The sequence below is a fragment of the Lithobates pipiens genome, unplaced genomic scaffold (assembly GCF_037356315.1).
Source record: "Lithobates pipiens isolate NorthernLeopardFrog02 unplaced genomic scaffold, aLitPip1_a1.2 Scaffold_16, whole genome shotgun sequence".
NCBI classification, from domain to species: Eukaryota; Metazoa; Chordata; class Amphibia; order Anura; family Ranidae; genus Lithobates; species Lithobates pipiens.
The window spans coordinates 162,215,947-162,288,035 of record NW_027507748.1 but is presented as its reverse complement, the minus strand read 5'-3'; positions in this window follow the sequence as shown (position 1 = coordinate 162,288,035).

Here is a 72,089-nt window from a genome sequence, read left to right as displayed (position 1 = left end):
ATTTTGTATTTTGCATAATTTCAAATTTGGAAGATGCACAGAGTGTGTAAATATGCGCTATCTCCCATCATGGGGGATCAATGTACATGTTTTGTGGAAAGTGTCTGAGATGAAGGGGTTGCAGCCCCAAAGCATGTACATTGATCCCCCATGATGGGCGTTAGCACATGTTGACACAGTGTGCATCTTCCAAATTTGGATTTTTCAGGGGTGACACCCCATGTGATGAAGGCAATATCAGCCCAGTTTGTACATACTCATGTCTGATATTGTCTTCACTTTTCCAAGTTGAACTTTGTAAGTTCCTGTGTTCTGTATTTTACGGTTTGATGCATGCCTGTTTACACAAAAAAACAAGTAAAAAATAAATATGATTAAACTGGGTTTTGGATACCCAAAATATCTTGGTTTGTTGTAAAAACCTTTACTAAACGCACATATGAATGTGCTTGTATTAAAAAGTTGAATTCTCAACAATGTGTGGCTTCCTTTTTCATTGGGATTAAAATGTATTTGTAGGGAAATTTGAGTTTGTGCTGAGAAGGAGTGCGATTTACTAAAGGCAACTCCACTTTGCACTCCAAGTGCAGTTTCAGGTGTACTTTTGCAGTGCACTTGTAGTGCATAGTGGATGTGCCTTTAGTAAAAAGCACCCACAGTGATGTGTAAAATTGGACAATCATGCCATTTTCCTGCCAGGGTGCTGAAAATGAGCATGATTTAGATCAGTAATGCACTACACATTAGTTAACAAAAAGAAGGTGTGTGTGTGTAGCAGACCCATAATAAGATTAGCTGAAGAAGAGACTGTCCCCTCATCTCGCTCTGAACTTGGGTTTGCACTGTTGATGAAAAAGGCACAACTTGACAAAAAATGGCAAAGTGGGAGGCCACAGTCTGCCATTCCTGTTGCGTTGAAGGACACTGTGTAGTGACACAAGAAAAAAAACTAGTAATTTTACAAATCAACATTGCATGCAGATTAGACACCCACATTTTTGGACAAAATTAGGCCGCGTACACACGGGCGGACTGTTCGCCCAACTTTGTCCGCTGAACAGTGTTTCAGCGGACAGTGCGCTCGTGTGTGGGCTTCAGCGGACTGTTTCAGCGGACAGTCTGACGAACAAAGTTTTTCGGAATTTCCGTAAGACAGTCCGCTGAAACTTGGTTTCAGCGGACAGTCCGCTCGTGTGTAGGCTCGTTCGACAGACTAAGTTTCGCGCATGCCCAGAAAGGATTTACAGGGCGGACAGGGCGGAAGCGCTCGGTCTTGTAAAACTAGTGTTCGTATTGAAGCTAGCATATTCGTCATGCTGCTAATTTTGTGGTTTTTTAATATATCCCGTTCTTTTCTTCTTCGTAATGCAAGAAAAGTGAAGTAGCTTTGCTGCTTATATTCACACAGAGTTATACCACATGTTTTTATTCATCCTCATCCTATGATTAATCTTCCAATTATAGAAAAAATATATTCTAAATTATTAAAAAAAAACAAAAAACAAAAAAAAAAATATATATATATAGATATATAGATAGATATAGATATATATATCTATCTATATATATATATATAAAAAAAACAATTTAAAAAAAAATATATATATATATATATATATGTATATATATATATATATATATATATATATATATATATATATATATATATATATATATATATATATATTATATATATATATATTTTTTTTTTTTAAATATAGAATTTATCTATTACTATATATTTTTGGAACTACTATTGTCATTTTTTTTTTTTTTTTTTTGTGGGGGGGGGGGGGGGTTGAAACAAGATGGACTTGCATTTTTTTTGGCCAAGCAGGACTATGCAAGTAGAGATAGATAGATAGATAGATAGATAGATAGATAGATAGATAGATAGATAGATAGATAGATAGATAGATAGATAGATAGATAGATACCCAAACCAGCATTTTAGCTTACACATGATTGCATGTTCAAAATCAGCAGAGCTTCCCCTCATTTCAAATGTTAAGCCTCAAATTTACAGCGACTGCACTTCCAAGTGCACTTGCAGTGCTTTAAAAATTGCACTTGAAGTTAGCATATTTACATGAACGTGTGTTTTGTAAATAACCCCCAGAGTCTTTTGACATGTATCTGCCTACTCACAAATAAACTTTGTTTTTTAAGCCAAAATTAAAAAAAAAAAAAAACATACAATATTTTTTTGAAATAATAAATTTTTATTTTTCCTCAGAACAAAACTAAATCAAGAGGGAGGCAACACTGGAGACAATTTTGACGTTTGTGAAGCCTTTTGTCCCCCAGGCACACATCAAGTGAGTGGCCACCAAAATTCCGAACCTGTGTAGCATGTAAATAGGGAGCACAACCAGGTCCTAGAATCCCAAAGACCAGGAACAGCAGCAGATGAGATCTATGTCCCCAGACTGTGGTACTACAACAGCCTGCGTCTTCTTTCAGAGCAGACTGAAGCCAGGCAGTCACTTGCGACTCTTCCGTCTAGCCTTCCCTCCACGCTTCGCTGGAGGCTGTGCCTCTGGTGGTGGACTTGTGGTAGGAGGAGGAGGAGGAGGAGGAGGAGGAGGAGGAGCAGTAGGGTCTGCGTTATAAAGCTTGGTGGTCGGTGTGAGCTCACCCTTCAGACCCCGTTGGATGGCATCAAAAAATATTGCTTCACACAAGTTGCGCTGTGGTTTTTCCATTTCGAGTAGCTTACTAGCCAGATAAGTGCCATAGGCCTCCTCCGGATTGGGGGGTTTGGACAGAACTTGGGTGGCTTGGCGTATAAGTGCCAAGGACTCCTCCTCTGTACGGGTCATCCTCCTGGGCCTTTTGCTGGCTAGGCGGAGAGGAGGGACCTGACTTTCCGTCCGACACCTGCTGGGCCCAGCTAGCTCCTGTGTGTGGCTGGTCCCGGCCTCCTCCTCCATACCACTGGTCCCGGCCTCCTCCTGGGTGAGCTCATCCTGTGTAAAAAACAAAGAAATCAATAAATAAAATATGTCTATATTTTGAAATCATCAATCACTAACAATTTTACAGTTCTCACTTGCAAATACATTTGTCTTGAAATACAAAAGGCTATCATTTTGACACCATCATTTTTCCATCAGTTCACCAAGATTTGAGCCACATTTGTGTAAACTACTGTATCCTTCTATCTAATTTAATTTGTGATGAAATCCTAGATTTGGAAGCAATTCAAACATTGAACTTTACATCATTAATATTTGAGCAATCCAAACTTTAGAAACTAAAATATACCTGGCTCCAGCTGGGCGCATCAACTTCGTCCAGCAAGGAAGGGTCTGGATCTTCCAGGGATGGCTCACCTGAGGTGGAGGGAAGGGTGGAGGGACGGGTAGACGGAAGAGTCGAAAGTGACTGCCTGGCTTCTGACGTGTCATCCAGAAAACGCAGCCTGTCATAATACCACAGCCTAGGTACATAGACCTGACCTGCTGCTGATCCTGATGTTTGGGACTCTAGGATCTTTCTGCGCTCCCGCCTATACACGCTACGCAGGTTCTTAATTTTGGCGTTCACAAAGTCAGTGTCTGCCTGGGGGAGTCGGGTTTTCACAAACGTCAAAACTGTCTCCAGTGTCTTCTTCCGGGCAGCACGGCTAGAATATTGGGGGTGTTTTGAATCCCAAAGACTACTGTGCGACTCAATTAAATCCAGAAATGTGGAGAGGAAGGCCTCCTCCTTAAAGGGGTCTGGGGTATACCTTTGCATTTTCTGTTTATGTTGTTTTCTGAAAAACAAAAAATAAATAAATAAATAAATAAATACAAAAAAAAAAGTCAGACCAAATGCACACTATTTATATTGTGACAATGTAGGCGAGACACACACTACCACACACGCTACCCCCACACACACACGCTACCCCCCCACACACACACTACCCCCCACACACACACTACCCCTCCCACACACACAAACACTACCCCCCCCCCCACACACACACACACACACACACACACACACACACACACACACACTACCCCTCCCACACACACACACTACACACACTACTGCCCCATACACATACACACACACACACACACACACACTACCCCTCCCACACACACACAAACACTACCCCCCCACACACACACACACACACACACACACACTACCCCCCCCACACACACACACACACACACACTACCCCTCCCACACACACACACTACACACACTACTGCCCCATACACATACACACACACACACACACTACCCCTCCCCCACACACACAAACACTACCCCCCCTCACACACACACACACACACACACACTACCCCCCCCCCACACACACACACACACACACACACACTACCCCCCCCTATACACCCACCCCCACCCCCACACTACCACACAAAACACCAACCCCACTCAACCACCAACCCACATAAAAATCAATTAAACATCAATAAGATTACATTTCAATATACACATTCCTAACGCAGGCTTGAAATTAAACTAAAATAAAACGAAAACTATCTTACCGTCGCGTGTAGCACTCGCTGCTTCCGTTCGGACAAGCGTACGGCCTCGCGGTAACGCTTTATATACAGCGCATGCGTTCAGGCTCCGCCTGCATCGCCCGCCCCTGACGTTCCTTGTGACCGTATTTCCCCGCCCCTTTTACCCTCGTTCCGCTGTGGGTGAATGATAGGAGAAAATGGCGGACGCAAATTCAATTAGCAGCGTGAGCAGCGCGGAGGAAAGCCATGGACCCCATGCTTCCGGAGCAAGGAGGAGATATAAGGCCACCAATATGGCCTTTGAAGAGATGGTGGAGATGGTGGCTATATTAAGAAGGGAGGACTATGATGGGGAACATGGCCCGTACCCCAAACCTAATGTCCGGAAAAGCGCCATCTTGGATAAGGTCGTGACAACGTTGCAGAACAAATTTGGGGTACAAAGAGGCAAGGACCAGCTCCGGAAACGATGGTCCGACATCAAGTCCAGGGAGCCGGACCAATATCACTGCATCAAAAAGGCCCTGAAAAAAAGTGAGTAAACTCCGCGTTTATCGTGACTGTCGGACATAATCGTTCGTATAGGTATTATATGTAAATCTGGCGGATTTGTTCGTAATCGTTCGTGTAGGTATTGTATGTAAATCTGGCGGATTTGTTCGTAATCGTTCGTGTAGGTATTGTATGTAAATCTGGCGGATTTGATCGTTCGTGTAGTTAATAGTTCATGTAATGAGCGCATATGGTTGTTCGTATATGTGGGCGTAAATAGCATGAATTTGTATATGGTGTAAATTTATCTGGTGTTGGATTAGATTTTAATTAGTTATTAATTTTTTTGTATTGTTCATGATAAACTGAATTGTCACACTCAGTTTCTAGGATATAAATTTTTAATAAAGTTTCATAAATTTATTCAGTGCAATGTAGACTCAATAAAAAAAAATGAGATAGATAGATAGATAGATAGATAGATAGATAGATAAAATGCTGGTTCAACATCTGGACTGGGAAACATTTAGTGTAGTTTGGGACATCATAGAACATTTTTTGACATAATCACACACAGGTACTCCAGGGGATGATTCGAGTGTGTCCGTCTGTGAAACTTGGACAAAAGATATAAAGTATCACAGTTTGGTTAAAGGCTAGGTTCACATTGCTGCAATGTACGAGATCAAATGTGATTTGCACCGCACTGCAGTGCAAATCACATGTGATCTCTGTGTGATGCGATTTCAGCCATACATATAGTATGGCTGAATTCGCATCGCATCCGGCCCAAACTTGTACATGGCCCTTTTTTTAGTCCACAGCCGAATCGGATCACATGGGTGTTCACACCATGTGGTCCGATTCCTGTCCGAGTTTAAAGATTGCACTGTGAAATGAGAACTAATTTGGAGGTGTCAATAAAACTTTACACTGATACTCCCAGCAGGTCACATAGGGCAGTGCGAACTGCGCATGCGATGCGTGAAACCACAGTAGATTTGCAGCGTTCACACATCGCAGCAGTCTGAACACAGCCTAACTAAAAAAAAGTCATTTTAATGATGTATTAAACTATGAGCTTGTAATAACCAGCTAATAATTGTACACCACTTCAAACCAATGTTTCATATTCAAATTTCTGAACTCAAATATCACTATGCTTAAAAGTATCCTTTTTTTTTTTTTCATTCTCATAGGGGAACAAAGACTGAGACAAGAGGCGGAGCAGCCCTGGACCCCCCGACCTCGCCAGCCTGATTGGGCACTTAGCCCCAGCCCCGCGTCGGTATTGGAGCTGCCCAGCCCAGTGTCCGAGAGGGAACAGCCAAGCTCCGTATCCTCTGCTGGACCAAGCTCCGAGAGGGAACAGCCAAGCTCCGTATCCTCCGCTGGACCAAGCTCCGTAGCTCCACTGGATCAGCCAAGCCCAGGGCTAGATGTGGAGGAGGAAGAGGTGGTGGAGATACACACCCCACAAAGTGAGTGTCTGACAACCCAGCTTAAGGTAAACAATTAATGGCTGTATATGTTAACCAATTTTTTATCTACACATGTTTTTAGGTGATGATCTGGTTGTGGAAGGACAACAAGCTGCAGAGCCATTTACAAGCGACAGTGCCCAGAGGCTGATTGGGCAGATCATGGCCTGGAATGGCAGGATGGATTTAATCGAGAACAACATCCATGCCATGCAACACCAAATCCATGCCATGCAACAGCAACTGGTCACTATGAGGCAGGAAATGAAGAACATGATCGATGTTTTAGGGAGAATCTAAGCCCCTTTTCCCTAAAACGAAACATCATGTTCTTCATTTCCTTGCCAAAATTTTTTTAAGGTTTTTACAATATTGTTTTTAGAGGCCAAATTTTGAAGATGCACACGGTGTGTCAACATGTGCTATGTGCCATCAGAGGATCGCAATGGACGCATTTGGTGTTTGCAAACCCTTCCTCATTCTAGTATGTGAGAGGAAGGGATTGCACACACCAAACACGTCCATTGATCACTCATGATGGTACATAGCACATGTTGACATTACCAATTTTTGGTGTGCATCTTCAAAATTTGGCTTTACCCCTTGTTTTATGTAAATAGTTAAAAATATGCTTTTATTTTTAATTTTTGTGATAATTGTATTTTAGATATATATATATATATATATTTCTATGTTTACAAAAAAAGAAAAGAAAAAATTTTTAAAAAAAAACACACAAAAAGAAAAATATCTAAAAACGAGGCACTGGTTGGAATGTGCACTATTAAAAAATCGATGTGTGTGTGTGTCTACTTCTTTCAATACTCAATACCAGTTTGGGAAGTCATTTTGTGTTTTCTGTCACAAAGGGCCTTATTTCCTATTGTCAAAAACCACTTTGCTATACAAATGCACTAGGACAGGAATATGCAATTAGTGGAAATCCAGCTGTTGCAGAACTACAAGTCCCATGAAGCATAGCAAGACTGACAGCCACAAGCATGAGACCCAGAGGCATGATTGACTTGTAGTTTTGCACCAGCTGGAGGTTGGCCAATTGCATATCCCTGAATTAGGACAATGTAGGAGACAAGCAACGTGAAAAGCAAACAAGAACCAAACTTAAAAATTTTAACAGACAATACATATTTCAAGAAAAATACATTTTTATTGCTCAGCTGGCATTGGAATAGCCCCCCTACCATTAAAATAGCTGACATAGCGGTCACGCACCTCACGTGCTGTTTGGGGGGCTAAGCCAGGAAGGGCATGATCCAGCCCTGTCAGTTCTGGAAATATTAGTCCGGCCTCAGGCCCAATAGGCTGCAGGTACTGGTTACCTGAAAATTTACGTAGAAAATTGTGCAGAATGCAGCAGCACAGAATCACATAGTTCAGTTTATATTCTGCAAGGTTGATCGCTGTCAGTAACAGACGGAACCGGCTGGCCATAATGCCAAAGGCACTCTCCACAACCCTTCTTGCTCTGGCCAGCCGGTAATTAAAAACCCTCCTCTCCGGGGTGAGGGTCCTTTGGGGGAAGGGTTTCATAAGATGTTCACTCAGACCGAACGCTTCATCAGCCAGAAACACAAACGGTAGACCCTCCACATTCTCTGCATCTGGTGGCAAGTCCAGGCCACCAGTGATAAGACGGTGGCAGAACTCGGTCTGCCTAAAGACTCCTCCGTCAGACATCCGGCCGTTCTTCCCCACATCCACATAAAGAAAGTCACATTGTGCCGACACCACCGCCATTAGCACCACACTATGGAACCCCTTATAATTCCAATAGTAGGACCCCGAATGGGGTGGGGGCCCAATCCTCACATGTTTCCCGTCGATCGTCCCTCCGCAGTTGGGAAAGTCCCAACGGGCAGCGAATTGGGAAGCCACAGTCTGCCATTCCTGTGGCGTGGAAGGACACTGGGGAGTCAAACACAGGAAAAAAAAATTTGTCATTAAATAAAAACAATTCATAACAAATAAAACTCAAAAACATTTTGGAACAACAGTTAAACAGAAATATTGCAAATTTGTTTTCTGCAAAAAAAAAAAATAGGCGGACCAATTCACAGATTAATCAGCCCTCTGATGGACCAGGGGACATAAATTAGGTGGGTAAGTGGGGTGGGGGGACTAATTAATGAGTATCCAACACCTGCAAGCAATTTGATTGGGGTGGGGGGACTAATTAATGAGTATCCAACACCTGCAAGCAATTTGATTGGGGTGGGGGGACTAATTAATGAGTATCCAACACCTGCAAGCAATTTGAGTGAGGTGGGGGGACTAATTAATGAGTATCCAACACCTGCAACCAATTTGAGTGGGGGGACTAATTAATGAGTTGACAATCCATATCTATCTATCTATCTATCTATCTATCTATCTATATCTATATCTCTATCTATCTATCTATCTATCTATCTATCTATCTATCTATCTATCTATCTATCTATCTATCTATCTATATATCTATCTATCTATCTATCTATATCTATATCTATCTATCTATCTATCTATCTATCTATCTATCTATCTATCTATCTATCTATCTATCTATCTATCTCTATATCTATCTATCTATCTATCTATCTATCTATCTATCTATCTATCTATCTATCTATATCTATCTATCTATCTATCTATCTATCTATCTATATCTATATCTATCTATCTATATCTATATCTATATCTATATCTATATCTATCTATCTATCTATCTATCTATCTATCTATCTATCTATCTATCTATCTATCTATCTATCTATCTATATCTCTATCTATCTATCTATCTATCTATCTATCTATCTATCTATCTATCTATCTATCTATCTATCTATCTATCTATCTATCTATCTATCTATCTATATCTCTATCTATCTATCTATCTATCTATCTATCTATCTATCTATCTATCTATCTATCTATCTATCTATCTATCTATCTATATCTCTATCTATCTATCTATCTATCTATCTATCTATCTATCTATATCTATCTATCTATCTATCTATCTATCTATCTATCTATCTATCTATCTATCTATCTATCTATCTATCTATCTATCTATCTATATCTCTATCTATCTATCTATCTATCTATCTATCTATCTATCTATCTACACACACACACACACACACACACACACACACACACACACACACACACACACACACACACACACACACACACACACACACACACACGGTGTATACAAAGAGTATACAAAGGGTGGGGGGCAAGTAAAATAGTACAATGGAGCTGACAATAGGAATTATAGAGAAAAACAGTCTCGGCTGTGGGTGTATATGGGGCCCAGGATTGAATGCTGAGGACGTTAATGAAAGCAAATATGCACGTGGGACACAAAAAGGTAAAAACCTCAAAAAAAATGACACAAAAAAAAAAAATGCATGCATTCATATAAAGGGGACATTCACATCATATTCCTGTCATGGATATTAAAAGTCATGATGAAATGAATACAAACATACAATGCATATAATGCATATAATGCAATATTAAAAGAACAAACTTACCTTCATATATTCCTTCTGCAGGACCCGAATAATTGCAGAACAGGTCTCTGGAATAATGATCCCCAGAGCCTGGGGGGAGATGCCTGTCGAGAACTTGAGGTCCTGAAGGCTTCTCCCTGTCGCCAAGTAGCGCAACGTGGCGACGAGCCTCTGCTCCGGAGTGATGGCTTGCCGCATGCAGGTATCCTGCCTGCTGATATAAGGGGTCAGCAAAGCCAGCAGACGGTGAAAAACGGGGTCCGTCATCCTGAGATAATTCCTGAAATCATCAGGATTATTCTCACGGATCTCACGGAGTAAAGGCATATGCGAGAATTGGTCACGCTGGCGCAACCAATTCTTTGTCCATGAACTCCTCCTCACCCTGTTCACAGACTGGGCTCGGGTCAAAGTATTAACCCCAACACCAAGCCCCAATATAGCACAAACTCGTTCCCGAGTACGTCCACTCTCCATGGCTTTGAAACGGTTGGCTGGACAGACAAGCTCAACTGAACGCACTGAAGAACAGCCAGACCTATGAAGAACGACCTGAAACCCAGAAACGAGCGGACCAGAAGCGCCTAATAACAGGTACAACTGATCCACGCGTACCGAAAGACAGATACAAACCTCACAGGTAGACTGCGCCGCAGTGAACGGACAAATTAAGCTGAAGTCTGAAAAGCGCGAATCGTCTCTAACCAAACTTCTACTAACGCAAAGTCAGCAGAAGGAGCCCAAAGGGTGCTTTGCTGTGTCTTGGACTTCCTATTTCTAGTCCTGTCGTACGTGACGTACGTCATCGCGCACGCTTTCAGCGGACTGTTCGTTCATCGTGTGTGGTCAAGTCCGTTCATGCAAATTTTGAGCGGACTGTTTGTCGGATTGTCTGACGAACTAAGTTGGGCGAACAGTCCGCCCGTGTGTACGCGGCCTTAGTATAACATTTTTTTAAATGAGTATTTAAAGCCTAAAGTATAAGGTCCCCTTATGAGAGTCCTAACCCCCCCCATCCCCCCCATCTGATGGGCCCTTGATAAAAAATGAGGGGGGATGTTTAGGAGAGGCAACCCTCTACACTTGATTGAGAGATGAATGCCTAAATAATGTGTGATACTTTGTGAAGCCCCTCCTTAGTTACACTATTGGCAGCCCACCGGACAGGTAAGAAGTGTCATAATAACAAAATGGAAGCACATTTTGACATTCTGCTATTACATAGCAAGAAAATTAATGTGTTAAAAAAATCAAAATAGCATTTGAAAGTATTGAGGACCTTACACTACATGCTTTGGTGAATTGTTCCATAAATATTATCATGAAAAAGGTATTTAGAGTGTGTATTGGGTTGGGTCAAGTCATCAGATAGAAGTTTGCTATCAGCTGAGGTAACAGTTGGGGAGAGGGGGGTTACTAATGAGTTTGGCACAACTCCAAAAAACAATAAAAGGGTCACTTTGCATGAATTGAAGCACACACATCACATTTGTAGAGATTTTAGGGGGTGTTTAGGGGAAAGCAATACTATGGAACTGACAAAAGACATTGTCAAGTGACTAGACTATAGTTGTAGGGGCCAAGAAGAGCATGGTGGGGAAGTTAGTGAGGCAAATCCGCATGAGGACAAAGGGGCAGAGCATATGAATTAGAGCATATTGCAATGATGGTAATTAGGGAATGAGGAAAGAAATGCAAGACATTAGCAATCATGAAATACATAGAATGTGATGTTTAAGGTTAAAAATTAGCATAATATAGTCCTTCAGCAGGAGCTGAATGATGGCAGAATAGGTCTCTGGAATAATGATCCCCAGAGCCTGGGGGGAGATGCCTGTAGAGAACTTGAGGTCCTGAAGGCTTCTCCCTGTTGCCAAGTAGCGCAACGTGGTGATGAGCCTCTACTCCAAAGTGTTGGCTTGCTGCATGCAGGTATCCTGCCTGGTGATATAAGGTGACAGCAAAGCCAGCAGACAGTAAAAAACGGGGTCCGTCATCCTGAAAATAATCCAGAAGTGATCAGGATTATTCTCGCGGATCTCACGGAGCAAAGGCATGTGGGAGAACTGGTGACGCTGGCGCAAACCAATTCTTGGTCGTCCAAACATGTTTCATCTACGTACTCATCGTATAGTTTGTGCTGTGCAGGGGTTCTTACTTTGACTTTGACACAAGCCCTTTGGCTTGTGTCAAAGTCAAAGTAAGAACCCCTGCACAGCACAAACTGTACGATGAGTATGTAGATGAAACATGTTTTGAAAATGGTCGGCTGGTCAGAACGGACACCAGAAAGCAACGCTAAACAGCAAGGTCTGAAAGGACGACCTGAATAGCAGAAGCAAGCAGACAATAAAAAATGCCTTTCAAAGCGTACTATACCAAGATAGAGTCCACAATGAGAAGCAAATACTTAATGACTGCACGCACTGATTATCAGATACGCAAAGACAAGCACAAACTGAAGAGCAGTAGCTTTCTGAATCACTAATCTGAAAAGCGTGAATCGTCTTTCACTAAACTTCTACTAAAACACGAGATCAACAGAAGGAGCCCAAAGGGTGCCGGACGTGGTGCTGAACTTACTTTTTCTAGTCCCGCCGTACACGGCTTACGTCACCGCGTTCTTGGCAACCGCAAAATCAGACAACTTGGCCCGACCGTGTGTATGCAACAGTTTCGGACACAATCCGTCGGACTAAATCCGACGGGCAAAATCCGACGGATTTGGTTGGCAAAATCTCCGACCGTGTGTACGTGGGCTAAGACTCCACGACAACTTCCAGTGGGCCTCCCACAACCCATACTCAATGGAGAAGGCCCTGGACCCACCTGTCTATTGATTTCATTGTGGAGTTACCCAACTCCCAGGGCAACACAGTTATCCTTATGGTTGTTGACAGGTTCTCAAAAATGTGTCATTTTATTCCACTTAAGAAGTTGCCCACTTCTAAGGAACTGGCTTCTATTTTTGCTTGGGAGATCCTTTGCTTACATGGGCTACCCAAGGTGATTTTCTTGGACAGGTGTAGTCAGTATGTGTCCCGGGTTCTGGCGAGCCTTTTGTGCACAGTTGGGAATTCAGCTTGCTTTCTGCTCTGCATATCACCCACAGTCTAATGGAGTCACAAAACGAGCCAATCAGTCGAGCAATTTCTACGTTGCTATATTTCTGACCATCATAACAACTGGTCAGACTTATGACAGTGGGCAGAGTTTTTCTCACAACAGTGCCTTGAATTCTGCTTCCCGATTGTCCCTGTTTATGGCGAATTATGGTTTCCAACCTTCCATGTTGCCTGAGGCCACGTACACAACTTAGATTGTCTGTCCAAATTAGTCCGCTGAACCGTGTTTCAGCGGACAATCTGCTCGTGTGTGGGCTTCAGCTGACTTTTTCAGCGGACTGTCTGACGAACAAAGTCTTACGGAATTTCCGTAATTTTGTCCGTCCAAACTTGGTTTTGTCCGTCCAAACTTGGTTTCAGCGGACAGTCCGCTCGTGTGTAGGCAAGTTGGATGGACTAAGTATGGCGCATGCTCAGAAAGGATTTACACGGCTGAAGGTTGCATTGCAGTGTATAGGACGTCGTTTTTCTAGTCCCGTCGTATGTGCTGTACACGTCATCACGCACGCTTTCAGCGGACTGTCTGCTCATCGTGTGTGGTCAAGTCCGTTCATTCAAATTTTGAACGGACTGTCTGTCGGATTGTCTGACGAACTTAGTTGGGCAGACAATCCGCCCGTGTGTACGCGGCCTGACTCTTTTGTTACGCAGAGTATTCCTGCATTAGAGGAGCATCTTCATGGTCATTATTCCACTTGGGCACAAGTCCAGGAGGCTTTGCAACATGCTAATTATAGGTACAGACTCAATGATGACTGCAGGCTCCTGCCTGTGCCTTCCTACCAGGTTGGGGACAGGGTCTGGCTGTCATCTCGCAACCTCCGACTTCGTGTTCCCTCAACGAAGTTCAGACCTCAATTTATTGGGCCTTTCCATTTTCTTCGCAGGATTAACCCAGTGGCTTACGCATTAGACCTTCCTTCTAATATGTGTATTTCAAATGCATTTCATGTCTCCTTATTAAAACCTTTGGTCTGCAACTGCTTTACCTGCTTGGTGCCACATCCTCACCCTGTACAGGTTGAGAACTATGAGGAGTATGAAGTACAGTCCATTACTGACTCCCATAGGTTCCGTAGGCGCATACAGTATCTGGTGCATTGGAAAGGGTACGGTCCAGAGGAACGCTCCTGGGTCTCACAAGTACAAGCCCCTGTCCTCCTCTGTGATTTCCATAGACATTTTCCCCTCAAGCCTGGTGGTCCTCCGGGGGGAGGGGTCGTTGAGTAGGGGGCACTGTCAGGGCTGGGCTCAGCCTTTCCTTCTCTGAGCTGACTGCTCAACTGTTGCATAATTGCCAGCTCCTATCTCTCCACAGTTACTCAGCTATTGATGATATCCTGCTTATCAGTCCTGCCTACTTAAGCTGTCCAGCCCGGAGGATTTCTGCCTTTGCCTTGGTCAACATCACAGAGACTATCTCCTGCGTTCCTGTTTAAATATTTGCTCGGCCGACATCGCTTCTGGCTCCAGATCCTGTATGCTGTTCCACTACACTTATCCCCGACTTCTGGCTTGGCTGACTAACCGTTCCGGTTACTATTGGCTATGTTTTGACTATGTTTGTTTTATTTACTTTTATTAATAAACTAGTGTGATTTAACTGTATTTCTGTTTCGGTCTGATTTCATGGTTTCTGACACCAAGGTATTGAGAATGCCAATCAGCAGTGTTTAAACTCTAATCAAGAAGTGGAAATAGAGTGGTTCTGTTGAAACCAAACCACCGTTATTTAGACCAACTAAAATGTCTGCCAAATTTGGTCAAATTTGTTGGCAAGATGAATGCAGTATGTTATAAAAAAAATACTGGAGAAACATTTGCATTCATCAGCCAGGAAGCTTCACATAGGACGGACTTGGACATTCCAACATGACAATGATTGTTTTGCTTGTGTCTATCTAGCAAGGCTATTTTGTGGTATAAGCAAGGAAACTGAGACCTGTGCAGTGTTTAAATGTGCTTTTACTATACAAAAATGCTGTACATACAAAACTATTACAATATTAGGAATACAAATCAAGACTGACAGATATCTATAACAAGCAAAATGCATAGCAAATAAACAGCCTATGGTTTATAACAGTAGAAATACACTTAAAAGTTACTTAACTCATGATCATGATCTCCATTGACAACGATTCTTCTGGAGATCAGGCACCTTCTTGCATGATGAGTGGCTTCTGGTGTTAGTCCATGTTGAAATCTCCTGGTCTTACAGACTGACCTTGGTCCTAACGCATGATGAAGTGGCTCGTGTTTAAGGCATAAGTCCTTTTATATGTCAGCTTATTCACAATGGTACAAACTCCATTACCTTAACCACTTGCTTACTGGGCACTTAAACCCCCCTCAGTCCCAGACCAATTTTCAGCTTTCAGCGCTGATGCACTTTGAATGACAATTGCGCGGGCATACAACACTGTACCCAAATGAAATTTTTATCATTTTTTTCCCACAAATAGAGCTTTCTTTTGGTGGTATTTAATTACAGCTCGGAGTTTTATTTTTTGCTAAACAAACAAAAAAAGATGCAAAAAAAAAAAAAAATCATGTTTTAATAGTTTGTTATAAAATTTTGCAAACGGGTCATTTTTCTCCTTCATTGAAGTGCGCTGATTAGGCGGCACTGATAGGCTGCACTGGTGGGCACTGATGGGCTGCATTGGTGGGCACTGATGGGGCTGCACTGGTGGGCACTGATGGGCTGCACTGGTGGGCACTGATAGGCATAGTTAAGGCGGCACTAATAGGCACAGATAAGGCGGCACCGATGGGCACAGATAAGGCGGCACTGATGGGCAAAGATGGGCACAGATAAGATGGCATGGATGGGTGGCACGGATGGGTGGCACGGATGGGTACGGATGGGCACCACTGATAGATAGGACTGATGGGCACTGATAGGTGGCTCTGATAGGTGGCACTGCTGGGCACTGATGGGCGGCACTGCTGGGCACTGATGGGCGGCACTGCTGGGCACTGATGGGCGCAGCACCTTTGAGGCAGATTGTGGGCACTGCTGGGTGGCACTGTGGGTGGCACTGTGGGTGGCACTGTGGGCACTGCTGGGTGGCACTGTGGGCACTGCTGGGTGGCACTATGGGCACTGCTGGGTGGCACTGATGGGGGCACTTACTTTTATTAAGTGGGGCACTGCAGGGGGCAGGTGGGCACTGTCAGGGGCCAGATGGTCGCTAGCAGGGCTGGCCGTGATCGGGACTGATGTCCCGATCACGGCCGCCGGTGATCGGCTTTTTTTTTTTTCTCCTTGCGCTGTCAGCGCGAGGAGGAATAATAGCCGATTACCGGCTTCGTTATATCACATGATCAGCTGTCATTGGCTGACAGCTGATCACGTGATAAGGGGTCGGGATCGACCCCTTGCACGGATCGGTGATCAGGCGAGTCTCATGGACTCGCCGATCACAGAGCGCGCAGCGCGCGCCCCTCAGGGGGCGTGCAGGGCGCTCGTACACGGGACGACGTCAATAGACGTAGTCCCGGAAAAGGAGATCCACGCTGTAGCCGTCAATTGACTATAGCGCGGATCTCAAGTGGTTAAGAACCAACAAACCTACATCTCAGTAGCCTCAGTTTAAAAGGCACTCTCTTACCTGTTTACTGTAGCTATAGAGACAATAGACTGTTCTCAAACTACCAACGGAATACAATAATGATATCTACATTCCCATTGTATACAATGGGAATTGTATACAACAGCATTTGTTTGACATTTTTTATATCAAACGCAACACAATGATCCAAAACACAAGGCCAAGTCAACCTGTCATTAGCTACAGCAGAATAAATTGAAGGTTCTAGAGTGGCCATCTCAGTCTCCTAACCTCAATATAATTGAACCACTCTGGGGAGATCTCAAACGTGCAGTTCATGCAAGACAGCCCAAGAAATTACAGGAACTGGAGGCTTTTTTCCAAGAGGAATAGGCAGCTTTACCATCTGAAAAGATAAAGAGCCTTATCCACAAATACCATGAAAGACTTCAAGCTGTCATTGATGTTAAAGGGGGCAATACACGGTATTAAGAAGTGGGGTATGTAAACTTTTGATCAGGGTCATTTGGGTAGTTTCTGTTGTGATTATGATTTAAAAAGCGTACACAGTTGATTGATAATAAATGGCTTCAGCCAAAAATTAACCATGAGTGAAAGAAAAGTGTTTGTGTTATCATTCTTATTCTCTGAAAAATGGCCAAGAAATCATACATTTGGCCAGGGAATGTACTGTATGAGAACAACTGTATGTAATAGCATCTTGGTGTACTTAGTTTCTTCATACATTATCTTTTCCTCTTGGGGATATATATCTAAGTACAATTTTTATTTTAAATGTTTTCTATTGTACTACTGTATTTTTATGTAAACTAATACATATGTTAAATGTACTTTGGCAATGGGTCCTGCTAAAGATGCACTGAATTATTTTTTAGTTGTGAGAATTAATTTATTGCACCTAACCCCTGTTGTAAAAAAAATACATATCTATATCTATAGATATAGATACTGTATATACAGTATAATAAAAATAAAAAGAAGCTAAACTGTATAGCTTATCGGGATTTGAAATTGTAAGTTCTGATTGGTTGCTCAGTATTCTACCACTCACTTAATCACTAGAATATTGCGAAAACAAAGCAGAAACACTGCACAGGACAAATAAAGATATTTTTTTTTCCATTCCATGAATGATTTTATTACTACAAGAAACACTGTAATGAAAAATATTGCTGTCTCTTAGGCTGTTTAATTCAGAAAGTTGAAAATTATATTTCGCCTTTTGCCTATGCAAGTATCCATTTTTCATGTGTTAAAACTGCAGCTGAACACATTAGCTTGTAAAGAACAAAGAAGGTTTTAAGAAGAACGTGTATTTTATACACTATAAAATATAGTTTTTTAATATTACCATAAATGCAAATGCTTTTTCAGTTATTTCCATCAGCCAGTAGATCTGTAAGATTCAAATGTGTTTTTGTCTACCTCATTCCAGATCTAATTAGGCTAAAAAGGTTGTCCTTTTAAGCATTTTACCTTCTTTATTAGGTCTACCTCATTCCATATTTGGTTAAAATTGAAGTTGTCCTGTTAACCCCTTCGCGCCTAAGGGTAAAACAAATGTTAATGCCTAAGCACAATTTTGCTGCTTTAACGTGTTATTAAAACAATATATATTATCACAACTACATTGTGCATTCAAGTGAATTATACCACATTTTTCAGGACAAACTGGGCTTTCAGTTGATCGTATAAAGTAATGGATACCTCCTGATTTTTTTTTTATTATACAAGGAAAACTGGCCCAAAATAGTGAAGACATTTTTTTTTATTTAGCTCTATACTTCTTTCTACTACCATAACTTGCCACCAAAGAACATCCCAAAATAATGATGATCGCAGCGATACCACATATGTGTATATACCACATATGTGTATGTTAAGGCCCGTACACAAGATCAGACTTTTTGACAACAAACATGCAAATTAGCTGTTTTAAGGCAACATCCAACCACATGTACCCTCCATCGGACAAACTTTTTCGGATTTGTTGGCTGTGCGAATGGACAAACTTTTCGACAACATAAGTCCAATGGTGCAAAACCGATCGTGTGTACAAAAAACTATCAGACTTTACAAACACGCATGCTCAGAACCAATGAAAATGATCAGACAACAATACAGAAGTTGACCAAAGGTGGCGGTAAAGAGCAGAAAAAACATGTGTTTTGGTGAAAGTTGGCTGAAAAAGTCTGATCGTGTGTATGCTTAACAAGTTCATGGTCAACGCCCTTTGTACAAAAGTCCACGGGAAAGTTTATATAAAGTCGAATCGTGTGTATGAGGCTTTAGTTGTTGTTTGTACCCATAGTACAGTCCAGAAACAATAGTGTGCATTTTGCTTTTTTTGATCTACCTAAAACACACTGACACTAAGTGACACTGATACAAAAAAAAAAAAAAAATTTGCCAAGAAAAAAAATTCTCACCATTTGATCTTTGACCCTGTTATTGACGCAAACACTAACCCTGGCACTGACCTAGATCAAACCTTGATGTAGGTAAACATTTTATTGAACATAATCAACGAAGACATTAACAGATAATCTCAGCTATATATTAGAGACCAAAACTTACAGTGCAGCTCATGTGTAAATTATACAGAAACATTGAAGGAAAGTTTAACCAACGTTGTTACAATATGACAATTCAGACTATATTGAGTGCTGTGAGTTGCGTTCATAAGTAAGATCAACAGAAGATGCCAACTCTTAAGAGGAGGAATCTCGATAAAGTAACAAAATTGAACAAAAATATTCCTCTGCGAGCGAGGCAGATAAAGTCCATAAAGTAGGTCCAGACAGCAAGTAATAATACTGTTGTAGAGATTATAGATGAGATCAATGGGTATAGGTAAGGGAGGTAAGATCAAGAATAGGAAAAGAGTAAGAAAAGGGAAAGAAAAGAAGAGAAAGGGTAAGAGAGGCAGTCGGCGGGATCACATGGGTCTCCAAAAGATTGTGGTAAAAGACTAAGGTACCTGCAGGAGGGCTATGGTTCTAGCAAATGTGTATCAAAGTCCAGAGGGAGAAAATGTTCCACCCAGGGTGTCCAGGTTTTATGGTGTTGGGAGATTTGGTCTAGAATGGTGGCCTCAATTTTACTATGGATCATAGCTTGGGTGACTCTATTTTTCACTTCCGCTAGATTTAATTTCAGGCTTTTCCATGCTCTGGCTATCGTCTGTTTAGCTGCCGTAGTAAGTTTGAAAAGGAGGCGAAGTTGGGCTTTAGTGAGATCACCCTGCACATGGTTCAAGAGTGCCACAGATGGGTCAGGATCTATAGTTTCACATAGTAATGTAGAGGCCATATGGAATATTATCTCAGCTATATATTAGAGACCAAAACTTACAGTGCAGCTCATGTGTAAATTATACAGAAACATTGAAGGAAAGTTTAACCAACATTGTTACAATATGACAATTCAGACAATATTGAGTGCTGTGAGTTGCGTTCATAAGTAAGATCAACAGAAGATACCAACTCTTAAGAGGAGGAATCTCGATAAAGTAACAAAATTGAACAAAAATATTCCTCTGCGAGCGAGGCAGATAAAGTCCATAAAGTAGGTCCAGACAGCAAGTAATAATACTGTTGTAGAGATTATAGATGAGATCAATGGGTATAGGTAAGGGAGGTAAGATCAAGAATAGGAAAAGAGTAAGAAAAGGGAAAGAAAAGAAGAGAAAGGGTAAGAGAGGCAGTCGGCGGGATCACATGGGTCTCCAAAAGATTGTGGTAAAAGACTAAGGTACCTGCAGGAGGGCTATGGTTCTAGCAAATGTGTATCAAAGTCCAGAGGGAGAAAATGTTCCACCCAGGGTGTCCAGGTTTTATGGTGTTGGGAGATTTGGTCTAGAATGGTGGCCTCAATTTTACTATGGATCATAGCTTGGGTGACTCTATTTTTCACTTCCGCTAGATTTAATTTCAGGCTTTTCCATGCTCTGGCTATCGTCTGTTTAGCTGCCGTAGTAAGTTTGAAAAGGAGGCGAAGTTGGGCTTTAGTGAGATCACCCTGCACATGGTTCAAGAGTGCCACAGATGGGTCAGGATCTATAGTTTCACATAGTAATGTAGAGGCCATATGGAATATTATTATCCAAAATTTCCAAAATTGTTGTACAATAGGGCATGCCCACCACATGTGGAGGTGCGTACCCCTCTCTCCATAATGTAGGTATTTTTTATCATAATTTTATTTTATTTTTTTCTGACACACAGATTTTTTTTTTTTCTGTCTGCAAAGAGAGAGAAAACATGGGGTCGGGCTTCACAGTGACTGATCACTTAGTCAATCAGAGAGTTTCAGTGATCAAATGACCTAAAATCAGGAGTTCTGGGTCCTGAACGTTAGTACGGAGGCTCTGTGTTGGGAGTGCACCATGCTCCAATCACAAAGACAGATACGCAAATATGTGCCCCCCACAGAAAAAAAAGCCCAGTCCAGTGGGGCTGCATATTTGCATTTCCTCTGTGCCTCTTCCTTGCTCAGTTGTTTTTTTTTTTTTTTTGGTCTGATGTATACACTTCTATAAAGTTGCATTATTTAAAAACAGAAATTGTTATACTTAACTAAACCCTTTAGCCAAACTCTAAATGATAGCATTTGTTTTTTTGAAAAAGGTAAGGTAATGTCAATAAAAGCACTTGTGGGTTATTCGGACATAATTTTTCATACAAATTCTACACATATTTTGTGCTTAACTCCACTTTTGTTGCAAAAAAAATATTTCCCTCTGGTTGATCTATGTACATTGCAAGCAGTATAACACATTTTATTGCAGATTCCTACCTTTTGTTATTCTGAAAATATCCCTCTGTGTTTGTCTGTGCCTCTGTTCTGAGTGGGTCTAATGGGAGTGGTTTCATAAGGGCTCTAATGAGGACATTTTCTGGCCATGCATCCCGTGCTTATATTGAAAGTACGGTATCTCACCAAAAATTTAATTTTTTCTGCAGGGGATGCCTGAAATCTGACTTATATCTTAGGGCAGACTTCTTGAAAAATTGGTGAGCCAATCACACAAGCAGGAAATTATGTTTCTGGGGAGTGGTCAGTACACAACAACTCTAGGTAGCCATGTTGCAATGCATTCTGAGAAAATTACAGTTGCTGCAGATTGCAAAGGAAATGTCATTTTTAATAACATTCAACTACAATATGATTAGTGTCGCAATTATATGCGCTATATTTTTTTTTCTTTATTTGCTATTTTTTTTTCCACGAAAGTGGAGTTACCCTTTAACCACTTCTGCCCTGGAAGATTTGGCTGCTCAATGACCAGGTCATATTTTGCGATACGGCACTTTAAATGTCGCTTTAAATGACAATTGCGTGGTTATGCGACGCTGTACCCAAAGAAAATTGACGTCCTTTTTCCCACAAATAGAAATTTATTTTTATCACCTCTGTGGTCTTTATTTTTTATGCTACAAATAAAAGAAGAGCAACAATTTTGGAAATAACACAATATCTTTTACTTTTTGCTATAATAAATATCCCACATTTTTATTTAAAAAAAACAATTTTTTTCTTCAGTTTAGGCCAATATGAATTCCTCTACACATTTTTGGTAAAAAAAAATTATAATAAGCGTATATTGATTGGTTTGCACAAAAGTTACAGCATCTACAAAAAAGGGGATAGATTTGTGGCATTTTTTATTTAATTTTTTACTAGTAATGGTGGTGATCAGCGATTTTTTATCAGAACTGCGACATTGCGGCAGACAGATCGGATACTTTTGACACTTTTTTGGGACCATTGACATTTAATTTTTATTTTTTTTCTAAAAAAGATTTTTATTCGCCTAATGTTCATACATAGTATTATAGTGCAATAAACAAGGTTAGATACAGGTCAAAATATATCCAGATCAATAACATTTGCATATACAATAAAGATTGTTGTTCACCTCCATGTCATTGTTTTTGTACATTCTGCTTCTTTTTTTTAAGTCAAATCCAAACCAACTTGAACCAGAAGTACATTAAAAAAAAAATGTGTTTCTATAGATAAGACAATTTTTGTGCATATAGTACTTCATAGTCCTAAGGGGGGTGGGGGGGGAATGTCTCCCCGCAAACCTTTGTGCTGTGTGCTGTCATCTAGCTCCCCAGAAGATCGCTCTATCTCCAACCCGGTCATATATTACAACTTATGTAGTTACACATCCGTTTGTAGAGTGTTTTCAGAGTTAAGCCATATTCCATTTGTTGGTTGACCCCCTGGACTCATATGTCATTTTATACATGGTAATGTTAGCCTTAACTAACCCCTTCCAAGCATTTAGTGTTATATGCTCTCTTCTGATCCAATGAAGTGCAATCAGCTTCCTTACATAATAAAACAACAGTCTTAGTAGTATTCTCATATTATTGCTCATAACCTCATCTTCTATAACCCCTAACAGTCCAAGAAGTGGACTACATATGTTTGGTATATCCAACGTATCAGCAATGAATTGGGTTACCTGAGACCATAGTGGCCTTATCCTGTCACATTCCCATACCATGTGTATAAAAGAGCCAACTACTGTAAAGCATTTGTGACAAGTGGAGTTATCCCTGCGCCCCATTTTATATAACCGTAGAGAGGTATAATACATTTGATGTAAGTACCTAAGTTGTATCAGCTTGTCTCTTGCAGAGATGACCATAGGTAAGTATTTCTCGTATAATCTCCACCCATTTTCCTCTGAGTTTCTTTTCCCTAGAGTTATCCCTATCCAGTATCACATTATAATATGTGGATATTCTCTTGGTATGGTCTGGGTCAGCAAGCAATTTTTCTAGTTTAGAGTTTTCCAACAATACTATTCCAGTTCCAAACTGAGCGTAAGCAGCATGTTTCAGTCTGGTGAACTGGTATTCCCATGTATCTGGGACATTTAGTTACCTTTTCAGCTGTACGAAGGATTTTAGTTCCCCATTATCATATAGCTGATGTAGGTATGTGAGTCCAAATTTGGCCCATTTGAAACCATCCTCTAAACTGAAAAATTCCTTAAGCTGAGGATTAAACCATAAGGGGGCATTAGGGGAGTGGTGAAGAGGGGTGTCCATTATATGTTTTATACAGATCCCCAATATCCGTAGACTTGAGTATCTCATTACCCTCTGCCTTGGGGGTCTTTCCTCTGAAAAAGAAGTTTAATAAAGTTTCATATGAGGTTACTGATGCTGCCTCCACCGCGACTGCCTCATTGTTTACTTGTGGGAACATTCGCCAGTGGATAAATACCAATTGGGATTCTAAGTAGTAAAGGCGTAGGTCAGGTATTGGCAGTCCCCCTCTTTGGATTGGCAGTTGTAATACCTCCAAAGAGACTCTAGCTGCCCCATTGCCTCACAGGAAAGATGTCAGCCAGGAATTAATATGTTTGAATATTTTGAGCTGGGAGGGTTAGGTCCGGCTGGGGGTCTAGAGGAAAAAGGACCGACTTGGTCCAATTGATTCGGAAGCCAGAGAAATCTCTGAATTCTTGAATCAGGGAGACTGCTGTGGCTAAGGACACATCAGAGTTTTTTAAGTATAGGAGCATGTCGTCCGCATATAACAATACACGTTCCTCCAGGTCCCCAACCAGAAATCTCTGTAGAGTGTCATTAATTCTGAGCTTAGCTGCCAGTGGCTCAATGGCCAGAGCAAATAGAAGGGGAGACAGGGGGCACCCCTGTCTCGTTCCCCTATGAATATGAAAAGAGTCAGAAATAAGTCCATTCACTCTAATGCTTGCTCGGGGGTTTTTATATAGTAGTCTAGCCCAGGAGGTAAATTTTGGTGCAAAACCTATTTTGCTTAAGAGGGCAAATAGATAACCCCATTCCATGGAATCGGATGCCTTTTTGGTGTCCAAAGATGCAATTACCCGTTTGCCCTTATTCACATGTGGAATCTGCAGGCTCACGTATAGCCTGCGTAAATTCATATTGGTAGATCTCCCGGGTATGAATCCTGTCTGATCTGAATTAATTAATTTAAGGATCACCGACTTCAACCCACCGGCTAAGATTTTGGCCAGTATTTTGAAGTCTGAGTTAATTAGAGAGATCAGTCTATATGACTCACATTCCTGCGGATCCTTCCCAGGTTTGGGTATTACTACAATTAAGGCCTCCCTCATTGAGTCTGGTAATATGCCTTCTTTCTCTGCTGCTATAAAGACTTTTTGGAGAGTCAGGGCTAGTTTCTCTTTATGTAGTTGGTACCACTCCGCTGGGAGTCCATCTAGGCCAGGTGATTTACCAGGTTTAAAAGAGGAGATTGCCCAGGTTATTTCCCTATCTTCCTGAGCTAGGGAAGGGAGGGTTAAGTCCTGCATATAGAGTGCTAGTTCCTGGTCAGTATTTTGAGTCTCAGTCTGGTACAGGGTTTCGTAGAAATTCAGAAATGTGTTTAGAATCTCCTGAGATTCTCCTACCACCTCCCCATTTGTTTTTTTAAGTTTCATTACCGAGATTGGGGTATTGAGTGTTTTCGCTAAGAAGGAGAGAAGGCGACCGCTCTTATCGCCAAATTCAAAGAAGGACCTATCCTGGCGTAGCTGCTTTTTGGCTGTGCATTCGGTCAGGAGTAAACTGTACTGTCACTTTGGGCCTGCCACAATGTGTAATTAGTAGGTGTTGAGTCTTGTATATAGTCCCTTTCAGCATCAGGCCTTGACCTCCGCATCTCTAATATCAGAGTTAAGCGACTTAGAGAAATTTCTGTCTCAGTGGTAAAAACTCCCCTCATAGTCGCCTTAAAGGCATCCCATTGATGGAGCCAGATCCTCAAGAACCCACCCTGATAGAGGATTTGGGAAAAATAGATGGGCTTAAATTCATGCAAAGGCCCCAATAGATATACTCATCATAGGGTGGTGTAATAACCAATATTCTGTATTTATTTAAAAGATGTATATGTGTTATAAAATATATGTATCATGACTGAAAGAATGTCAAAGTAATAAAATCCCAATAAACAAGAAAACCATAGTATAAAGTATTCATAAAGGTATGCTATTGAGTAAAATAATTTCTTTAGGTATGCATAACATTCGACCTATGTAACATGATGTGTTTTATATCAGTAGAATTTGTTATTAGATTTGAACCTTGGAATAAATCCAGAAGTGAATAAGCGGGGAAGCCCCAAAAAACCAAAGGAAGGGGAAATGTTCCAAGTATATCTTACATTCAGCCTAATCGAGATAATGTTCCAATAAAGGGGCTTTGAAGCTGCTATCCTTTTCCCATATCAGAGATTTCAATATCCAATTGAGGAAAGGGAAAGGGATAGAGTGACATGAAAAACTATCCTAGCTATATATTGCATTCGACCCTATCAAAAAGCATATTACATATCTGTTTTCCTACATGGGAACTTTTTAGACTGTTGTAATTTTCAGATCTGTCCATACTTAGTGAAACAATGAGGCAAATAGACTGACAAGATGCGTTATTAGATGGAATAGTATTTCTTTAGATATATATATCTCATTCAACCTGATATATTTTACATCAGTGAAAGATAGACTAGGTCCCAAAGGGATGGGCAAGAAGGCCCCAAACCAAGGGAGGAGAAATATTCTAAGTAGTGTAGTGTTTGCAGGGATCAAAACTACTATCCTTTCCCCATAACAAAACGTTCAATAGATAAGGTGACATAGTGAGGAACTAAGAAGTAAAAACTATTTCAGATATATATTACATTCGACTCTGTCAAAGAAGAGTGTTTTATATGTATTTTCTGACCTGGGGACATTTTGGATTATTATCGTCTAGCAGTGCCTAATGAGATAATGAGATAAATGGGCCAACAGGAAGGGACTTTTTTGGCCGTGACACTTTAATTTGTTTATCTTCCCCCCTCCAATGTCCCTTGATTTTATCTATTGCATAAAAAAAACCCCAAGGAGACTTAGGTGGGACGTTTCTCCAAATGATGCTATAAATTATAAAAGCTTAATGGAAGAGTGGTATAAATTCTTTAACCAGAGTGAAACAGAATTACTACAGAAAATAGTAGTGAGGCGACAACACAAATTGAAAAACATAGAAACCGAAATCTTACAGATTAGAGATCAACTATTACCATTTAAAGAAACAGCAAAGTACAAAGACAAGGAGAAAGGTTTACAGGAAGCGGTTAAAAAATATGATAAAGAAGTGCAGCAGAAAAAACTGAAAAAATTCAAAAGGGACGTGCTGGACTACAAAAACCTGCAAGTATATAAATGGCAAACAGATGCAGATTACAATGAGGAAGAAAATGACATATCCATGGTGGAAGATTCCAGAGAAAATACGATGAGAAGAGAAAACGAAAATGAATTGTGGCAGCAACCCACACCAGCACAGAATGGAATGCAAAGAAATAGATTAGAGGAACCATCCAAACTGGCTCGTGGAAGGCCAGACATAAGTCTAGAAAGAAACCATAGAGGATTTGAGCAGAATGCATCTAGGGGATACCAAAATTATGTTCCCTACACACCCAATATCCCCAGACATTGGGATAGGTATTCCCCTCCCAGGGAGCATCATCAGAAAACTCCTTTTAGGAACCAACATCATGGCAGAGATTTTTTTCACAGGGGACAAAGGAACAGACCACCAGGCCCAAGAGAAGGGGGTACCCCATATGGGCCACAGGGAGGATTAAGACCCTTCCGTTACCCAGCAAGAAACCAACATCAAGGATATTTCAGAAGAAATGGGGGATGGAACCCAAGATGGACCAGACAGGAGGACACAAGAAGAAACCACATAGAACAACAAGAGAACCAATGGGACCAGAGGAGGGAATACACATACAGACCACTAAGATGGGCAAAAGAAAACAGACCAGAGGGAAGAGAGGAGTCATCAAGAAAAAGGAGAAGAGAATACTAGGTGAAGGAATATACAATTTAAATCAAGCCACCATCAATGAAGAAGAACTAAGGATACTGGACTTGGGCTTGAAATACGCTCCAGACAAAGATCTAGATAAATTTGAGGCTTATATTGACTTGCAAAAGTTTGCGAGAAAATTAAACATTAAAAAATGTTTTGCCTCGAAGGAACACACCAAAAGAGAAAAGGATTGTACGCCTTATAAACATTCCTAGTTGAGGAATAATTCCATCTTCAATCCCAAGTCACAGCATAATGAAAGCATAAAGGTTTTTAAAAAAAATGGTGGAAAAGGATCTAAGAGGATTGGAAATTAAAACATCAAAAAGAAAAGTGACATGGAAAACAATCAAGCAAATAGAGAAGAAAAAAGGCATTGTAATCAGACCGGCCGATAAAGTAGGTGGTCTGGTCATATTAAACAAGCAGGATTATGAGAAAGAGATGGAAAAACTACTAAGTGTACCAGACACATATAAAAAACTGAAGAAAAACCCCAAAGATGAATATGAAAAGGCACTAAAAATGTACGTGAAGAAAGGAGAAACGAAGGGAATCTTAAATAAGAAGGAAGCAAGATACCTGACCCCTAACATAGCTAAAACCCCAGTGATATACTATGTCCCCAAGATACATAAAGATCAAGCTCACCCACCAGGGAGACCAATAATCAGTGGCATAGATGTACGCTTCTCAAGACTGGGAGCCTACGTTGATAGATATCTACAACCTATGGTCATCAAAGGAAAGTCATATCTAAAAAACAGCAGACAACTAATTGGAGAACTTAAGGATTTTGAAATAGGGGAGAATGACATAATGGTAACAATTGATGTTAATTCACTATATACAAATATTAAACAGGAAGATGGACTAAGTAGTGTGGAATGGGCATTGCAAAAACAATCAGATTTAAAACAAGATCAAACTAAATACATCATAGAAGGCTTAAGGTTGACAATGAGCCATAACTATTTTTGGTACCAAGGCACATATTACGTTCAAACAAAAGGGGTAGCTATGGGGGCTAAATATGCCCCCAGTGTAGCAAATTTGTTTCTAAATCGATGGGGGGAAGAGCAGATATACAGTGTACCCAGAAAAAAACTCAAATTATATCGAAGATGTATAGATGACATCATTATCATCTGGGGGGTACACCAGATGAATTACAAAACTTCTTCGATAAAATCAATCAAAATATTTATGATATCCCGTTCACAGGAAATTGGACTACCTACCTAGACCTCCAGATATACAAACAGGATGGGTTCCTTGGCACAGTTTCTTTAAGGCCAAAGATAGCAACGGGTATATCCCAACTACCAGCTGTCACCATCTGCAGTGGATAAGAAACATACCCAAGGGTCAGCTTATGCGGCTGTATAGAAATTGCAGTAGTAGCATGGATTTTGAAAAACAGGCCGAAGTGATCATAGAGAGGTTTAAAATGAAAGGTTACAAAGAAAGAGAATTTCTTGATCTTAAAGAGAAAGTAAAACAGATGGAAAGAAAAAGATTGATTGAAGGAACAACAGAAAAGAGAAAGAAAAAACAAAAAAATTTGGAAATCGCCTTCCTCACAGGATACAATAGACAGCATAAGGACTTGGAACATATCATAAAAAAACATTGACCCATCTGACCCATTGGACAACGTGCTGAAAACTGTGCTACCGAATAAGCCTTCATTCATCTACAGAAAAGCACCTAATTTGAGCAACAAACTAGTGAAGAACACATTAGACCCGCCAAAACAGATCAAAATATTTGAAAGCCTGAAAAGGTTCTTCAAATGCGGGAAATGTCTCCCATGCAAGATCAGCAAAAAAACCAACAAGAAAAAAACGAATTTTACCTCTACTACAAATGGGAAGGAATACAAAATTAATGAATTAATCACCTGCAACAGCATTTATGTCACCTATGTCATTGAATGCCCATGCCACAAACAGTACTTGGGACGAACCACACAAGAATTACATGTTAGGATCACAGAACACATTACAAATATAAAGAATGGGTTCAACAAACATATTTTAGGGACTTCCATGATCGAGACCTAAAACGGATGTTATGCAATAGATAAAATTAAGGGACATTGGAGGGGGGAAGATAAACAAATTAAAGTGTCACAAAATGAAACAAAATGGATCTTTAATTTAGACACCCTCCAGCCGGCAGGATTGACCATCGATTTGGACCTTAACTGTTTTTTGACCAATTTTTTAATGGCCAAAAAAGTCCCTTCCTGTTGGCACATTTATCTCATTATCTCACTTAGGCACTGCTAGATGTGAAGACGATATTAGTCCAAAAAGTCCCCAGGTCAGAAAATACATATAAAACACTCTTCTTTGACAGGGTCGAATGTAATATATATCTGAAATATTTACTTCTTAGTTCCTCACTATGTCACCTTATCTATTGAACGTTTTGTTATGGGGAAAGGATAGTAGTCTATCCATAGATTATGTGATTTGTATGGATTCTGACCAAATCATTTTAGGTGGAGCACCCCACTCCCTCAGTAAGTACCTCTCATTAGTGACCACCTGTGTCATGGTGGAGACCTCATGTTCTCCCATATAGAGGAGTATAGCTGCCATGGTTCAGAGAAGCAGGATCTCCCAATCTATGGATAGCGTAGGACCCACTAATCATGGGGTACTTTGTTGCAGTAAGTGGGCTTAAGCACCATATGGCAATATGGTGTGACCAAATCCCCATATTTTTCATAATGTTTTTTGAAAATGTCTAGGTGTTTTTAGAAAGCCTTGTGGGGGGTAAATGTTAGTTTTGCATGTGTGCGCTGTAATATTTTTGTTCTGTTCGGGCATGGCCATAGGACACACACTCTCCCCAGCAAGCTGTAGCAGCCGACGGCGGTTTTAATTATCTTGTGATTTTCAGAGTTTGTCACATGTGAGTAATTTTCTTATTTAATAAACACATTGTGGAAACATACTACACTATAGATATCCCTCTTTTCTATTGAATACTTGAACGAGACAACATTCCCAGCTGAAGAAAAACGAAGCTCCCAGGGAGACACCAGAAAGCGACACAGGGGCTTACACTATGAAGGCAAATCCTCCCCTGCAGGGGCAGGGTATCTGGTGAGGGCAAAATTATTATTTTGCACTGGAAAAATGCACTGGGAGTTTCTTAGAAGCGGCTATAGATTTTCTGCACAAGTCACTTTCAACATTCCTTGGGAATACTAATTAATCTATTTATTTCATTTATTTATTTATTCACATGCACATTTAATTAATACTAGATGCATGTATATTGGTTGTATAAAAGATAGATTCACTACCATATATGTTATATGCACGTATATCGGTTGTATAAATTATAGATTTGTATGCACGTATATTGTTTGTAAACACACAGTTTCTTCGTTTTTTTTTCTCTTCATTTTGCACATTGTATTTACCCACCAGTTTATCGGTACCACCATCACCCATAAGTTTCTCATAATATTAATTTTTGATACATTAGCTACCACCACCTAATTTAGAAATATTGCATAAGATTTAACCCTAATCTGAAGGTATTTTCTAAATCGAAATATTTTTTATCAGTTTGTTGGGAAAGACCTAGAAACATTCCAGGGGGTCTAACACTCTGAGATATTTAACTACAATTATTACCCAACAAGTTCACTTCCAAATTCAGTAGGAAGGGTATATATCACGGTAGAAGGAGCACAACATTATTAAAACATTTTTTTTTTATGTTTTAAAGGTATAGTGGCAAGTCTACTTTTCTTTTTTCACACAAGCTTAATCCACCCTATTTGGGTGGAGACACAAGGTAGAGGCAGCTCTTACCCATTGCATTTTGGCCTACTTCATAATTTATCCATAGCGCAATCTCACCTCTCCTTTCTATGTATATTCTCTGGCTCCAGGATTTTTTTGTCTCCATACGTCTGTGAGAGCATAGCTCTCCAGCCAGGAGGATAAATTATAGCGAGAATCAGAAACATTGCCATGCCTATCAAGAGCCCCATCTGACACTGCATTAAAATCTCCAAGGAGTAGTATAGGTCCCTGTGCAATCAATACAGCCTCTTTGAGAATATTTTCTAGTATTGGGAAGGAGAAGGGGGGCAGAACATATACACATACTGACGCTAAAGATACATTGTACATTTGGCATACCAATATAGCGTATCTACCATTAGGGTCAAGTTTGACTTGTATTATATGTGCTGCAGCTTTCTTGGTTACCAGTACAGCTACCCCTCTAGAGTACAAAGAGTACTCAGCATGGAGTACCAGCATAATGTTTGCCTTTTTTAGCGCCATAACTTTAGACCCCCGGAGATGCATTTCGTGTAGAAATATGATATGAGGTTTGTACCTTTTTATAAAATCAAATATGAGAGATCTCTTAATCTTTGAATTCATACCACATACATTCCATGACAGTAACGTTATCTTAACCTCCATTACGTGCGAAGAAAATAGATGACTATACCCAGTGGGACCTCTTACAAGCAAGGTCCTGATTGACGATTTCTCCTATGGGGAACAGGACAAAACAGACCAGCAGCACACAGCACAATACAACAATTAACAGTAACATAATCCCAATCCAACCCACCATGCACACAACCCCAACCTTTTGTGTGCCTGAATCCCATAACCATATGAATAAGTAAAATGACCTCGGGGGCAGGAAGGTCACAGGGCTCTAATAGCAACAAAAACACCCCATATCAATAAGCAGTATGACCTGTAAGAACTGAATATCAGCCAGTTTAAAAGTCCTTTAGGCAATCCAGTTAAGGTCTAACTGTCAGGAGAGGGGAAATTTGAAACAGGGAGAGGGAGAAGGAAGGGGAGGTGAGGGGAGAAAAAAAAGAAAATTGTCCAGGAATACCTGACCAGGAACAAAAAAACACCAAAGCTGGCAGTAGTCAGACAGAACTTCAATGGTCCTTGACTTGTTCTCGCTTCTTTATACCTGATACAGTTTGGGTAGATAGTGTTCTGAACCATAGCTAGGTCCGTGCAAGACAGTTAGGCAAGTTCGGTCCTATGAAATGGTGCAGGAGTTTGTATCCTTTAGTTTCGCATTTGTACCTGGCTTGTCCTGTTATCCATTATCAATGTTCATCTGGGCTGCGGCGCCCCCTAATGTCCAACCATCTTAAGGCCTCCGTGGGGGTGTTAAAAAATTATACTTTCCCTCCATCAACCACTCTCAATTTTGCAAGGTATAGGGATAGCATGCTATAGGGAAGTTGCAAATCCCTAAGGCCGCGTTCACACGCGGGGACTGTTCACCCAACTTTGTCCGTCAAACAGTTTCGGCAAACAGTCCGCTCAAAATTAGCATGGACGGACATGGCCACACACGACGAACGAACAGTTTGCTGAAACCGTGCGCGATGACGTGAACGGCACGTACGACGGGACGAAAAATACGACGTCCTATACACTGCATTATAACTTTCGGCGTGTAAATCCTTTCTGAGCAGGCGCGGAACTTAGTTTGTCGAACAAGCCTACACACGAGGGAACTGTTCGCTGAAACAAAGTTTCAGCGGACAGTTTTTTGGAAATTCCGAAAAACCTTGTTCAGCGGACTGTTCGCTGAAACTGTCCGCTGAAAGCCCACACACGGGCGGACTGTCCGCCGAAACACTGTTCAGCGGACAAAGTTGGCCGAACAGTCCCCGCGTGTGTACGCGGCCTAAGTCGCTTCTTCACATGTATGAAGCTGACTCTTTGTTTTTGCGTGGGCAAAGAGAAATGTGGATATATGGAGATGTGGTTTCCATTGTACTGTAGTTCTCCTGCAGTGTGGGCTGCCCTGAGTATATTTTCACGGTCCCTGAAGTGCAGAATGCAGGCAATCATAGGGCGTGCATGTGCTCCAGGAGGGGATCCTGGAGCCCTTTCTATGGTGAATAAGCACGAGAAAGTAGTGTCAGCCATATTATCTTTAAGCTAGAGTTCCAAAAAATCTTCAGGTTGTTTCCCTTTAGCTTTTTCAGGAAAACCGACAAAGCGGACATTGTTTCTCCTCTGTCTGTCTTCCATGTCTCCCAGCTTATCTGTGTGAGCACTTACTTCTCTGTGCAAATTTAGAACTTTAGCCTCCATGGGACGCACCACATCTTCCATATCAGTAATTCTTTGCTCTTCTTCTGAGGCTCTCTCCCTGATGTTCTGTACATCCTGCTTCAGAAAGGACATGTCTGCCCTTATCTCATCTATGTGCTCAGTGAGAGTAGTTTGGCAGGTGTAAATAGCCTCCATGATTTGTTTTAGTGATGGTTCCTCTGCTGAAGCTGCTAGCTCTGTGCCCCTTGTATCTGTATTAGAAATCTACTGCCTCGTGCATGCCGCTTTCTTGGAATCCCCATGCATAGCAGGATATTCGTTCCACGGCTGGTTCCATAGGAGCTAATTCTTACTTAACCATCCCGGTTGTTCGGCAGGATCCAGAGTGTAAGGGAGTGCCGGTATTGTGGAGGATTCGTGTCTCTGACAGGATTACAGAATGTAGTGTCCCGGCCAGAGCTCCTGTAAAGTGCTGCTCACATGTCCGCTGCTAGCTCCGCCCCGACATTTATGTTTACACACAAAAATCCCCATTCCTGCTCTCGCGCCCACAATCCCGGGTAGCCACATGCACCGGGCCCCCCGCCATGCAGCCGGCGCGCGAGCACCTGCTATGGCTCCTAATGGAGCCACAGTAGATATACATACTGATTCGCGAAGCAGAGCCATTTTGCCCCCGTATATACACAGGAGTCAATCATCGGGAAGTGGTTAAAGAAGGTGTCAGATCTGTATTATTGTTTTTTTCAATCATAGATTGGTGACTTAGTTGGTAAATACAAATTGTAAGGATTGTTACAGTAGCGGTACAATCCTTTTGATACATTTGAATTCGACTGTCCAGAGATTTTTTATTTGTGTGGACATCTTAACAATGCTCCCCCTTGCCTAGTCAACAGGCCTCAAAGCTCTGGACCTGCTCACATATACTTTCAAAAGTGTTCCTCCTTTCAGTGTGAGGAATAATGGAATAAAGACCCTTTTAACTCCTTTTCCCACAGCTAGATTCTTGGACACACCCAGGTAAGATAAGCTTCTCTATTTCATAGCCCAGCAGTCAATGTGAATGCCAGCTTCCTTGAATGTCGTATTTTCTTATGCACCACTTCTCTGGCCTCATTCTTTATGCAGGGTTTTTTTTTGGTCAGCCCAGCGGGCTGAATTAAAAAACTTCCAGATCCATGGGCTAACACAATTGATGTTAGTACAATGATCTTCCCTGCTGGGCGTTTCTGTTCTGACAGGTGGACTTACCCCACCCCGAACACCAGACATTGGCAGTGAGCACTGATCGGATGCTGGTTGCCTGCTGATTTTCCAGGATACCCTTCAACAGAAGCAGTGTACCAGCCTTTAGCCTAAAACATCTCTGTGCACACATGCATTGTCTCTGCCTATTTTGGCTCCCACTCTCTCCTGAGTGGAGCCCAAACTGTTGTCAGTGCCCAACTCATAAGAGCTTTGCACACCTTTCCAATCATGGTTCTGGCTGCTTGCAAATTGTGGAACCAGATCTGGAGGCTTCGTTCCTCCCAAGTCTCTACAAAGCCTCCAAGCTCCAGGATATACAGAGCTTAGCTGAGACTGAACTTTTTCCTCTGTACAAAGCACTTAACCTAGAGTCCCTCAATCTGTATGGGTGAGAAACCCTTTCTTACAATGTCACAGGACACAGCACTGTGCCATGGAAATTCTATGAAGAATCTGAACTCCAGGCCTTCTGGCTTGCGGCCGCAGGCGCCAAACGCGTGTGCGCGCGACCGTGTGTGCATGCGCGCGCTCGTGTTGGCGCCAAACAGGCTATTTAAACCTGTCTATTACTGACGGTCTCCGCTGTCTGCTCTACAGCTTTGTATGCCTGAGAACCTGATCTGTAGTATTCATCTGTGATTTAACCCGGCTTGCCTGTGACCTACCTTTTATCTACCTGCACCCGACCTCGGCTTGTTGTGACTACTCTCCTGCCTGCTTCCTTGTGCCTCGCTTCCAGTCTGATACCTGACCCGGCCTGTTTGACCATCCATCTGCTACCTGATCCAGTTTGCTGAGCTGATCCCATCTACTAAGGTGATCCTGTCTGCTGAATTGTTTCCATCTGCTGTAGTTACCTGCTAAGCTTATCCTGTGTGCTGAACTGATTCCATCTGCTGTAGTTACCTGCTAAGCTTATCCAGTTTGCTGAACTGATTCCATCTGCTGTAGTTACCTGCTAAGCTTATCCAGTTTGCTGAACTGATTCCATCTGCTGTAGTTACCTGCTAAGCTTATCCAGTTTGCTGAACTGATTCCATCTGCTGAAGTTACCTGTTAAGCTTATCCAGTTTACTGAACTCATTCCATCTGCTGAAGTTACCTACTTAAACTGATCCAGTTTGCTAGCTGATTCCACCTGCTGTTGTGATCCAGTCTGCTGTGTTGATCCTGTCTGCCAAGCTGCTCCAGTCTGCAGAGCTGACCCCGCCTATTCATCCCTTCCCATCTGTTGATCCTCCCAGGGAACCGTACCCCTCCTTACTCCTGTGTTCCCTGTCACTTTACCAGGAAACCGCTAGTGGGAGTCGTAAGGAATGTCTCCCTTCACAATTCGGGCTCAATACCACAAGGTACGTGACAGTAGCAGACAGCCATGTCTGAGCCCAAGCGGGGAGCCTCTGCCATGGAAGAACTGTGTCAACACCTGGCAGGACTTTCTGAGGCAGTTAAGAACCTCCAGCAAGGCTACACTGGGCTGGAAGAACGGGTGATCGCCCTATCCAACCCTTCTGGATCCCTGGGAGCCCCTCAGCCATCAGCTCCTTCAGCCGAAGCAGGACCAGCACCTACAGTTGTGATGCTACCTCCAGAACCTAAAGTTCCAACACCTGAGCAATTCTCCGGGAACCGCAGCAGCTTTAGGGCCTTCCGTAAATCCTGCGAATTGTATTTTGCCCTCCAACCACAGACCTTTTCTTTGGAGGCCACCAAGGTGGGCTTTGTGGTATCCTTACTTTCTGGAGATGCCCAGACCTGGGCTCACCATCTTTTAGAACAGAAGGATGCAGCTTTGACCAATCTTACCACCTTCTTTGATGCAATGGCTCAATTATACAAAGACCCTCAACTTTCAGCGACTGCAGAAACCGCCTTGCGGACCCTCCAGCAGGGACGAAGGGCGGTGGAGGACTATGTTGCCGAGTTCAGGCGATGGGGTGCGGATACGAACTGGAATAATGCTGCCCTTCGTCATCAGTTCCGCATGGGACTCTATGATTCCTTACAAGACGAACTCGCTAGAGTCGGTGTTCCACAGACTTTAAATGCACTAATTGATTTGGCTATACAGATCGATCGTCGTCTGAGAGAAAGGAGGGCCGAGAGGGCCATGGGTTTCTCTTGTCCAACCTAGATGCTTTAAAAAGTCCCAAGCCATTTACATCCAGCACCAGCTGCCCGACCAGTGTCCACTTCTGATACGTCTGAGCCCATGCAACTTGGGGTCTTGTGACCATCTCTTACCCTCGAAGAACGTCAACGACGGCGGAATAATAATCTGTGTCTTTATTGTAGGGAATCTGGACATTACGTCAGGAACTGCCCTATTAAGCTCCATAAGTGTCCATCTATGCCTTCTGGTTACCCAGATTATTTAACTAAGGTCTAATTTCATCTTGCCATTTCTGTCTCCTTTCAGCTCCCAGGAAAGACTTTACAGACGCCCGCCATTATTGATTCCGGGGCATGCAGCTGTTTTATGGATTCATCTTTTGCTGCCAAACACCAGATTCCTCTTCTGCCTAAGACCCGTGCACTCTCTATTCATCTGGCCGATGGGTCTGCTATCAAATCTGGCCCTGTAATTCAAGAAACTGCCCCACTACCTGCTGTTATCTCCGGTTCGCACCGGGAATTCCTTCGTATGGACATAATTTCCTCTCCACTATTTCCTGTAATACTTGGTATACCATGGCTACAGGCCCACAATCCAACCATAAACTGGGCCACGGGGGAAATTACTTTCTCTTCATCTTACTGCCAGAAGTTCTGTGGTTCTCCCGATTCCCTGAGACCAACCACCTTATTATGTATTGACTCGGAAATCGAATTACGTCAGGCCATTCCTGCAGTGTACCATGAGTTCCTCAACGTGTTCAGTAAACAAAAGGCAGAGGTGCTTCCACCCCACCGAGCTTATGACTGCCCCATTGAGCTGCTCCCTGGAGCCAAAATTCAGTTCAGAAGGATTTTCCCCCTGACAGAGGTGGAGCAAGAGAAGCTCAAAGAATATCTCAATGAAAATCTGAAGAAAGGGTTCATTCGCCCATCCACGTCCCCAGCAGGTGCGGGTATTTTTTTCGTCGAGAAGAAGGACCACACTCTTCGACCCTGTGTGGACTACCACGAATTGAATAACATTACAATAAAGAATCGGTATCCTCTTCCTTTATTTCCGGAGTTATTCCAAAGACTGGGATCCGCTATCATCTTCACTAAACGGAGATGAGTGGAAGACCGCTTTTCGTACCCGATTTGGACACTTTGAGTACTTGGTGATGCCCTTCGGGTTGTGTAATGCCCCTGCCACTTTCCAATATTTTATCAACGATGTGCTCCGGGACTGTCTGGACTTATTTGCTGTTGTTTATTTAGATGATATTTTAATTTTTTCTTCTTCCATTGAATCCCATCGCCAGCACGTCAAGAGTGTGTTGGGCCGGCTCCGACAACACGGTCTATATGCAAAAGCCGACAAGTGCCAATTCCAGCAGGAAAGTATACCATTCTTGGGCTTGATTATTTCCAGTAAAGGTATAAAGATGGATCCCCAGAAGATCGCTGCGATTTTGGATTGGCCAACTCCTGCAGACAGGAAAGGAATCCAACGTTTTATCGGGTTCGCTAACTTTTATTGCAAATTCATCAAAGGTTTCTCGGCTATTGTTGCACCAATCACGCAACTAACTAAACAAGGGACCCGTTTTCGTTGGACCCCTGAAGCTCAAGAAGCTTTCAAAATCCTCAAGGGACTTTTCACCTCTGCTCCTGTCTTAAGACATCCAGATTCCTCCCTGCCATTTGTTTTAGAAGTGGATGCATCTGAAATCGCCGTAGGGGCTATATCATCCCAAAGACAAGGAACCAGGGCCCTGCTCCATCCTGTGGCTTTCTTTTTGCGCAAACTATCAGCTGCCGAGAAGAATTACGATGTAGGAGACAGGAAATTGTTAGCATTTAAATCTGGAGCTTCTCACCCAATTTTAATATTCACCGACCACAAGAACCTGGAGTATTTAAGATCTGCAAAAAGACTAAAGCCGAGACAAGCCAGGTGGGCACTCTTCTTCTCCCGGTTTACCTTCCATGTAACTTATCTCCCAGGTTCTAAGAACGTAAAGCCAGATGCCTTGTCACGGATGTTCCACAAGTCTCAAGAGATTTCTCCTCCAGACACCATTCTCGCTCCTGGGAATTTCCTTCTACTTCAGGAAAACCTTCTTTTCCGACTTAAACAAGCCTCCATGGAGCAAATACCTCCTCCAGAACCAGAACTACAAGCCAGAGACGGGTTACTATGGTATAAAGACAAGATCTACATTCCCGAGGCCCTACGGGTATCTGTCTTGGAGCTATGTCACGACCACGCACTCGCCGGGAATTTTGGTATCACTAAGACCACTGACTTGGTACAACGTACTTTTTGGTGGCTTCAGTTACGGGAGGACTGCAAGAAATTTGTGGACACCTGCACTACGTGTATCAGGAGTAAAAGCTGTAGGACCAAGGCCTGGGGCCTACTCAAACCTCTGCCTGTTCCCGGACGGGCCATGGAGAATGCTGTCTCTGGATTTTATTGTTGAGTTGCCTCCAGCAGATGATCATACCCCTATCTTTGTGGTAGTTGATCGTCTGTCAAAGATGGCACACTTCATTCCCATTAAGGGCACCCCCTCAGCCCCTAAAACTGCACAGGTATTCGTCAAGGAATTCATTAGGCTCCATGGGGTACCAGCCAATATAGTTTCGGATCGAGGGGTACAGTTCACCTCTCGATTCTGGAAGTCCCTCTGCAAGGCTTTGAATATTGAACTGTCTTTCTCATCCGCCTATCACCCTCAGTCCAATGGGCAAACTGAGAGGACGAACCAAACCCTTGAACATTATTTACGCTGTTTTTCCTCTTTTGCACAAAATGATTGGATCTCCTTGCTTCCAGTAGCTGAGTTCGCTTACAACAATGCTCTCCACTCCACCACTAAGCAGACACCCTTTTTTGCCAATTACGGCTTCCACCCTTCGTTTCTACCCAACTCCCTTCCCGAATGCACAGTGCCAGCGGTTCAGGAAAAGATGAACCTCTTCTCAACCAACAACCGACTTCTGCAAGAAACAATGACTAGAACTCAGGAGCACAACAAGACGACCTTCTACAAAAAGAGACGAGGGGAATTGGTACTGGTACCTGGTGATTTGGTGTGGTTATCCACGGTGAACTTGAAGATGGTGTGCCCTTCAAGGAAACTAGGTCCCTAGTTCTTAGGACCCTTTCCAGTTAGAAGGAAGATTAACGAAGTAGCCTTCGAATTAAAACTTCCAGACTCATTAAAGGTACATCCGGTATTCCATGTGTCCTTGTTGAAACCTTTCAATCCCAATCCAGTACCACTCCTCCTGATCTGATCTTGGTAGACGGTGAAGAAGAATTTGAAGTAGAAGCCATCCTAAATTTCAGAAGAAGAAACCAGAACCAGTTCTTAATTAAATGGAAGGGGTATGTGGTCCCGAAGAGAACTCTTGGGAGCCCGAGGATAACATTCATGCAAAGAGTCTGGTTCAATCCTTTAAGAGGGCCCATCCCGAAAAATTTGACCGAAGGGGCATCCGGAGGCTGCCCCTTAGGAGGGGGCAATGTCATGGAAATTCTATGAAGAATCTGAACTCCAGGCCTTCTGGCTTGCGGCCTCGGGCGCCACCGCGCGTGCTATTTTAACCTGTCCATTACTGACGGTCTCCGCTGTCTGCTCTACAGCGTTGTATGCCTGAGAACCTGATCCATAGTATTCATCTGTGATTTGACCCGGCTTGCCTGTGACCTACCTGTTATCTACCTGCACCCGACCTCGGCTTGTTGTAACTACTCTCCTGCCTGCTTCCTTGTGCCTCGCTTCCAGTCTGATACCTGACCCGGCCTGTTTGACCATCCGTCTGCTACCTGATCCAGTTTGCTGAGCTGATCCCATCTGCTAAGGTGATCCTGTCTGCTGAATTGTTTCCATCTGCTGTAGTTACCTGCTAAGCTTATCCTGTGTGCTGAACTGTTTCCATCTGCTGTAGTTACCTGCTAAGCTTATCCTGTTTGCTGAACTGATTCCATCTGGTGTAGTTACCTGCTAAGCATATCCAGTTTGCTGAACTGATTCCATCTGCTGTAGTTACCTGCTAAGCTTATCCAGTTTGCTGAACTGATTCCATCTGCTGAAGTTACCTGTTAAGCTTATCCAGTTTACTGAACTGATTCCATCTGCTGAAGTTACCTACTTAAACTGATCCAGATTGCTAGCTGATTCCACCTGCTGTTGTGATCCAGTCTGCTGTGTTGATCCTGTCTGCCAAGCTGCTCCAGTCTGCAGAGCTGACCCCGCCTATTCATCCCTCCCCATCTGTTGATCCTGCCAGTCACCCGTACCCCTCCTTACTCCTGTGTTCCCTGTCACTTTACTAGGAAACTGGTAGTGGGAGTCGTAAGGGAGGCCTCCCTCCGCAATTCGGGCTCAATACCACAAGGTACATGACACATTGTCACATGATCTTCATTTTTTCATTAGCATTTGCACGATCCCAGGCTGGATCATGATTTAAAGTTGATGTCAAGTAGGTGAACAGTGTTTACTAAGATGGCAAGCACACTTTGTCTTATGGTAGTAGCTAACAAATAACAGAAGTAAAAGAAAAACAATTATTGCTACAAGAGAAAAACATGGTGAACATCATGACTATAATAGAAAAGTAATACATACATGGTAACAAGATAACTGGAAGACAGTGTTGTAAACTGACAGAATAACACATTTGGAAGCACATGATTTGTATGACTAATGCAGCATTCTGTTCAGTGATTTAAATTCTGTCTGGCTTTTATGCTTTTCATACAAGGTAATTATTTAATTTATTGTCAAGATAGACAAGAAACAGACAGTATAATTTCATATTTACAATAGAATCTTAGCTGTAAGACATTGTCTATGTCCATTTCAATGAAGTTGATAGTATTGTGAGAATGTTTCTTTAGTCAGCATGCATAGTTCAAGGCTTAGCTGTATTATTTTAAAAGAATGAAAAACTTTTTGATAGATCTAAGTTCAGCATTAAAATCTCTTATAAATTTCACCATGTAATTAAAAAAGTTGATTTCAAGAGGTTTAAATCTTAAGCGTTCATTTAAAAAAGTACCTAGGGATCCAGGCAGTTATAAAACCCTTATTCAGGGACTACCTGTTACAGGATGACAGCTGTCTTCCATTTGTATTCCTGCATTGCCACCTTATCCCATGCACCTTTAGTGGAGATTATAAGGGGCCATGCCACACACTGTACAGGCATGCCCACCATGTCACTATTAGGAAGCAGGCCTAGAGCAATCATATTCAGCGGATGATAGAGTGAGCGCATTTAGGATATGTTGTAAAATAGAATGGAGAAAGACTGCCGTTGCCTTCAGGTTCCCCTGTGTTTTCTACATCCGGTTCAAAACTGAGCGCACAGAAGAGTTTCCTTTTGCTTAAACATGTTTAGACAAAGCAGTAGTGCATGGTAATTCAACCCTTATGACTGGTCCTGCATTGACGACATGCTTGGGGTTGGAGAAGGAAGCCTGTGGGTGCAAGACAGAGGGAAATAGGGTAAATAATTCTATGCTTTACACCCTCTCCCAATTAAATATGTATTTAATCCTTAAAGGGGACCCTATAAATTTTATATTGTTTAATGTAGCACTCACACAACCTTACTTACAGAGACAAAATACAATAAAGCTTACTGCGTGCACTGATTTAATAATATTCAAAAACATAACTCTACAAACAGTAGAAGCAAGTTATATTAACCCAATCATATTAAATTACATCTATATTTTGCTACATGTGTCAAGACTGTCTAAACATTCATCTTTTGTCAGTTCTTTGGTGGCAATGCTTTATATTACATTACATACTGAGACTTTTTTTGCTTCAAGCAATCTCTGTTTTGCGGTTCACAAACGTAAATTAATAATGAAATATTACAAACGTGATGACTGTTATTATTCACTTTTATTTATGCATTGTTATACATGCTGGGACAAATCAATGCAGATGTTATTTTCTCTACCGCAGAATATGCATAAAATATTCTTAAATATAATTTAAATACAATTTCAAAATATGCAATGACTGCATTGTGTAGTACATGAAATGACTTGAAAACCATAGTGCTACTAAATCAAAGTAACACATTGGTGGTACTGCACATCGGAATAGATAAACCTAAGTGCCTTAATGTCTGTTTTACAAATTATTCCATTACACATTATACATTCTCTCTCAATGCCTTTATGAAAATAGTAGACAGTTTGTGGCCAATATGTTTGGTCAGGAAACATGAATTATATGGAAAATTATACAGTTAATAGGGATGAGTGAATGTATCTGGGCTATGTTTTCTGGGCATTTATCATACCCTTTTGACATGATAAAAATCTTGCAAATCTTGAAAATCAATTCTGGCCAATCAGTGCTGGGACAAAATCATCCAGTGCCCAGGGCAAAGATGGCAAATTGCGCCCCCCTTCATTATGTGCAAACATATGAGGAGGAGGGGGAGAGAGCACAGGCCACACCTCCTCCCAGATCTCTCCTCCTCTCATTGCTTCTTCCAGTGCTGGCCTGACAAAAATAATAATGCTGCTGTCACTATTCCTATCAGCCCTATAATAGAAGGAACTTGCGGAGCCCCATCCCTACAATATAAGCTACAAAATATCTTATAAATGGACAACTGTGTTAAAAATAAAATGCATTTTCATTTTCTTTCCACATTTCCAAAAACCTGTGGAAAAAAATGACATGTTGAAAAAAGACTCATTATGCCTCATATAATTTACATCGGGGTGTTTGCTTTCCAAAATGGGGTCATTTTTTGGGCGTTTCCATTGTACTGGTGCTCCAGGGCCTTCAAAAGTATGATAAATTGTAAGGAAATTATATGTGTGATTTATGCTCTTAGAAGGCCTGGAGGTGCTACTTGCATGTTGGGCCTCTGTATGTGGCCAGGCTGTGTAAAGGTCTCACACATGTGGTAGCACCATACTCAGGAGAAGTAGAAAAATGTATTTTGGGGTGTAATGTGTGGTATGCACATGCCATCTGAGAGTAATAAACTGTTACCGGTAATATGACAATTTTGTGAAAAAAAAATCTTTATTTTGCAAAGAATTGTGGGACAAAATGTGGGAAAAAATGAAAACTTAAAAAAAACTCACCATGCCTCTTACTAAATACATTAAAATATAAAAGATATGCAATGTCTTTTGTATAAAAGGATTATATCTGTATATATATTTGTGACCTCCTCCATTCCCAGACATAGCCTGTTATGAGAAAACGCTTTGGAAGGAGACGGGAGTTGTGACGTGAATATGATCTAGACCTGTTGGTGATCTGAATCGTCTCAAGGCGCTTGGTCCATCCTGTGTTGTCCTGCTTCTTAGAAGAGGTGGGTCTTGAGTTTTTTTCTGATGGCCCAATGGTTTTCTTCCACGTGGATGTTCGTGGGTAGAGCGTTCCATAGCCATGGTTCTTGGATTGCGAATCTTCGTTCTCCCTTAGATTTGTAGCGGGACTTGGGGATGAGGAGGCGGTTTTGGTTTGTGGATCGGAGGCTGAGATTAGGTATGTAGTGTTTTATTTTCTCACATAGGTATTGAGGAGCGTTTCCTTGTGTGCATTTGTGGGTGAGGCAGAGGGTCTTGAATGTGATCCTATCCTTTACCATTACCGGTCTCTATTGCTTGTTTTCATTTACAATGCTGTAAGTGTATATGTTTAGTCCAATAAATCCCTATTGTTTATATAATACCCGATGAGCCTTCCCTCTGTTTTTAATCCTACACCAGGGATATGCAATTAGCGGACCTCCAGCTGTTGCAGAACTACAAGTCCCATGAGGCATAGCAAGACTCTGACAGCCACCAGCATGATGCCCAGAGGCATGATGGGACTTGTAGTTTTGCAACAGCTAGAGGTCCACTAATTGCTTATCAATGTCCTACACGTATATCCAGTGGGGAGCACAGAGTGAGTCCAGATTGAAGTGTGCTGGACTGGAAAGCTGATCAGCAGGCTACTTGATCCATCCATCGTGGAGGTTGGATTATACACTGGATGAGTCCATACATCTGTTCACCTCATGCGTATTACGATCTCCTATAATTTAGAGATCACGGGGATCTGGTAAGAGGCACATTTAATCTTTCACATTTGGAACACGGATTGATTTATTACATTGTCCCTTTAAGTGGTGCATAGTATTCTCTGAAACAAGATTTGAACATTTTATTTTGAATGAATACACATGGACAATTGAATTGTGAATTTATTTTATTATTATTTATGATGGTAAAATCATATGTGGATATATTTAGTGTTGGGTCACAAATACATATACAGATATAATCCTTTTATACACAAGGCAGCACATATCTTTTATCTATTGAGCACAGTTTTCACCTCCTCATATTCAAGAAGTAGTAAAAATGCAGCAGTCTTTTATCAGTATTTAGCGCAAGATTTTCTTCTATATTGTAAAGTATCTGGTAGTGTCTACTTTCCAAAATCATGTCATTTGGGGGGTATTTGCACTTTCCTGGTTTGTTGGTGTCTTAAGAAATTAGATCCTCAGTACATCTGATGTGATCAGGTGTAATCAATTTTCAATAATTGCCACCATAGGTAGGTTCTATAACCTTCACAAAGACCAAATAATATACACTTATTTGGGTTATTTTACCAAAGATATGTAGCAGTAAAACTTTTGGCCAAAATGTATGGAGAAGAATTACTAATTTGCAAAATTTTATAACAGAAACAGAGAAAATGCTTTTTTTTACAAAATGTTCAGTCTTTTTTAATTTATAGCGCAAAAAATAAAAAAACCAGTGGTGTTTAAATATCACCAAAAGAGATCTATTTGTTTGAAAAAAAAAAACTACAAAAATTTCATATAGGTATAGTGTTGCATGACTGAGCATTTGTCATTCAAATTCTGAAAGCCAAAACTTGGCTTGTTTAGGAAGGGGGTTAAAGTGCCCGGTAGGCAAGTGGTTAAATACAGCAGCAGCACTCCAATCTATTATATTATAGCTTGAAAGAAAGGCTTTTTTTATATAGTTTTGGCTGCAATACCTGCTTTTTTATCCAGCAGTAATAGGCTTGAATTGAACCATGGAAGTAGGAGCCACAATAGATTTAAAAGCTATAGCAAAGTTAACTCCTTCAAATTGGCCAATGGCTCAGCAGTTTAAAAATCTAATGTGTGAATTTCCTGTTTTTTTTTTTTTTGTTTTGTTTTTTTGCATTACCACTCTACTGAAAAACCTTCAGACATTTACAACTCCACATTGCCCAAACCCCCTCCCATCCCAAAATATTCCCTTAAAGCCTTAAAGTTTAAAAACTAGACTTTAAGTATGTGTTTGGTAGAAATTAGATAGCATCAGTACAGTGCACAAACACTTGAATAGGCAGCAAATTAAAATTAAAAGGTAGGTTTTATTTTGCATTAAATATTAGAGTGTATTATTTGAAGGCAATAGCCTCAGTCATTGTTCAGTGGAAGAACAGAATGTAAACAGCTTGGGTAGGCCGCAATATACAAGGGAGAGACATGGCCAGTTTTGTCTTGAAATACACAAAGTGGCGTAACTAGAACCTTCAGGGCCCCGATGCAAGAAACCATGAAGGGCCCCCTTGAACCCCAGCCAGGGCCCTTCCCTCCGAGTCCGGTGGTGAAACTCCAGGGTGTGGTCACAGGTATGACCTTTGTGAGCCTTTTAGTTCCAACACTGGCATCAGTAGTTTTTTTTTTATTCGTTTTTTTATTTTTAGGTGCCCCATTGGGGGACTGTCCCTAGGCAAGATGGGGTCCCCATCCCCAGAAGAGATGAGGTCCTTTTCTCCAGGGCAGATGAAGTTACTGCCCCAGGTGAGAAGGGGCCCCTGTCCCCAGGGGAGGTTGGGGTCCCTGTCCCCACGTGAGAAGGGGTCCCTGTCCCCAGGGGGAGATGGAGGGGGTATGTAATGGTGTGTGGGGGATGGGGTCGTCTCATTCACCATGACCAAGCTGTAGGCCGTGCACTGATCCACGTTGTTGGCCTGGGCTCCATCTAGTGTGCTGGACGGGCGATCAGCATATCTCCCAGAAAGACCTTTCATCATCTGTGTATGACGGGGGAGGAGGGGGGCTGGCAGAAAAGCCTGCAGTGTCCTCCAGGGAGCCGGCTCTCATAGGGCTGCACTGCATCTGTGTGCTTGAAGTTTGTTTACCCAGGAGAAGTATGCAGTGCAGAGTGGGCCGGACTCGGGGGGGGGGGGGGGTTGGGACTCTGGCTGGGGAGAACAGACATCGGACTGAGCGACAATGCATGGAGCAGGAGAGGGGTACTCTGAAGAGCCGACCGAGGACACAGGTAATGCGGGGAATGCACAACTGAAGAGCAGCCAGTGCGATAGTCGAGCATGGAGCTCTGCTAGTCACCCTCCACCTCCAGCCACCCGTGTGCATGGTGCACTGGTACCCCTAGCTGCCTATGCTGCTGCCGGCCATATGTAGAGGGGGCTGCATGGGCCCCCTGCATCACAGGGCCCGGTTGCGGTCGCGACTGCTGCACCCCCTATAGTTACGCCCCTGAATACACATTAGAGTGTATTATGTCAGAAACAATAGCCACAAGTATTACACAGTTGTTGCTCAGTATGTGAGCAGTTTGGTTTGGCTACAATCTAAGAGAAACAGTATATTTTTTCAGAAGACAATGGCCTCAAATATTGTACAGATGCCAGAGAATATATAAGCCCTTGTACACACGGTCGGACATTCTGACAACCAAATCCGTTGGATTTTGTCCGACGGATTTTGTCCGATGGATTTTGTCCGAAACTGTTGCATACACACGGTCGGACAAAGTTGTCAGAAAATCAGATTATACATAACGTGATGAAGTTATTTTGTTACGACGGGACTACGTTCAGGCTAGTAGCCAATAGCTTTGGTCTAGGAATTTGATCTGAGCATGCGTGGCACTTTGTCCGTCGGATTAGGCTACACATGATCGGAGTATGTCCGATCGGAGCATTTTGTCGGAAAATTTTACCGGCAAGTTGGAAAAGTTGGTCCGTCGGGTATTGTGACGGAAACAGTCCGATGGAGACCACACATGGTCGTAATATCCGACAAAATGGTCCGATAGGACACAATCCATCGGAATCTCCGACCGTGTGTACAAGGGCTAAGAAGCTTCAGTAGGGTGCAATGTATGAGAGAGAGATGAAGCAGAGTGTATTACTTCAGAGACAATAGATACAAAAATTGTACAGTCACTGGAAAGCATGTAAGCAGTTTGCTTAGGTCACAATATAAGACAGAGCGGTGCGGCAGTTTTTATCTTGAAATAAAAATTCAAAGGTATTATTTCAGAGATAGTATCCACAAGTATTGTGCAGTCACTGAACTCTATATAAGCAGCTTTAATAGACCAGCATGTAAGAGGGAACAACAAGGTAGTTTTTATCCAAAAATGAAAATTGTGATGTGTTATTTTAGAGACAAAAGCCACAAATATTGTATAGTAGCTACACAGTAAGTAAGCTACTTTATTAGGCCAAGATGTAAGAGGAGGAGACAAGGCAGTCCTTATCCAGAAAATAAAAATGTTAGTGTTTTATTTCTGAGACAATAGCCACATACAGAATCCAGTAAAGTCACTGAACAATATGTAAGATGCTTGATTGGTCCACAAGGTAAGAGGAAGAGTCAAGGCAGGTTTTTTTTTTTTTCCATAAAATGTTTATTTATTTTCAAAGAAAAAAGTATAACAAGCATGACTTGATGTACTAAATAGGTAAAGTACAAGTCGGTATCACAGACAATAACAATGGAATTAATAATACAGATGAACAGTCGAACAGAGCTTAGTTTCAAAGTTGAGATCAGAGGTGGGTCCTTCCGGCAGGTTTAATCTTGCATTTAGACCCCTTTCACACTGGAGCATTTTTCAGGCACTTTTGGGCTAAAAATAGTGCCTGTAAAGCACCTGAAAAATGCCTCCCCTGCAGCCCCAGTGTGAGAGCCCGAGTGCTTTCACACTGGGGTGGTGCACTTGCAGGATGTTAGAAAAAGTCCTGCAAGCATCGTCTTTGGGGTAGTGAAGGAGTGGTGTATACACCGCCCCTACCCAATGAAATTAATGGGCAGCACTGCCAAAGCACCTGAAAAGTGATTCGGCAGTGACACTTTTCGAGCGCATTTAACCCTTTCTTTGGCCGCTAGTGGGGGTTAAAGGCACTGCTAAAAACAACAGTAAAGAGGCGACAAAGCTAGCGGCTCTTTAACACTAATGCCCAGCGCAGCTCAGTGTGAAAGGGCTTTTAGAGTGCATTCTTTCAGAGAAAATAACCACAAATATTGTACAATATTGAATCGTACAATAATGGTATACAATAATAATATCCAAGCAGCTTGAGTAAGTTGCAATATATAGACAGGAGAAATGAGACAGATCGCTGCTCCAGGTGGGTATAATAACCCCCCAAAGGAGAGGGCAGGGTGCTAGCTCCTGTTTGCAACCATGAACATGTAGACCAAGTGAGAAAAATTAGCTGCACACCCACATCCGTCCAACAGGTTTATTGAAAAACTGCCACCAGGACTAAAGCAATGGACCAAGGGGTGATAACATATACATTGTGCTTCTTCAAAACCCAAAGGAAGACTGACCTACCGGACCTTTAAGCAGAGGACACTTCTACCCCACACAGGTGTAGGGTGGTGTGATCAGCTCTCCCCTTATCTTTATAAGCAAAACTAAAAACATTCTGAATGGCAATACAAATACATGTGTGTAAAGCCAAAAGTAACCGCATTAAAAAAACTGACACCATAGAAAAAAGTACATACAAAAGTGAATAAAAATATTTGCATTGAGGATACCAAAATACATGCATCTCCTAAAGCTATAACAACAAATCACAAAGAGACACATGCGATATATACAGTGTCCAACAAACGTCAGCACAATACAAAAAGGAAATAGGCCCGAATGTACTATGTGGGGACATGTGAAAACCACCCTGATAAATATCAGTGACAGACCTGAATATAGTAAGTACATGGCTAAATAACAACCTAATAAAACCATAGTCTAAATAGTTCCCTGAACCTACCTAATCACAACCCCGACATACAGATAAGTATATGTATAAGAATAGACAAAGGGCTCCTGTGGGCCCAAATGAACAGGAAGTTGGAGTGGGGAGACACCATATTATACATGCTGCTTCTTAGTGTTAAAAATGCCTTACATCCCACTTAATGTTTAAGCCGAAGGGAATGTGCAAGGCATTGCTCGCTAAGTGTAACAGGAGAGAGAGTTTTTTCCATGTGCATGAAGCAAAGCAATATGACTGCGGCATGTAAACACCCCCATCTACTGCCTTACAGTTTAAGGGGGTGCTGAAAACATGGCACAACCTCAGGTTTGTTAACCCCCCCTCCCCAACCACAAGACTAAATGAGTCCTTATTCTTTCACTCACCTGATATTATTACCAGGGCCAGGACAAAGTGGGGCAGAAGGGGGCGGGAGCCCCAGTCCCAGCAGTTCAATGGAGTGGGGGGGTCAGGTGGAGTAACATTGCTATTGCCCAGAGCACTATGCAGAGTTGCAGTGGGATGCCAAATGTACATTGATCACTTGTATATGTATAAAATGATGATGTCATGTGCCATGTTAATGTTTGAAGTCTGCAAGTAAAGAGGACTTTTATAAGTAAAGAAGTTGTCTAGGTCTCTTTTGGGCAAGGTGTGTTTAAGAAAAGCGCAAGTGGCAATTAAAGCTATTCAAGGTTAGGCAGCCTTTTGTACCAGATTAACCCTTGTGGTTAAGTATGTATGATGAATCACACATTTACAATAACCATCTGGGTTGGGACACTCTTACAAAAAACTACAGCCAGTCAGTGGGGGTGGCCAGTGTTAGGTCACCTGAGGCCAGGTGACAGATGCACACCATTGGGGTTAGGAGTGCACCGCTAAGGTTGTGGATCCTTCAGCTGACTGCTGCGGATGGAGCTCCTTGAGGTTCAGGAAAGCGGCTCCAGCTGAACACTCTGACATGGACCAACAAGAAGCTAGAGCATAAGATTCCCCAGTGTGCAGAGGCTAAGAGCCAGAAGGTTTTCACCAGAGCCTCTGATGGTGAGGATGGATTTGGCTGCAGATTGGGGCCCCTGTGGTGTCTCAGCTCATGCTCACGAACTGGTTCCTGTAAAAAGAGCAGAAGCAACAGTTCAGGGTTAAACACAGGATAGTCAGGAGAACGAGCCGAGGTCAGGTCAACTAGCAGACAGGAACAATCAGAGGGAGACTCCAAAGTTGGGGTCACTGGCAGACAGGAATAATCATAAGGACACGCCACAGGTGGTACACAGAAGTCAGGAATGAATATACAGCAGGACGCCACACCGGAACCCTAATCACAACTTTGCATGGCAAAGCTGGCTTGTAGTGCTCGGGGTTAAATAGGGTTTCCTGTTGAGAGGCTGGGGGGAGCCATGCTGAGAGCTCATACTTATATGCCCAGGTGTGGGAGCACGCTCTCTTAAGGCTGATACACAGACCTGAAAGGTAAGCAGATAGTCAGAGCATAAAACATTACTGCATATTCATGACAGTACCCCCCCCCCCCCCCCCTTACGAAGCCTCCCTCTCCCCTGCTTAGGACCAGGCTTGGAGGGGAACTTCAAATGGAGCTTCCTCAGACGACGAGGAACAGAGATTTTAGATTCAGGAATCCAAGACCTCATCCAAACGGCCGTATTCTTCTCAGAAGGTGGAAGATTGGTGATAAAGTCCATGACAATGTGAGACCAGGACTCCCTAGGAATGGGCAAAGTCATGAAAAGACCAGCAGGAGCTTGCGTGGAGGATTTGGACTGGGCAGAGAAATTACAAGGCTTAACGTAGTCTTTAACATCAGAATGAAGAAGAGGCCACCAGTAGTAGCCGCTGATGAGGAAGAAAGATCAGAGGGCCACAGCATGACCTGCCACCGTGAAATCATGACCTTAACAAAGGATCTTAGATCTTAACTCAGTTGGAACAAAGGTCTTGCCAGGAGGAATTTTTGAGTCCAGGATAGAATAGGGAAGAATGCATGAGGTAGGAATTATTGGCAGGTTTGCAGGTGGGCTCCTCATCCTGAATGTCAAGAGACTAGAGAGTGCATCAGCACGACTGTTGCAGGAACCAGGTTTTTACGTAATAGAAACATTGAAATGGGAAAAGAAAAGACTCCACCTGGCCTGTCTGGGATTCAGTCATTGGCATTCTGTAAGTACTGCAGATTTTTATTGTCAATGAAAATTGTTATGGAGTGCGGGGAACCCTCCAAGAGATGACACCACTCCTCCAACACCAATTTAATAGCAAAAAGTTCCAGATCAGCAATACCATAATTTTTCTCTGCCCGAGAATTTTTTGCAGAGAAAAACGCATATGGTTGATGGTTTTGCTCAAAGGATTGAAGAAGCGCAGCTCCCACCCCAGTCGAGAAAGCGTCTACTTCAATAAAAAATGGATCCCCAGGCTTAGGTCACCTCAACAAATGTCCAGAAACAAAGTCCTGTATCAAGTCATGAAATGCAGACACAGCTTCAGAGGGCCACTCCTTTGCATTCGCACCATTCTTGATCAAAGCTAGAATAGGCGCAGCAATGGAAGCCTGTAATCATTAGTGTACTCACAAAAGCGCTGTGTGGCCTTGAGGTTGGCAGGAAGAGGCCAGTTGGTAATGGGTGAGACCTTTCCAGGATCCATACGAAGACCCACACTAGAGACAAACTATCTCAAAAACAGAACCTCAGAACATTAAAAAAAAAACATTTCTCCAGCTTGGCATACAGATTGTTTTCTCTAAGACACTGAAATACAATCCGGACATGGTTTCTGTGAACAAGCAGATTTTCTGAAAAAGATGAGAATGTCATTCAGATAGATGACAACAAATTGTTAAAGCAGATCCCTGAAGATCTCGTTGACAAAGTTTTGGAACAGAGCTGGGTATTACACAGACTAAAGGGCATAACCAAGTATTCATAATGTCCATCTCTAGTATTAAATGCCGTTTTCCATTCACTGCCCTCCCGTATCCGGATCAGATTGTATGCAACCCTGAGATTTAGGTAAAATGAGAAAGGATATCCACTCCTTCTGGAGTACCCCTACAGACATCTTGGCAGGGAGGGCCTGGAAGCAGATGGGCACCCCAGGAAGAACAGTGCCATCAATCGTCGAGACCAACAGTGGAATGGTGAGAGGTGAAAGGAATTTTCATGGAAGACGCAGTTCCCCAGTCCATGAAATTGCCAACAGCTCCGGAATCCAGTTAGGCAGCAACTGCATGAGGGGAAGTGTCGACATGGAGGAGCACAGAAATAAGGAGACCGAATGATGAAGGTAACTTTCCTGGGTCTAATATGCCACCTTCCAGATGTATTAGACCCACGTTTCCCAGATGGAGAGAGCAGGTGTCCCGAAAATGACCTTTGCCACCCGAGTAGAAACACAAGCCCAAAGTTCTTCACCTAGCATGCTCTTCAGGGGGTAACCTAGTCCAGTCTAGCTGCATAGGTTCCACAGCTGGCTAAGGGATACTCCACGTATCGAGGAGAGGGGAGCTCGGGCTGGCTAAGGACCATGATACTGATGCCTTTCTCTAGGGTCCTCTCCTGGAAGCGAATACTGATTGCAGAGGGAGATGACATCATCCAGACCAGAGGGAATGGTTCTTCTCGCCAACTCATCCTTCACTCTGTCAGAGAGGCCTTGTAAAAAGGTTGGAACTAAGGCCTCATTATTCTAGCTCAGCAGCTAAAATGTAAATGTGAAGGGCATACTGTCCCACCAAAGAAGACTCTTGGTGGAGACATAAAAGGGTACTGGCTGCTGAAGAGACATGACCTGGTTCCTCGAAAATATTCCAGAAGAGTTTTAGAAAGTTAGACAAGCTGGAAACCACCGGATCATTCTTCTCCCACAGGAGCAGCCCAGGCTAAAGCCAGGAGGGAGATAATATAGGCTAACTTTGCACGATTAAAGGAAGTTTTTAGGCTGGAGTGTAAAATGGATGCTGCACTGACTAAGGTACCCCCTGCAGGCCTTGGAGCAATTTTTTTAAACATGGCCCTTTACAAAAAAAAGAGAAAAAAAAGTCCTTAAGTGCACTGTGTTCGTGTACTATGGGAAGCGCCATGTCAATCACAAGATTGCAGATATTTGCTCTCAGTGTGAGAACAAAGTCACTTCCGGTGGGCTACAAAAAGATGGCCCCTGGGAGGACTAATCTCCTTGTGTTCAGTGGCGAGGGGAGGCCTCTCCCCTCTCTACTGAACACACAGAGAAAGCCAGGAACTAGCTGGGGAGAGACAGACGCGGCTCGAAGGAGGGCTGTGCTGCCAGGGACACAGATATGAGGAGGACCCTGCTGCTGATGGGGACACAGATGTAAGGAGGGACTCCACTGGGGACACGGATGTAAGGAGGGGCTCCACTGGGGACACAGATGTATGGAGGGGCTCCGCTGGGGACATAGATGTAAGGTGGGGCTTCACTGGGTACACAGATGTATGGAGGAGCTCCGCTGGGGATGCAGATGTAAGGAGGGGCACCGCTGAGGACACAGATGTAAGGAGGGGCTCCACTGGGCACACAGATGTAAGGAGGGGCTCCACTGGGGACACAGATGTATGGAGGGGCTCCGCTGGGGATGCAGATGTAAGGAGGGGTTCTGCTGACAGGGACACAGATGTAAGGAGGGGCTCCGCTGATGGGGACACAGATGTAAGAAAGGAACTCCGCTGGGGTCACCTGATGTAAGGAGGGACTCTTCTGGGGGCACCTGATGTAAGAAGGGACTCCGTTGGGGCACCTGATGTAAGGGGGACTCTGCTGGGGGCACCTGATGTAAGGACGGACTCCGCTGGGGGGCACCTGATGTAAGGACAGACTCCGCTGGAGACTTATGATAGCATCTGGTGGCAGGTGACGTGGCAAGTGACACGTTCAGGGCTCCCACTGATTCTGCATTATGGTGAGTTGAATGATTTCATTTTATATTACAATGTAATAATGTTGATTGTTAAACTTTCTAGAATACACATATTTCTATTATTGTGTAGGATCTGGGCCTGCTGTACCTCCCTCTCTCCCTCCCTCTCCCTCCATAGCTCGTTAATTTCAGACACTAACCACACCACCTTAGAGCCACGCCCACTATTTTGCTGAAACCACACCCATTCTCACCAAGTGGGAGGGGTCAAAAAGGAAGGACGGGGTCTGGCGACCCCCATTCTAAAACTTCACCAACCACCACTGCTTTGGAGTCATCAGAGAAATTAGAAGGAGCTAGTAGAAGCAACAAATGTGTGGTAGGGACCATAACCAGAGTAGGTACAAGCCTTGGCTGTGATTGAGGTTGTTGAACCTGGGATCCAAAAGAGGCCTGAAGCTGTTCAAAGTGGGAGGCCAAGCCTTGCAGGAAATGCATCACTTGGGTCTGATTAGAATCCTGTGTCTCGAGTCTGTGGACTATGCCCTGCAGCTGATCAATGACAGGTAGCGGCACATCAGCCGGGCCCACGGCCAAACAAACTGTCAGATCACCTGAGTCCAGATGACAGATGCACACCGTTGGGCTTAGGAGCACATCGCTAAGGTTGTGAACTTTTCGGCTGACTGCTGCAGATGGTGCTCTGGGTGGATCAGGAAAGCAGTTCCAGCTGGACACTGACACAGACTAACAGAAAGCTAGAGTCTAAGATTTCCCAGGGCACGGAGTCTGAGAGCCAGCAGGTTTTCACCAAAGCCTCTGATGGTGAGGATAGATTTGGCTGCAGCTGACTCCAGGTCGCAGCCACTGGGGTCTCTCAGCTCATGCTCATGGATTGGCTCTGGTGGACAGAGCAGAAATAGCAGTTCAGGGTTAAACAAAGGATAGCCAGGAGAACAAGCCAAGGTCTGGGCAACTTGCAGACAGGGATGGTCAGAGGGACAATCCAAGATCGGGGTCACTGGCAGACAGGAATGATTAGAAGGAAACACCATGGTCGGTACACTGAAGTCAGAGATACACATAAAGCAGGATGCCACACCAGAAGCCTAATCACAACTTTGCTCAGCAAAGATGGCTTGTAGTACATGGGGTTAAATAGGGTTTCCTGTTGAGAAGCTGGAGTGGAGCCATGCTGAGAGCTCATACTTAAATGCCCAGGTGTGGGGGCACACTCTCTTAAGGCTGAGACACATACCTGAAAGGTAAGGAGATAGTCAGTCAGAGCATAAAACATAACTGCAGATTCATGACAGCCAGTGACTGTGGGAGGTGACAGCAGCCTTGTTGAGGGGGCACAGGTATTTCATGTTCCTGATTTTGCAGTTCAGTGCCCGTATTGGAGCCTGCTGTGGCACAGGGTCAAAGCCTTTCAACTGTAGAAGTATTGTAGCTTACAGTGATATGTGCCTAAAAGGGCAAAATTAATTTCAGATACAAAGTAACACAAATGAATCAGGGGTATGATGTCTGGAGGAGACATAAGAAACTAGTGAAGGGCATGTTCTGCATTGCATGTACTGTATGTAATGCAAATAATTCCTTGAGATAGAGAGGTTGTGTCTACAGCATCCATTGGTTCCAAGCATAAAGAGGTTAATGCCCTTAGGAACCCAACTATTGAGTGCTACTACAATAGCTTGTAGTAACATAACCTACCCCTATGGGTTGAACTCCCAATATGACTAACAAGGAACCTCTCCACCACCAGGCTAGGTACGCTTTCAGAAAAAATAAAACAAATATGCGGTGTTGCTGTCACTTGTCTTTTGGGCTGAAAAATGGCCAGTGTCATTTAGTCCATTTCTGTAAGCCCAGGCTGTCATGGAGATGCCCCTTGGGAATGCATCATCATGCCCACTGGTATAAAAGTAACGCCTAGCAGCTATTTGGTATGATGGAGTTCTCTGTTTTGCAATGATTCTGTAAACGACTCCATCCCCTCTGGCACACCTGTATACTTAAGAGCATACTGCAAAGACCTATATTAGCTCAAGTGTTAGGCCGCGTACACACGGGCGGACTGTTCGCCCAACTTTGTCCGCTGAACAGTGTTTCAGCGGACAGTCCGCTCGTGTGTGGGCTTTCAGCGGACAGTTTCAGCGGACAGTCTGACGAACAAAGTTTTTCGGAATTTCCGTAAAACTGTCCGCTGAAACTTGGTTTCAGCGAACAGTCCCCTCGTGTGTAGGCTTGTTCGTCAAACTAAGTTCCGCGCATGCTCAGAAAGGATTTACACGCCGAAAGTTATAATGCAGTGTATAGGACGTCGTATTTTTCGTCCCGTCGTACGTGCCGTTCACGTCATCGCGCACGGTTTCAGCAAACTGTTCGTACGTCGTGTGTGGCCATGTCCGTCCATGCTAATTTTGAGCGGACTGTTTGCCGAAACTGTTTGACGGACAAAGTTGGGCGAACAGTCCCCGCGTGTGTACGCGGCCTTAGAGTATTACCATCTGTACTGGCATATTGAAAATAAACAGCAGGCTATTGCATTGTGAATTAAATAAGTATATTGTAAAATAAAAAGGGCAACGTAAATAAAAATGCTCCAACAATAATAGGTAAAGAATCTGATAACTTGTAGTAAAGTGACTGATGTGAGTATTAGGCTATTGTGTGGCAGTTAACCTAGGATGTAATAATACTAAACGAAGTTAATCTGGAATACACAGCATTGATGGACAACAGTATAAACAGTGAGAAATATAAATGGAAGTAAAAGAGGTCTCACACTCACTCCCTGCACAAACGATAAAAAAAACCAACATAACCCCCAGTGCATTCTTCATATGCACTCCTAAGAGTGGGTGGGTGTACACCTTACTGACTGAGAGGAGTACCTCTCTGGGGATAGTTATAAAGTACCTGGTGCATAATTAATCTTCAGCTATCTAACTGTGAGGCCTGATTAGTATGGTTGTACATTTGTTATCGTCTCTTTAAACTGCGTGCAATGAATGACTGTTGGGCTACTAAGTAATGTGCAGTCTCTACTGGCATTAAATGGCAAACAGGTGAACACATGCCACAGCTTCAGTGGCACAGCAGTGAAGTAGAAGGGGCACGGCACAGGAGCACACAAACATCACCTCCAGATGGCAGGGCAGCACCTGGCTACACATAGGGGGTCATTTACTATAGCGCCGCAGGGCTAATTTGTGCTATTTGCTGCGAATTAGCACAAATTTGTGCTAATTGCCGCAAATTTGCGATAAAATAGTATTCACCATAGCATTGGTGAGAAAATAATCCCAAAATCAAATTTATGATAGTTCCCTGAAACTAAATAGCACCCAAATTCTTACTCTACTAAAAGCTGGAGAATTGTACATGGAAATAATGTTTAGAGCATGATATAATTGCCTAAATGGTACTGAAATATGCTGTATATTATTTAAAGATAATCTGCTTTTAAACTGTGTGAAAAGATGATTTCTACACTGAAATATCTTTAAAAGTCTGAGAAGAGATAAATTCCCCGTTTTTCTACAACTAGGTACCAACACAACAGAACATGCTTAGATCTGAAAATAGCTCTCATTTTAGCTAAAATGTCTTTTTTACCAGGCGCTATAGTAAATACCAAAATTAGCGATTGGCTAAAATGCGTTTTTGAGAATGAAAATCTGTGCTATTATAGTCCAATGTATGTTTCAGCCATTGATTCTAATGGTACAATAAATAAATACTTTTAATGTTGAAATGAAGTGTATCTCTCTCTGAAATTTTTTTTCCTTGCAACAATGTTGCTGCTTCTATTTTGTTCATTGCAGCGAGGGACTGATGTTAATGGGGGCACTTGAAATTGCACTGAAAGCGCACTTGGAAGTGCAGTCACTGTAGATCTAAAGGGTAGATCTGAAATGAGGGGAAGCTCTACTGATTGTATTATCCAATCATGTGCAAGCTAAAATTCAGTTTTTTATTTTCCTTGTATGTCCCCCTTGGATCTACAGCGACTGCACTTCCAAGTGCATTTACAAGTGCATTTTGCTCTTGTGGTTTGCACTTGTAGTGCAAAGTGGATTTGCCTTTCGTAAATAACCCCCAATGTTTGTTAGCACTAATCATGCCCAGGGACTTGGACATTTAAAATTGTAGGGTTTACACTGCACAGGTACATATGCTTAGAAAACTGTTGCTTTGTTTATGTGGATGCAAATGGACTTCGATCTTTGGCCTGTAGTTGGAGATTTGATGCAAATAGCCAAGGGCTAACATAGTTGCAAATAGTATTATGTGTTTCTGCCCATCAGATGCAATCACTTTAGACATACACAAACAGATAGATTGAAAGATACTGGTGGGTGTGTACTTCTATTGGGCGTGTGTCAGTGCGCTAACAATACAACCAGGGCTGGACTGGGACAAGAATTTGGCCCTGGACTTCATCCAGACTGGCCCACTCTAATTTTGCAAACACGCACAAAAACAATATGCTGTGCACTTGCATGAGAGTGACGTCATCATGGCCCAGCTATCCACACAGCAAAAGCACGCAAAGTGACAGCATGCTGCTGGAGGGCTTTGCTTCAAAGGTAAGTTTGTCATGTGACAATAATCAAAGGGAAACGCCTGCAAAGTGCCACTGCAGCGCCACTTTGCGGGCGGTTGTAACCCTTTTTTGGTCGCTAGCGGGGGTTAAAAAGCACCCGAATAGCGACGGCGCACCACCCCAGTGTGAAGGTAGCCTAAGAGTAAGAGCCGGTTCACACAGCGGGCGATGCGAGGCGACACGACTCGCCTCGCCTCGCTCTCGCAAGTCGCCCCCGTTCTGTACAATGGAACCGTTCTGAGAGGAGCGACTCGAGTCGCTCCGACTCAGAAAAAAGGTTCCTGTACTACTTTTGGGCGACCTCGGGGCGATTTGCATTGACTTCTATACAGAAGTCATTTGCAAGTCGCCGCCGAGGCCGCTGCAGGTCGCGGCGAGGCAAGTCGGAGTCGCCTCGCCTCGCCTGCAGTGTGAACCGGCCCTAAAGTGTCCCAGTGCAAGAAAACAGTGTGATCCCACTTTCTTCCACCTTGCACAAGTGTTATCACACTACCCAGAGTTTTTTATTGCGCTGGGACACATTCCTCTTATTGCATTTTTTGCTCAGTTTTTTTTTTGCTCTGCACATTCGAAGAGACCAATTTGCTCATTCTTTTGCACTTTCATACCATGGACATAGTTTGGATATAATGGTTAATTATAAGCATGCTGAAAATATTTTTATGCACTTATTTTTGGCACATTTCAATATTTTTTGACACTTTTACCTGGACAGGTTCCTGCAGCACCGTTATCCTCCGGCCTCCCTCGTCCGCCTCTCTGCCTGTTTGCTGCTCTCCGGACATCGCACGGGTGGCCCTGGCTCATTTCAATTCACAGCGAACGTTAACGCGGCGGCCGCCGGAGATAGCCGAGTTTTGCTGGACGAAGCCGAAGAGCTGTCAGAGAGGAGGGGGGGGCGGGGGAAGCCGTGTCCGGAAAGAGCCGAGCGGGGGCGGAAAAGGACGAGCGCGGGCCGGAGATGTATGCTGTATCTGTAAAGAGCCGAACAGGGCGGAAAAGGACGAGCGTGGACCGGAGGTGGCCGAGCGGGGGTGGAAAAGGACGAGCATGGGCCGGAGGTGGCCGAAGATGTATGCCATGTCCGGAAAGAGCCAAACGGGGGCGGAAAGAGCCGAAGTACGCCGCGCTAGATTCAGAAGCTCAATACCTAGCCGTGGGCAATACTGCGGTGCTCAAATTAATAGCTGCGCGATTCGAGCAGCCATTCATTTGACAGGCTGACATTGAAACCGGCCCACTGAGCCATCGGCCCACCGGGAAACTCCCGGTAGTCCCGATGGCCAGTACATGCCTGAATACAACCTATCTCATAAAAAGGGCTGCAGTAGGGGGGGTTTGTTTGGCCTGAGAAGTTTTTTTTTTCTGTGGAGAAGGAATGTTATTGTGCATAATGGCAAACAAAAGTGGGTTTATGTGGCCATGCTATCGATGTTGTGTGTGTATTGTTCCTGTCTGACCATGCAAGGAGCATCTGCTGACCTTCTACTCTTTGATCTCATTGCTTAATATACACTGAAATGCAGCTTCCAGCAGAACACGGTCACCTATGTATGTGGATTGTGGGCCGGTGGCGGGTGTTATCTTTTGAACATGTGGCTTTTTTATATTATGTTGAAATGTTTTGTAAGAAAAATGACTGTCAAGTATGTTTCTATAATCTTGCAGATAAACATTTGATGTGTTGCCCGTTATACACTGAAAGTAAAGTTGTGTCCACTGTAAGGTTTAGACAAATGTTAGATTGTAATCTCCTATGAGCAGGGCCCTTAAAATCCAATTGCTAGCTGTTTTGCTAAATGTAGCACCATATAGCCTGTAGATTTATTTTAATTTTTTTAAGCTAGTAAATGTACATAATTTTGTTTCGGCTGGCAAAATAGAAATACATTATTGAGCTTGTTGTGTTTTCTTTCTTTTTATTTGTTTTGGGGAAGTGCAATATCTTTTTATATCTTACAATTTCTATATGTATTTGTGCAGCAAAAATTAGTTTGGGGTACATCGTACCCCTACCCATTCACCAAAAAATCTGTGAAATGTAAAAAAAAAATCAATAGCCAGTTTTTGACAAGTCCTTTATTGTAAAATATCTCAGAGCTGTCTTCTTCCCTGAGCCATCTTCTCCAGACGCTGTCTCTCCCTCCTCCATCTTCTCTCCAAGCTGTATTCTCCCAGAGCCGTCTCTCCTGCCGCCACCGTCTTCTCCATCTGCTGTGTTCTTCCGCACCACCGGTTACCCTCAAATAAAAAAAAGCCTCTCTTCTTCTGTGGCGGGCTTCCTCTCCTGTGTTGTCACCTGCTGTGTGGTATCTCTTACATAAGCATGGAGCAGACTCTGTTATCGGATGGCCACAGAAGAAGATAGTTTTTCTTCTTTATTAGCGGCTGCGCGGAAGAACACAGCAGCAGGAGAAGACGGCAGCGGCAGGAGAGACAGCTCAGGGAGAAGAAACATCAAAGACTAGTAAATGTATTTTCTATGAACAATTGTGCTACGCCCAATAGCCTAGTGGTCAGTATTTCTACCTTAAAGGACTCATGGGTTCAAATTCCACAGAGAGATACTAAAAGATTGAATTGGTGAAAAAAAGGCAAATGACAATTAGCCAAAGCAGCATATGCTGAAAATAGGTGAATGCCAATTAGTCAATGCACTTTAATTTGGCTGATTCTATTATATTAACTCTTCAAATGCATGCAATGGTATGTAAGTATTCAATAACGTTATGGTGTGAAATTCCAAACACCACACACTAGCTAATGGGCAGTTCACATTTGTTTGTTTGTTTATTTTAATTCGCTTGTGCACTGAAAAAATAAACCCAGCTGGTGGAGAATAGGCTGACTGGTATTTGAACTCGTACCATGAGTGCTGTGGAGACATCAGAGCAGACCACTAAGCCATTGTGCTAAGTATGAGACCTACATAATAGTGTAGCATTATGAACATAAATAATTACCGCTTTATAGTCACCTGAAGTAAAAAATAAAAATAAAAAACATGAAAAAAACAACATACAACAAATAGGTAACCTAAATGTTTAATACGTGTAACTTTACAGAATAGCAGACATTACTATGTAATAATCATTCATAACTGCATTCTTTAGCAAAAGAAGGAAAAAAAAACTAGGAATACTAATTGCAGTATACAGTGGTGTGAAAAAGTGTTTGCCCCCTTCCTCATTTCCTGTTCCTTTGCATGTTTGTCACACTTAAGTGTTTCGGAACATCAAACCAATTTAAACAATAGTCAAGGACAACACAAGTAAACACAAAATGCAATTTGTAAATGAAGGTGTTTATTATTAAAGGTGAAAAAAATCCAAACCATCATGGCCCTGTGTGAAAAAGTGATTGCCCCCTAAACCTAATAACTGGTTGGGCCACCCTTAGCAGCAACAACTGCAACCAAGCGTTTGCGATAATGTGCAATGAGGCTTTTACAGCGTCCTGGAGGAATTTTGGCCCACTCATCTTTGCAGAATTGTCCTAATTCAGTTACATTAGAGGGTTTTCCAGCATGAACGGCCTTTTTAAGGTCATACCACAACATCTCAATAGGATTCAGGTCAGGACTTTGGCTAGGCCACTCCACAGTCTTCATTTTGTTTTTCTTCAGCCATTCGGTGGTGGACTTGCTGGTGTGTTTAGGATCATTGTCCTACTGCAGAACCCAAGTTCGTTTCAGCTTGAGTACACGAACAGACGGTCGGACATTCTCCTTCAGGATCTCTTGGTAGACAGCAGAATTCATAGTTCCTTTTATCACGGCAAGTCTTCCAGGTCCTGAAGCAGCAAAACAGCCCCAGACCATCACACTACCACCACCATATTTTACTGTTGGTATAATGTTCTTTTTATGAAATGCAGTGTTCCTTCTACGCCAGATATACTTGGACACACACCTTCCAAAGAGTTCCACTTTTGTCTCATCGGTCCACAGAATGTTGTCCCAAAAGTCTTCGGGATCATCAAGATGTGTTGTGGAAAAATTGAGATGAGCTTTGATGTTCTTTTTGCTCAGCAGTGGTTTTCTCCTTGGAACTCTGCCATGCAGGCCATTTTTGCCCAGTCTTTTCCTGATGGTGGAGGCATGAACGCTGACCTTAACTGAGGCAAGTGAGGCCTGCAGTTCCTTGGACGTTGTTGTGGGGTCTTTTGTGACCTCTTGGATGAGTCGTCGCTGCGCTCTTGGGGTAATTTTGGGCGGCCGGCCACTCCTGGGAAGGTTCACCACTGTTCCATGTCTTCGCCATTTGTGGATAATGGCTCTCACTGTGGTTCGCTGGATTCCCAAAGCTTTGGAAATGGCTTTATAACCCTTTCCAGACTGATAGATCTCAATTACTTTCTTTCTCAATTGTTCCTGAATTTCTTTGGGTCTCGGCATGATGTGTAGCTTTTAAGGATCTTCTGGTGGACCTTACTGTGTCAAGCAGCTCCTATTTAAGTGATGCCTTGATTGTGAACAGGTGTGGCAATAATCAGGCCTGGGTGTGGCTAGAGAAATTGAACTCAGGTGTGGACAACCACAGTTATAGTATGTTTTAACAAGGGGGGCAATCACTTTTTCACACAGGGCCATGATGGTTTGGATTTTTTTTCACCTTTAATAATAAACACCTTCATTTACAAATTGCATTTTGTGTTTACTTGTGTTGTCCTTGACTATTGTTTAAATTGGTTTGATGTTCCGAAACACTTAAGTGTGACAAACATGCAAAGGAACAGGAAATGAGGAAGGGGGCAAACACTTTTTCACACCACTGTACATCAATAGATGCACACAAGGTAGAGCACATCTCGCATAAAAATGTTTCATTCACATACATGGATCATGGTTGCAGTGCAGTGCTCTATAATAACTTAGTAGAAATTGGCATTTGCATATATGCAGAATCGCTAATTAGCACTGATTTGGAATTTACTAACGTTTGTTCGCCGCTACTAGTGCTTTTTTTCATTCACACATTTGCCTGTTGAAAGTTTAAATGGCTAAAATGGGCGCTATTAATTGCAATAGTGCAAAGTACTTCCTGACGCTATAGTAAATGACCCCCATAGTATTCATGAATTAGGGCTCCTTCACACGGACGTGTCTGTTTATGGAGCCTGCTCTGCTCAGTGGGGGATTGCTCCGTCGATTTTTCCTCCGTCACACTTTTTCGGACCGTGTCACCGCTGACATCCGATGCTCCATAAAGGTCTATGGAGCATCCGTTCAGGTCCACCTAAAAAACTGAGAGGCGGACCTGAACGGATCGTTCGTGTGCAGTCCAGAAGAAATGAGCACTCACCCTACATAGTTACATAGTAGGTGAGGTTTAAAAAGACATAAGTCCATCAAGTCCAACCTACAAAAAACTAGAAAAGGACCTGTGACATGAGCAGACCAGGTAAAATAAAGTTTAGAGTGAAATAAAAGAGTAATTTTCTGTTTTTAAACAGTACTAAAAAGTGTAACCCCATATGTACTATTAAAAGCTTGAATTCCTAAAAAAAATAATATACTGATTAGAATGGTATTTCCAAGAGTGTGGGTCATGCTGGTGGTCTTTACTTTCAAAGCAGATGCTATAGGGAAGGGCTTGAAATGTAGATCTGTGCAACTTGGCTTACGGTGCCTTTTAGTAGATAAAGAAAACTGTACTGATGAGTTCAGCAATCTAGAAAGCACTAAATGTAGAAAATATTTTGTATAGGGCTTATGTCAAAATATAAAAATATTCTTTGGAGACCGCAATGCATTAACATTATTCTCAGAGATGTGCATTTGGCTTGCACCCTGCCATCCAAACTGCAGGCAGCAGAAGGATGGTGAAGCTGAACTGCAGGCAAACAGACACATACACAGTTGAAATATACATATGTAAACTTTTTTGATTCATAAACTGTATTTCTGCCAAACAGGTGACAACACTAGGGTGACACCATTAATTTTGTTAAAATGAATGTCAAGCCCAAACTTAAAAAAAAAAAAAGGATAGATTAGGGAAGGATTAGAACCTCTATCAGGTTTTTCCTGCAATCAATGCTTTCCCGTTGACGCTGACCCCACTTACAAACCAGATTCAATAAAGTAGTTGGAGTTGGAACAGATAAGATTCCAATTACCACTCTCATTCTGAAATCACTTGAAACTTTTCCCTATGGTTTAGCAGTGCACTTTGCTATGAACTAATGGGTGAGAAGTTATAAGTTTGCTTCAAGCAGTCGCTCAATGTAATTTGGTGTTACTTAACATCATTTCTTTGCTTTCTACCACTAACATTTTCCTACACTTCAAAGCTTCAGGGCTTAGCTTCTTCTAATGCAATTTTTCAAGCTTAGAAATGTTCACCTCTTCTGATATATTCAGCATATTTTTTAACAGCTAGAAACATTTGGCCTAAAGCTGTATATGCTGTGAAACTCTGTAAAACAATATTATCAAATGATAAATTGTTTCCAGCATAGTAGCAGGCACATATTCTTCTAAATCATGCAATTGATAGGTTTATAAATAGAAAAGGACAATGACGCATGCATGGAAGCTCCCAAGATGGCTGCGACCCTCTAAAGCTCTGCGCCACCTTTGTTCCATAACTCACCGCTACAGCCTCCAGAACACTCCCTTACCACCACACCAGGACGAACCAGCTGGGGAGCCCTCCGTGAATGCGCAGATGTCCTCAGCATCGGGCAGAAGAAGCCTCTCTTACCAGATGACCGCCGCTGCTGGTCTGCTCAGCTACGCCAAAATGGCGGCCACACCACGAGGAAGAAACACAAAATCTGAGGCAGAGGGCTCCATTGTGGACCAAGACACAGCCCCTACATCCTCCCCAGGTACCGCACACTCCCCACTGTTTATGGCACCATCCCCAACTTCTACTGAATCCCTGTTGGGAAGAACGGTACGGGACTCCCCACAACCCCTATGCAGGATCCCAATACAGGCCTGCTCTTCTGTGCTCCTGTGACATCACCCCCATATCCACTGACTTTCCTTCAATGATGCAGACTTTTTCACAGATGTTATCCAGAAGCCTTGCACTGAATGCTGCCCAAGTCACTTCATCCATTCATGTAGACTTGCAGCAATTGGGGATGAGGATTGAAGTGATAGAAAAGAAAGCAGACCAATAATTGAAGTGATAGAAAAGAAAGCAGACCAATATGTGGCCAGAATAAATCAAAATTCAGCCAAACTCCAAGACATGCAAGACCAACTAGAGACTGCACTTTCAAAGATCGACGACCTTGAGAACAGGTCGAGACAATACAAGGTTAGGATGAGGAGGCTCCCCGAATCGGTGAAAGAGGTCCACCCAGCTGTTAAGGCACTTATTAAAGGACTCTTCCCTGACATTGCCAAACACCATCTGGAATTCGACAGAGCTCATAGAGCCCCCTCTCTCAGATGGCTCCCCAGGGACATTATAGTGAAAACCCATTTTTATTCAGTGAAGGAGGAGGTGTTAAGGAAATCAAGAGGAGCCGAAGCACTCAATATACAAGGACACACAGTTCAGGTATTTGCCGACCTCTCACCTTACACAGTGCAAAAATGAAGATCACTTAAACCACTACTTCAAATCTTAATACTGAAGGAGATATCATATAGATGGTCTCTCTCTGCCTGAAATTTTTGTACCGCAACAAAGGATATGACTTTTGTTTTTTTGCGGAGGGGGAGGTCTACTACTACATCTAGGCTTACTCTCCCAGGAGCATCTCCCCATCCCAACCAACAAGGGACCCTCCTCATCATGGAAGTGACCACATGGCAAGCCCTCTACAACCTACCTGGTTCATGTAACACTCCAAGAGGTCCAAAGAGACACTACCGTAATGATTCGACTGCCCACCCTAGTAAACCAGGGCTCTGGTTTGTGACTTCACCTGCCCATGTGATCTGGGCCTTAACCCAAGTCTCTGCTTCTGAGGTTTTACCCCCAGGACTTACCCCTCCCCAGATTGTCAGCCCTAACTGTTGAAAATCTCTCCTCCCTCACAGTTATGGGTAGGATAGGGAAGTAGGACCCCCCATTTCTGGGAGAAGGATAGGGCCCCAACGTATGACCCGGTTGGTCATTAGTCCTTATATTCATCAACAGCATATGTGACTCTCCTGTTATACAAGTTTCTCTCACCCATAAAGCTTCCATTGTTTGTTAAAGCTCCCATTACTTTATCACCCACCTCAAAGTCCAAAGTTCTTTTTCATGGCCCTCATGCAACTTGAGTAAACATAATCTCAACCACACAGTTGAGGGGGGCACGTACTGAAACAAGCTTTGAGGTTACTTACTTCCCGGGATCCTCCATATACCTAGGGAGGATGCTCGGGGGGAGGAGTAAATATGATTCCAATATTACCCATCTCAAGGGTGTTCTGTTCATCCTATAATGTTACTGTTTATTGTTTTTAACACTAGGACCATGGTGGATCCAGTGCGCCTCCACCAGTCTCCAAAGGAAACAGTTTGCCTCCAAGGGACGATTCAGAGACCCTGATTCAAGGCACTGCAGATCTCTCAGGTAAAGGGGTGGGCACTGGCAGGTCTATTCCTACCTCGGTTCTTAATTTTTTTAGCCAATATCATAAGTTGTGTGATTTTACTCGCTTAATTTTCTTCTCTTTTTCATCTTCCCTCCCTTCCTACTTCCATGCTCTATCCCAGCGGTACCCACAATTCTACATTGCATTCGTGGAGAACAAAAGAAAAGGAGTGCCCATTTTCTTGAGCAAACACATCAACTTTTCCCAGCCGCAGATAGTCTCAGACCCTCTAGGTCGCTACATCTTAGTATCAGGCACCATCAATAGGGAGACTTATACATTTATTTCCTACTACACCCCCAATAAGGGCCAAGGGAAAATTATGACTCAATGCTGCACCTACAAAAACATTTCAAGGGAACCTTTTTCATTGGGGGAGACTCCAATATCACTTTTGACTTCTCCCTGGACAAAACAGCTGGAGGGTAACAAATGAGATAGACCAGGGCTAAATTTTATTCCCAAAAAGACAGAATTGGCTCCAGGCTTGCCACCAAACTGAGTCCCAAACAACGCACGTTGACTTTCCCCAAAATTCAATCCTCTTCCGGGGACCTGACCTCTGATCTGATCCAACCAAAATAATGGATACTTTCTTGTAGTTTTATTCTGACCTTTACAAAACCAACCCCCCGACTTCTCAAGCACTCAAGAATACTTTCCTCGACAACCTCCCTATACCCTCAATAACCAGAGACCACAAGGAACATTTAGAGAACCCCTTTACCTCCGAGGAGGTTTTAGACACCATTGATTCCCTCAAACTGGGCTCCTCTCCTGGGCCTGATGGCTACTCCACTGGAAATTTTGCCCCTGCTTAGCTCCATATCTGTCGTGGTTTTGCAACTCCCTCAGGGATGGAACCCCCCTAGGGAAAAATCTTAATTCCGCATACATCTCTGTCACCCCCAAACCAGGGAAAGATACGAGCGAGGTTGGTAACTACCAACCAATCTCACTTATCAATAATGATATAAAGATAATGAATAAAATTCTTGCTAACAGGGTAGCACGTTTCATAACTACATATATACACAGAGATCAAGTGGGCTTCATCCCTGGGAGATACCTGATCAGATTAGGAGAGCGGTAGATATTATATCATTGCTCAACTTCCAATGGGATGGGGATCCCCTCACAAGGGTTTTCTCCTCTCAATAGCCCTTCATAAGGCCTTTGACTCAGTAGCCTGGCCTTACATTTTTTAAATTCTGGAAAAATAGGGTTTCCTAGGCATAATTCACTCACTGTACTCATCACCGAATACACAAATACGCTTAATGGGCAGATACTCAGACACCTTCACCATTGGCAGGGGTACTAGACAGGGCTTCCCCCTTTCCCCCCTCCTTTTCGCGGTGGCCATTGAAACTCTGGCCATCACATTCCAGACCCATGCCGACATCAAGGGGGTTACTTGTGGGGACCAGGAACACAAGTGTCCATTATATGTGGATGACTTACTCCTATTCATTACCTCCCCCCCTTACATCCACCCCTACTGTATACAAAATCCTAAAGGAATTTAGTCAAGTTTTGGGACTGCAAGTCAACCTCTTTAAATTCATAGCCCTGAACGTCTCTGTCCCCCCTGATTTGCTCACCCAGCTAAAACATAACTTCACCTTCACTTGGGCAACAGATGCGATCCCATATCTGAGCATTAGACTCACTCATGATATAAGCAAGCTCTTTCAAGCAAACTACCCCCCTATGGTACATATATGTGGGGAGGACCTGGAGGGGTGGTCAGAGTGTGGTCTATCCTGGCTGGGCAGAGTTAACATGGTAAAAATGAGCCTTCTGCAAATGCTATACTTGTTCCGCTCTCTCCCGATCCCTGCAAAGAAACAATTCCTTTTTAAATTTCCTTATGGTTTGTATGGGGAAACAAAGGCTACAGATGTCTCAAAGAGGTCCTATTCAGGATAAAATCACGGGGGGGGGGGGGGTGTAGGCATTCTGAACCTGTGGTGGTACTATCAAGCTGCCCAACTCACCTAAATGTCAACAGCCTACGCTAGGGGTCCTAAGACCAACTGACTCTCCATGGAAAGGCAAGCTATCCCCTTAAATACTGTAGACCACCTCCCCTATTCTCTCTCACTCGGTGGCACTGTGCAACACACTACTCTCTGATCTCCCCCCTAAGGCCTAAATATCAAAGCTTTCTGCTGGTGGACTAACTAAGGCCTGTATCGCATTGACCACTTTCTTACCCCAGCAGGCCCCCTCACTTTGAAACACTGTAGAAAGACATTGAAAATTCCCAATTCTAAAATGTTCCACTTCTCCCAAATTGCCCGCTTCTTTAACTCAATTTGGACTGACAGAAATGAACCACCTAAAATCACCCCATATGAGCAATGGTGCTCAAACACTATGGATAAGAGGGGGGGGGGGATCTCCTTCCTGGCAGTTAAGGTTGTCATTCCAGCTTACCCAGGCCTGGGAGATGGACGCGGGGTGCTCCTGGAAACCAGAAATCTGGTATCAAGCATTTCAACGTTCCTATAAAGGTATTGTTAATGTCTCCCTGATAGAAGCTAATCTCAAAATCCTCTAAAGTACTATATCCCCTCTAGATTGGTGATGATCTACCCAGGGGTATCTCCCTTTTGTTTTAGAGGGTGTGATCTGGAGAGCACAATGTTTAACATCTGGTGGTCATGTCCCCGGATTATGTCCTATTGGAAAAAGGTTTTTCACACTATGAGGATAATAACAGGCATCACTATCGCTCCAGACTCCACCATTGCCCTCTTGAACTGCAAAATTCCAGAGATACCCAAACATTTACAAGCTGTAACATTCTACATTCTCCTGGGAGCCAAGATAACGCTTGCAAGGGCCTGGAAAAATCCAACTGTACCCTTTAGAGGGGCTAAGAGAAAAATATCCTGGATAATGGTGCAAGAAAACAGTTTCAAAATCCCTTTTCTTTCACTGTGGGGGACGCCTTATTCCCATTCTCCTGTTTCTATGAGCAGGGGTAATAATTACACCCCCCATTGGTCAATCGGAAAAGGATTTAAGCAGGCTAGCATGTTAAGATTATTCCAGCAGCAGTATTTCCAGACCACCTTCTCGGTTCTTAACACATTAAAATAAGATACTGCGAACAGGCTTTGTAACATAGTCACCCTTACGCAGGACTGGGGAGGGGGGAGGGCACAGTGCCTGGGGAGGACTGGGCATTTCCACAATGAGTTCCCAAAGGGGTGGGGTGTTGGGCAACTCCAGAGTCAGGTGGCTGACCCCCTCTCGTGATCCCAAGGTAATACTTCATCTTGAGACTTGGTACTGGGCAGTGGGGAACCATTAGATGGCTCCCCAGACATGAGGGTCCTATCCCCGCAGAGCCATAAGGACTGGACTCTCAGTCCTAAGTTATCTGCTAGCCTAACACAAATGACTAGTGTTAGATATCAAACACCTTAAGATGAAAAACTGTTATTCTTTTGTTCCTTATGTTTCTGCTTTGTTTATGGGCCTTGTGGTCCGACGATAGAAATTATACAGTTTTACAATGTATTTTTCAGTTAAAACTCAATAAACACATTGAAAAAAAATATAGAAAAGGAGCATCCCCCTAAATCCTATGCTTTATTTCCATCCTATTTTAAACAAACTATTGTAATCTAGATTGCTAATGTTTTAGTTCGACCTGGCAAAGTGAAAATTATATTTTGAAAGCCAAAAATCGATAGTGTTTTAAGAAAGCTAACATGCTTCTGCAGTTAAGCTCTCCTTGTGTAACAGATTGGGGCTGAATAACCTAATCTTTGTAATGAAAATATAGCACTGACCAGTTAGGTTCCTATTTTCTTATTGTGATGTTTCCTAGGATGATTTGGCAATTAATGTGGTTGCCATGGAAAATGAGTATATATGAGACAAACCATTTAACATTGACTATGTGCTTACA